This window comes from Lactuca virosa, chromosome 5 (genome assembly GCF_052849685.1).
Source record: "Lactuca virosa cultivar CGN04683 chromosome 5, Lactuca_virosa_CGN04683_v6, whole genome shotgun sequence".
Classification (NCBI taxonomy): Eukaryota; Viridiplantae; Streptophyta; class Magnoliopsida; order Asterales; family Asteraceae; genus Lactuca; species Lactuca virosa.
Window position 1 is genome coordinate 194,584,262 of NC_136430.1, and position 72,089 is coordinate 194,656,350.

The following is a 72,089-nucleotide window of genomic DNA, read 5'->3' on the forward strand; positions in this document are numbered from 1 at the left end:
CCTATTTGCTTATTGCTGCTGAATCAACGATGATTTGGCGCACTGGTCAAGCAAACTTGATTGGTCGATCAAACTCTTATACTTCATTGGACACTGGCTACATTGGAAGTCCAGAAAAAACTAAGATTGTCCCTTGCTATGTACCAAAGGAGTCCATTTGCTTTTACTGCCAAGAGAAGGGGCATTGGAGACGAAGCTGCCGTAGCTACCTAAGAGATCTAAGAGATGGGAGAGTCAAGACGTATGGCTCTACTTCAGGTAAAATCCATTAACTAACTCTATAAGTTCCTATTTTTGATTCTTAATACATGATGTGAGAAGATTAAATTTTGATGTTTTGCAGGATCGAAGAAAAGAAAGGAAACTTAAGGAAGAAGCGTGCTGAATCTGATCACGAAGAAATGGATTTCGATCGCATGGATTCAAAGATCGGATTTTTGAGCTGCTACTTTAGAGGTAGGGTAGATTGCTAAAAAATATGTAATATCATAGTTTTTCAGTTGAATTGCATTGTAAGGACAAATTTTTTCCACAATAAAATAAATTTTGATTTTGTCTTATTTATTTATCCTCGCGATGGCATGTATGAAAAATTGATGTTTGAATGTTTCCATTATTAGCAATGATGGATTTGATTCTTAATTAGGTTATTTGTGGAAGTGTCGAGAGTTTACCAAATAGGGAGAATTTCTCATCGCCCAAGTTTCAATTGGAAAGAAACTTGGAATCATGCAACATGTATTGTATGATGAATGAAAAACTTTCACATTTACGAAATTTAGACTAATTCTTTGACAAAGTGTCAAGTGAAGGACTAGGAGATCGAGTACACTAGGTTGTACGTTGATCAAGTCCACCACAAAGTGATAAAGATATTCGTCATGATTTACTAAAGTTTAGTAAATATGGTTATACTTATAAGATTGAGTATAATTCTGAGTTGATTGAAAGAGTTTCAATCAATAGCAGAACGAATAAGAAGAATCTAGTAGGCAGAAAGATAAAAGTTTCTCTATTCTAAGAAGAAGGGAGAGTAACTTTTATTGTGTTTTATGATAGGTCTTAATGATTAAGAACCATGTCTCAATTGATCCTCTAAGTGAGTCTTAGTGCAATTGCATGTCTAAGAAGAGGAATCGAGAATTATAGAAATGGTTAAATCAAGAAGTCAATCATACTTCGTTCCAATATCAAATCTTAGAGTCAAGATTGTGACATGAGTGACAAGTCTTAAGTAGGTTTGTAACACTTATCAAATGTAGAATAAGAAAGTTTCTTATTCTTGTACATTTGACATTGGTAAGACAAAGACCAACTAGGACCAATTGAGTGAAGTGTTAAACTTGATAAGAAGCTACACTAACTCTTGAATATTTGTTTTGTCAAGAAATGTTTCTTGACAAGAGAACCTTATATGTCAAGGAGTCAGTGGGAGTCTTAAATGTCTTGAAAAGTTTCAAGAACAAATTCAAGAATAAACCTAGTTGATCATCACTAGCACACGACTTGAGGTTTATAACCTATCGTGACTGACATACTCTAGTTTATGTGCCATTCCATTTGAGTTAACTATGTATGTGAGTTCTATGAGTTCTCATTTGAATGCATAAAGGCAAGCACCTTGATCAATGGAAAGTACATTGATATGTAGGGGTGAGTTGCTAAACAACTTGGAAGACATGGTGGGTATTCGTGTTACCATAAGGCAAGAAATCAAGATTGAACAAGTTCAGTCCATATAAGTTTGGATTTGTCGCAAACCTTAGTTTTGACAAATTCGCATGGATAGGAACGCATACACTTTAAAATCTAAGTGTCATAAGGTTTCCCTCCTTCATGAAAATGATTGTAAGGAAATGCTTTCACTAAGAAAGATTTTAAGAAGATTGCAATTGTGAAAATTGTATTCTCAAATTCGATTATGATTACGGCATCCCTCTTCATAGTTTGAATTGTGAGATTTGGCAATTAGTCTGAACATTTGGGACTTAGTAACATAAGCTCTGAATTTGCTTAGACACACATGTAAGCTTTCTAAGGCAAAGGTGTATGAAGTTAAGAAGCTTAGATAAAGGCTTATCAAAGCATCAGGTATTAGAAATATGAACTTAAGGAATTCAATATGCATTGTCTTCTGGAAGTTCCATTATTTTCTGAATACATGTCAAAGCTAGTGGGAGCATAAGTGTTATGCCAATAAGGAAATAATCATCATGTTAGTGGGAGCATGATTATTATTTCAAGTATTTCAAGTTAGCAATATTAATTATAGAAAACAAAGATTCACTTTGCCAAGTTGTAGGGGTTGAAAAGTTGTTTTGCTATAATTAAGGGAGAGAATATTATACTTCATTTCAAATCTAAAGGCTTAGATTGTGGAATTTTAATCAAATTTAGTCAAATATATATGAATGTTGTGTTGGAATGGTTCAACATGAGGAAATTCTATGTATGGAAAGGACAATTGCATTCTCAAAATTTGGTTATGATTACGGCATCCCTTTTCATAATCAAAATTGTGAGAACATGGCAATTAGAAATATTATAGCAGAAGACTGGTAAAGTATCACGTCTTCATGTGAGACATTATCAATCGTGTTATATACGTTTTGGGTATAGGATCGATTGCATATGCCATAATATTCGGCCGTTCTAATTTTCCAACTGCCTGGGGCATTAAGAGGGAAAAGGACTAGAACCAAGTTTGAATAAAATAATTAAACAACTGGCAAAGGACGATCTGAGGTTCGCTAAGGATTTGTTGCTTGTGAGTAGTTGGAAGTATAGTATTGGATGGACCATGTTGACATTATTTTGAATAAATAAGATTCTATTTAGAATGAGTTGTCATATGGCAAATATGGAAATGTTTCCATATTGGGAGTTGGAAATTGAGAATTTATGTCTAGATTAGAAAATTTTATGCAACAGGATGTTCAAAGGAATGTACTTTGAGAGACATCACCTCTATAGAATTGTTTGTAACAATTTCTGATAGAGACCTTGTAATTTCATTGGCCAAGTCTTGGTGACTTTTGTGCTATGACTTTGCGAAAGGATCGTTGCATAAAATGTTAGAATCTAAACGTATTATTGTAGTGGCAAGAACCTTGTGTTCTTACACTAACGATGAGGATTAGGAATTATGAAATGAGCATCATTGGAAAAGTTTTCAATGGATCTATTTCACAAAGCATGAACTATAGGAAACATAGTGTGCATGCTCGGAGCATGGGACAACTATTGTTGTAATTCAAGTAATAAGTTGATTTTCTGAAACAGTAAGCAATGAATAATGAGTAATCAATATGGTGTTTAAATAAAAGTGTTTTATTTACGCTCAAAAGTTTTGGGGCCATATAGGATAAATATTATTATTGCGTTTCACTCTTCATGTTTTGACTTCCAGAATAACTGGGTTATTCGAACATCCACAGTCGGTCATACGTTGGAAGTAGGTATGAAGCAAGACTGTCATGAAGAGTCTGTAGATTGTCTAAAGAATTTAGACATAGCACAAGTTTGCTGTAGAGTTCATGAGTGCTTTAATAAGATTAGTGTATTGGATTAAACCCATGCTCACCTGAATCACTTCATGGATTTTATCACGAGTGATTGTGAGACGATAATATTGTATATTCTTGAAACCGAGACGTGTGAGTTGTTATTTGCTGGTCGGTTGCACATTGATGATAAGTAAACGCATCAGTAACTTGGTGTTATAAAACTTATTGTTATGTGTGATTCGATTAGTAGGTGCAAGCAAGCATTTGAGTCAAATTTTATCCATTCCTTTTACCCAAAGTGGGATAAAAGCGATATATATGGGCCCCTCGATGATTTTGTGATGACACCCTAAGCGCTTGGCCATGCCGGGACTAAGTTGATGTGTTCAATTGTAGTCTGTTGTCAGTCGTCATAAATCGGAAGTCGGGAAACAGTATAGAGATAATGATCGAAATTCATGTCTTGTGTCTATACGATATCTTGAGAATGGAGGAATATATGATCCCTTATCTAAAGGACACGTGTATCTGATAAGATCAGAGTTGACAGCGGCTTTTGAAAGCTATGATTGCTGATCAGGTTCTAAAGTTAGGCAAAATAGTTATTAGACTTATCCAAGTGGAATACTGTTGGATTAGTGTCTAAGTCCATAACTATTTTGGTATGTACTTGACCAGTTTATGAGCATGGTCCTTTTGGGTTGCCTTCACCATAGCAATATGTAGGATGAATTAAGAAGAGAAAGGTTTAATTATGATTTATTAATATATTATGAGAATAATATATTAAAGGAGAAATCATATTGTTTAATTAATATTTGTCAAGAATTAATTAAGAATTAATTTTGTGGCTAAAAGATATTATTAAACTTAAGGGACTTATTGTGTAATTATAAGATAATTACATAGATGGGCTAATGGACTCCATAGAAGTTGGAGTGGACGAATTCTATGGGGAAACCCATTAGAAATCGTCCAAGGCTTCTAAAGAGGGAGTCCATGGGCTGCTTAGGGCTTAAGCAGTCAGATTAGGGTTTCCTAGCTGTAAACCCTAATAGCCAGCATATATAAGGAACCCTTATGGCCCCAAAAATGTGGTGAATATTTCCTTTAGGGTTTCCAGCCGTTTTTGGTGCCTCCTCTCTCCTTCCTCTTCATCCAAGTTGCTTAGTGGTGTTTGTGACTCCATTAGAGGTGCAACACTTGAGGCACTAAGCTTTCTAAAGCCAAGGATTGATTGTTATTGCTATATAACAATCAAAGGTAAGATCTAAACCCTAATTTCAGTTATAGTTTATTAGATCTAGGGTTTATGGCTTTGGATTATCAATTGCATGTTCATTAGACAAACTAGATCCAAAGCTATTAGGGTCTGCATGTACACCATAGGATTGATGTATTTCTCAAAACCCATCACCTTTGTATCACTAGAACACCTAACAAGCAGAAACGAGATAGACCCAATGGTAACAACGAAAACGAAACTAGCAACGATAAGAACACGAAGACTAGAACACCTAACAAGCAGAAACGAGATAGACCCAAATGGTAACAACGAAAACGAAACTAGCAACGATAAGAACACGAACACTAGAACACCTAACAAGCAGAAACGAGATAGATCCAATGGTAACAACGAAAATGAAACCAGCAACGATAAGAACACGAACACTAGAACACCTAACAAGCAGAAACGAGATAGATCCAATGGTAACAACGAAAACGAAACCAACAATGATAAGAACACGAACACTAGAACACCTAACAAGCAGAAACGAGATAGATCCAATGGTAACAACGAAAACGAAACTACCAACGACAAGAACACGAACATTGGAACGGCTAATAAACAGAAATAAGATAGACCCAAATGGTAATAACGGAAACAAAACTAGAAACGATAAAAACATGAACATAGAACACCCTGTCATTCCTAGCAACCAGTGCTCCTCGAATCGACGTAACAACAAGAAGTCCAATGCCATCAATTGGCACGGACATGCTTGATAATCACCTTACAAACCTCGAGCACTACAAATAGACTTTTGTCCTACTCCACCGGGTAACGAAACTTTTTCAGCCGATAACGGCAAATCCCTAGCAACCAGACACCTAAGTCCTGGTGTAAGGATTGCCACACGTTTTTCCCTAGCCCCGATAAAGATTTAAAAATCAAGGAGCAAAAGGCATTAAGGGAATTAGAAGGCTTCCAACCTTCCTCCAAAGGTTCCCAAAACCTCGTGGAAATCTCAACCATGTGGTAAGCAGAGATAGAATCACTCCGACTCCTGGAACCACCCCAATAACCAAACACCCGATACCACATAGCAAGGTCACAAGAACAGATAGTGTCTGATCGCAAGATCGACATAATAGATAAGGGAAACATCAGACCCAGTCCCTAACCACAGGAAGCACATGTCTAACCCATAAGGGAAAAAGATGAAATTACCATAGGCACCACCGACTACGAATAAGCCAAACAAACCCATCCTCAAGGATCGATACTCCCTACCCCCGAATCGGAGACATGTTCGACCAACAACGAGGAATAGCAGAGGCCGACCTACCATTAACTCGGGAAAACTATAAGAAGAAAACCCCCAAGATAATCTAAGACTCATAAGGTTAACTACACCACTCGCAAACGCAACCTGGGTGACCATAGTACCAACTCCTAAGACCCAGAATACTCTACTTCTAGGACACCAGGATTTCGATCCCTAGAAGACCATTCACAAGGTCTCGCCAAGAAAGGGCCCGATCACTCATAGTCTCTGATTAACCAAAGGAACCAGGTTAGGACATTTCTCCTTTCATGGGCTCAGCACTCATAAGTGTAAGACCACCGAAACTCTAGAAATTCCACCTGTCAAGGTCAAGGTAAACACGAACCCACATCCCGAAGAGAAGCATTTGTAGTGGACATTGTCGAAGTTTGGATGCCCACTTGCTTTTAATCGAGTATTCATATGACAACAACTACCACTCGTGCATAGGAGTTGCGCCCCTCGAGGCCCTGTGTGGCCAGAGGTGCAGATCATCCTCTGTTAGGCTGAGATGGGAGATACCCAGCCGGCAGGATGACAAACGCCCAATAGCACACTCACTAGACCCGAGATTAGTCGAGAAACCACAAGAAGGATAGTCAAAACCCAAACACGACCTCAAACTGTTGGGTTTTGAGCATTCTAACACTCCTATGGTGTACATGCAACCCTATAAACCTTGGATCTATGTTTTCTCTATTATACATGCAAATATTAACTATTCCAAGGTTTCATCCTAACTAGCATATTATGAAGCACCTATACTACAAAGTTCTAGTTAGATGACATACCTTTTGATGTAGCTTGATGTCTTCAAGCTTTAAGAGCTTAGCCCCAATAGTGTGGAAGCCTCAAATGGAATCACAAATCACCAAAACACCTTGGAAGAACTTGAGAGAATATGTATGCACACTAAAATCGGCCCACTCTTATTTTCACACACTTGTGCCAATTTTGTGAGCCAAGGACCCCTTTATATATTATGGAGGATTAGGGTTACATCCATGTAAACCCTAATATCCATGACCTTTCATTTACATAGGATCCATGGGTTCAAAGCTCCATGGACCATCCATGAAAGCTTAGCCCAACCTAAATGAACTTGGCCCATTCCATATATATAAGAGTCCATATTTAATTAGTTCTTTTTGATCACTTAATTAATTCTAAATTAATTCTTGATCAATACTAATTAAATAATATGATTCCATATTAATATATTAGAACTTATAATATACTAATATAAATCATAAATATACTATTCTCAAAAGACTTTCCATATAAATTGTGCCGGTGAAGTGCAACCCAAATGGACCATGCCGGGTCGGGTCAAGTACATACCAAATATAGTTATGGACTTAGACATTAATCCAACAGTCTCCCACTTGGATAAGTCTAAAACTATTATTGAGTATGACTTCAAAACCTAACTGGCAATCGTAGCTCTTAAAGCCGCTGTCGAACTCTGACCTTGTCAATGACTTGTCCATTAGATAAGGGATCATATATTCCTCCATTCTAGATATCATATGGACTGAGACATGGATTATAATCACTCTCTCTGTCCATTTGTTGTTTCCCGATTTTCGATTTATGATGACTGACTGATTGAACAAATCAAATCAGTCCTGGCTTGGCCAAGCACTCACATGTGTCATCGCTAAATCATCGAGGGGCCCACAGATATCGCTTTTATCCCGAAGGTAAAAGGAATGGATAAACTTCGACTCTTATGGCTTGTTCTACTACTTTTTGAATCATACACAAAGGCACGTTTTATAACATCGAGTTACCAAATGCGTTTTCGTGCAATCAATGTATAACCAACTCATACTAACAACTCATATCTCTAGGTTTGAAGAATATAAGATATTATCGTCTCATGATCACTCGTGATAAAATCCATGAAGTGATTCAAATGAGCGTGGGTTGAATCCAATACTCAGAACTTATGAGCACTCATGAGTGTTGTAGCACCACTTTGTCCACCAACTTGGACCTCTACAAACCAACCCATGACAGTCTTGATTCATATCTACTTCCAACATATGACCGACTGTGGATGGTTTGAATAACTTAATCATTCAGGAAGAGCGAATTAGTTATTCTGGAAGTCAAAACATGCAAAGTGAAACACAAGAATAAATGAATCAAATATGGTATCAAACCCTATGAATATAAATAAACACTTTTATTTATCACCATACTGATTACTCATTATTCATTGTTTCGGTTTTATCAACTTTATACATGAATTAAAAACACTAGTTGTCCCATGCTCCAAGCATGTACACTATGTTTTTCTTAAACAATAGCTTTGCCATACACCAAGTATGCACTCTATGTTTTTCTATGTTCCTTACTTTGTGAAATAAATCAATTGAACACAATTTCAATGATTCTAATTTCACACTCCCAAATCCTTATCGAAAAATGTGAGAATTTCAAATTCCTATCATTTATCGAAATCTGTTTAGATTTTAAACTTATATGCACTGACCCTCCTGTAATGAATATGTAAAAAGTCACAAAGACTTGTCAACATTCATTATAAGGTATTCCAATGGAGATCAACTCCATGGAAACTAAGTCTCATATTCAAAGTACATTGCTTTGGACATGCTTCTTGCATTAAGTTTTCTAATCTTACACAGATAACTTCCACCTATGGAGAAAACTACATATTCTCATTTTGACTATCACTTCTGAATAAGAGATGCCTCTTTTCAGAATATGTCAATATGGTCCTTCCAAAATTAGCACTATACTTCCAACTGTCCCTGAGCAACCAATCTTTGGTAAACCTCAGATTTTAGTCACATGTAATTGATCCTGTACCCAAAGCAAATGGTACATGATTCATGATGTCTCACATAAAGACATGATTCTAGACCAGTCTTTTGCTAGAATATTTTTATTTGCCATGTTTTCAAAATTTGACTATGAAGAGGGATGCTGTAATCATAATCGAATTTTGAGAACGCAATATATAGAATTTCCTTAAGCTGAACCAATCCAACATGAAATTCATATATATATATTCTTGACTAAAGATGATTAAGGTCTCAATCTAAGCCTTTAGAACTGAAATGAAGTATATCCTCTCCCTTAATTAGATCAAAACAACTTTTTCAATCCCAGCAGCCTCACGAGTTGAAACTTTTGTTTTCTATAATTACATTGCTAACTTGCAACACTAACAATAATTATCATGCTCCCACTTACATGATGATTATTAGCATAACACTTATGCTCCCACTAGCTTTGACATGTACTCAGAAATCAGCTGGACTTCTAGAAATCAATACTTTATTGACTTTCTTACCAAAGTTCAAATTTCTGATACGAGATGCTTTGATAAAACTTTATCAAAATCATACACCTTTCCTTAGATAGCATGCATGTGTGTCTAAACAATTTCAGAACTATGAAAAGGGATGCCATAATCATAGTCTCAATTGTTTAGACCTTTTGCCATCTGCTTCAAATCTACTTGGTGGAAGTGTTTCCTCACCATCATTTTCATGAATCGGAGAGAAACCTTATGACCCTTAGATTTTATGGTGTATGTGTTCTTATCCACGTGAATCGTCAAAACCATAGTCACAAGACAAGGATAATGACAAATCCAAACTCATATGGACTGAACTTATGCAATCTTAACTTCTTGCCACCTGGCAGTACAGGGCCTGCCATTGCTTCCAAGTTGTTATGCAACCAATTGAGAACTTTCAGAACTCCTATGCAAAGCCAACTTTAACTGGAATGGGCACATAATATGTCAACATGATAGGTTATAAACCTCAAGTCGTGTGCTAGTGAAGAACCTCAGGTTTTATTCTTGATTAGTTCTTGAAATTCTTTTTAGGATCTTTAAGACTCCCACTATCCTCTTAACATATAAGACTACCTTGCCAAATATTCAAGAGATAGTGCGGATTCTTTATCAAGACAAACACTTCACACAATTGGCCTTAGTTGGTCTTTGTTTTATCCAAAACATCACAACTTACCAATTTCAAATGTACAAGAGTAGGACACTTTTACTCTTACATTTGACAAGTGTTTTAAACATTTCTTTAAGATATGTCACTCAAGTTACAATCTTGGAGTATGACTCTAAGAATTGTTTTGGAACGAAGTATGACTCATCTTCCTGATCTAACCATTTCAACAATTCATGACCCCTCTTCTTAGTCATAAGAATGCACTAAGAAGACCTTTAGAGGACTAATTATGATATGATTTCTAAATCATTAAGATGATCACAAACATGATACTAAAGTACTCTCCCATCTTTTCAGATTTGAGAAACTTTTATCTTTCTGCCTAATTTTGATTCTTCCCATTCGTTCTGCCATACATTGAGACTTTTCCAATGTTTCAGAATTATACTTAAACTTGTAAGTATAACCATATTTACTAAACTTTAGTAAATCAAATAGTCTTAACGAGCTTTGTGGTAGACATGACCAGTGCACAAGAATGTGTACTCGATCCCTTTAGTCCTTCATTTGACTCACACATCCATGTGAACAAGTAATTAGTCTTGATTTTCCAATGCTTGAAAGTTCTCATTCATCATACTATTCAACTTGCATGATTCCAAGTTTCGGTCCAATTGAAACTTGGGTGATGAGGAACTTTCCTGATTTGGTAAATTTAGACACTACCACAAATGAAAGAATCAAATCCATTTTCCAATATTGCTGTCAGTGGAATCATATAAGCAACAATTTTCCACAAATGCCATTGTAAGGATACTTCAAATAAACAAAATTAAACAATTTTCTTTTATTTTAAAACTTTGCGGAAAAACTTATCCTTACAATCCACATGGAAAATTGTTGTTATCTATTCCTTAGCAATATATCATAACTTCTTAAGCAACTGCTCAAAATTGTGATGCGATCGAAATCCACCTTCGCGATCAAAATCAGCATATACTTCCTTTACGATTTCTCTCTATTCTTTGATTCTTAAAACATCAACATGTGACCCAGTTACATCATGTAATGAGGATCTCAGAATACAACTTAACAGAGTTAGATAATGGGCTCTACCTGATGTAGAGTAAAACTTATTGACTTTAACATCCTTAGGTAAATTTGGGAGCTTTGCAATCAACGCCCCTTCCTTTGGCAAAATAAACATATGGACCCTTTGGTAATGGGACTATCTCAGACTTAGCCTTTCTCTTTACCATTTGGTCAACCGGGTTGACTATGGCCAATCCCTTTCCATTGGGAAGAGAATGCTTTTTCTGGATTTCCAGTGTCACCATTGTCACTGTTCATAAAGTTTTTGGGAAGTTGATCTTCTAATCAAATTTGCTTCACTATCGTTCCAAATCATTGTTGATTCAGCAGCACCAAGCAAATAGATATGATCATTAAGGTTCATGTCATAGTCTGTATCATAGTAGTCCCAAAGGAACTCACTATGTGACTTAGAAAGTGATTGAACATCCAACTTTCTCAAGACTTTGAAACCCAACTCTCCCGGCTTGTCAATATGTGACTTCATCTCTAAGATGTGATCACACATAGACCTTGCTTGCCATTAGGGCTTGAGTGACCTTGAACTTGTGGGTTAGGGAGAATAATTGGAGGAGGTGGAGGAAGTAAAGTTCCAAGAGATTTGGGAAGATCATAGATGTCTGAACTCGACATCTTTTGGGAGATATTCAAGATAGTTGATTTAAAGTCCTTAATATAACACCCAATATGAAATATTAAGGCTAGGATCCAACAACCTATTTTATAACTTGGAAGAGGGATGCCGTAATCCAAGCTATAAAATATTTGAAGGTAGGTGAATGACGATTCACCAATTTCCACCAAGATAAACGAAATGTATTATTTGGTTTTAATTGGTTTTGAAACTCCTAGATTCTTTTGAGATTCATTGAACTTTTCAATGGCATGTTTCAATCTCGAGTGTGCCCTTCAGGTTTTGTGACTGGGATGCCGAGGATCACAAAACAAGGTGTGAAGTAACCATGCAAATATACTTGGTACCCTTAATATTTACCCCTCAATCGATGTGCCAGTTAACCACACACGCTCCAACGATACTATGATAAACATTATGTTACCCTTTGCCTACCTTGTTAAGTCCAGGTTAGTGTGCCGGTTAACCACACACGCTCCACTAACAGCCTAAACAAAGTGCAAAGTGTAATTTCATGGATTAGCACCTTATTCACATTTTCCTAAGTAACTAAGATTGGGAATTTATAAGTGTTTAGTTACTTAGTATTTATCATTAATACTTTTAATGAAGGGAGAATTATAGTCCTTGTCCTACCTGTTACGCTAACGACCCTCCACCGGTCAAGGAAGCGGTGAGTGAGAGTGGACACCCATTAAGCTGCCATTTTATAGGCAACAACCTTATACCCCCTTATAGACCGGCCTCGTGAATGAGGCCTACTAATGGTAAGACGACTTGCTCTTATACATATAATATTAGACATTTAAAATACTTGATGGTTTAATCTATTAATTAAACTAGACTTTTAATTTAATTAAACTCAAACCATATATTTATGAATTTAATAATACTCTTTTAATTAAACGCTTTAATTAACTATTAATAAAGTCCATAAGAGTTAATTTGAACTATTCAACAAAACATCATAATTCCAATTATTAAACTCAAAATTAAAACCATTTAATTAATTGTTTAAGTTATGAACCTAAGAGTTTTAGAATTCAATTCTTTTTTTCCATAAAAAACTTTTCTCAAATTCCAAAACTTGAGGGCAAGTTTTGTAATTCTTGAAAACCTTTGGATTCCATAACTTATGGAATTAATGGTGTTTTATGATGAAACTTTCCATGTTCCATAACTTAAGAACAAGTTATGGAATTCTTTAAAACATTAACACCAAATTTTGTAACTCGATAAAAACTTTGAATCAAAATTTTTTTTTTAAAAAAACTTTCATATCCATAACTTATGGAAGTTTCAAAAACCCTTAAGATCACAACTTTAAAAAAAACTTTTGAGCTCCAAAATTTTATGACAAAATTTGTAACTCCTTAAAACATTTAGATCAAACTTTTAAAACTAATAAAATAATCATATCATTTTATCTTTTACTAAATTTGACCTAATTCAACTCATATAACAAATGATTCAAATTTTACAAATAATTCGTTTTTCACAAAACAAGTAATTATCTTAAAATTTGACAAACGTCATGTTTTTTTTCCTTTTTTTTTCAACATGAAAATAAAATATTTGCATCAATATAACAGAAAACAACCCATGACTCTGATACCACTGTTGGGTTTTGAGCATTCTAACACTCCTATGGTGTACATGCAACCCTATAAACCTTGGATCTATGTTTTCTCTATTATACATGCAAATATTAACTGTTCCAAGGTTTCATCCTAACTAGCATATTATAAAGCACCTATACTACAAAGTTCTAGTTAGATGACATACCTTTTGATGTAGCTTGATGTCTTCAAGCTTTAAGAGCTTAGCCCCAATAGTGTGGAAGCCTCAAATGGAATCACAAATCACCAAAACACCTTGGAAGAACTTGAGAGAATATGTATGCACACTAAAATCGGCCAACTCTTATTTTCACACACTTGTGCCAATTTTGTGAGCCAATGACCCCTTTATATATTATGGAGGATTAGGGTTACATCCATGTAAAACCTAATACCCATGACCTTTCATTTACATAGGATCCATGGGTTCAAAGCTCCATGGACCATCCATGAAAGCTTAGCCCAACCTAAATGAACTTGGCCCATTCCATATATATAAGAGTCCATATTTAATTAGTTCTTTTTGATCACTTAATTAATTGTAAATTAATTCTTTATCAATACTAATTAAATAATATGATTCCATATTAATATATTAGAACTTATAATATATTAATATAAATCATAAATATACTATTCTCAAAATACTATCCATATAAATTGTGCCGGTGAAGTGCAACCCAAATGGACCATGTCGGGTCGGGTCAAGTACATACCAAATATAGTTATGGACTTAGACATTAATCCAACACAAACATCGTAACACCGACAAAGGAACTATGTAGATAACATCTTAAAATCTTGAAATCCCAAGTAGGGATCAGAGTATTATTTAAGAACTCCCCTCGAGGAAGAGTAACTCGAATCAAAAGGAAAAGTGAACTAAACTCTCGATGCACCAGACCCTTAGAGATCCTCGCACGGATCGGCCGGTAGCCTACCAACTCCAATTACCCTCCGAGTTTAGTAACGCACACCCTACATTCCATGTATCGAACCTAGAAAGGGTCTATCAGACAACCCTCCTAATCCCACTAGACAAGACTAAGGCGAACTAGAACCTCCTAATCATTGATCCGCCTATCAAGACAATGAACGGGAAAGTTAAGTACACAAAACAAAACCGCATCCCGATTGTGAAGGTTCGAGAGAACGCTAGGCGTGAGCCGAAATTCACTTGGGAGCGCGAAAACCAAATGAATCAAAAGTACCTTCATCTATTCCGATATTCATGACTCTACCTTTCGAAAGAATTCCGGGACGAAATTCCCTCTAACGGGGGGATGATGTCACAACTAGCACTTTTGGCTAGGAAATTCCGTCCTCAGGTAAGTAAGGACTATTGTGAGATTGTACTAACACTCCTAAGTGTTCAATATGAGTTCCTAAGGAGCCAGAAAGTGTTAGAATGCAAATCTCTCTAAGTATAGTGAATCTCTCCCAAATCTCTCCAAGTATAGTGAATCTCTCCCAAATCTCTCCAAGAATCGTGAATCTCTCCCAAATCTCCCTAAGTATGTGAAATCTCTCCAAGAATAGTGAATCTCTCCCAAATCTCTCTAAGTATGCGAAATCTCTCCAAGAATAGTGAATCTCTCCCAAATATCTCTAAGTATGCGAAATCTCTCCAAGTGAATCTCTCCCAAATCTCTCCAAGCATGTGAAATCTCTCCCAAATCTCTCCAAGTATGTGAAATCTCTCCCAAATCTCTCCAAGTATGTGAAATCTCTCCCAAATCTCTCCATGTATCTCAAATCTCTCTCAAATCTCCCTAAGTACCTTCCTTAGTCGAAAACAGCTCAAAACCGGAAGAGGAAACCCCCAAAAGGACCCTTTTGGTCTGGAACCTCTCGGTCCGGAACCATCTTGGTCCGGACTCCTCTTGGCCGGAACCCTCTTGGTCCGGACTCCTCTTGGTCCTGAACCTCTTGGCCGGAACCCTCTTGGTTCGGAACCCTTCTGGACCGAAACCTCTTAGTCCGGAATGTCTCCTAAGAAAGCCAAGAGGAAGCTCATCTCGAAAGCCTCTTATCCGAAAGCCTCTTAGCCAGAGTCTCCTGGAGGGAGAGCGGAAATTTGTGTATAGATCTATACGGGGTTGACACCCCGCACCTTCGCTGTTTGCTACAGCTAGACATGCCAGTCTAGGGTGACAAATGTCTTTATCCAAACCGAGGGCGCCTGAGAAATGCCAAAACAGGCACTTCGTCAGATTAGTATGGTTATGACGACTCACTAGAATATGTTATACTAACTAGAAATTTATGTAAGGAAAACCTCATAAATAAATTTTGGCACGTTGTGTTGACTGTCCTACACGTGATAGGTGATGGTCCGCATTTGTTGTGTTGACTGTCCTTCTTCATCGCGTAGAATGTCCACAATAGCCATATTGATTCTTTCTCATACAAGTATAGAGTCGTAATACTGCTATTTTTACAAATTAAAAAGCGTAGGACTCTTTGGAAAACGTTTGTAAACGATTTGATAACGATAAACTAACCCACACATATACATAGTTGGAAACTAGAACTTACGATTATTTTATAGCAGAAAATATAGGATTTTCTGGGGAAAACGATTTTTCTACGATTTCGATAACGATAAACTAGAACGCACAAACTCAATTTTACTCGATAAGAGGAACAAGATTTTCAACCATATTTCCTTTTTGAAAATAAGGGAATTTTCTTGAAACGGTTGATTGTTACCATTCAAAAGAACTATTCTCAGACACAACACGCTTTTACAAATCACACTACTTTTCAAAATCACTCCTTATAAGGATGAACAAAAGTGATGTCATACACACAAATATCCATGATTTTCAAGGCAAGACTTCAAACGATTTCAAAGAAAATATCGGATTTTCTGAATGTACGATAAGAACGATTCTAAACAAGTGTAAACGATTTTATACAAAAATGCTTATGAACTCACCAACTTTTTAGTTGACGCTTTTCAAAACGACTTGTATTCTCAGGGATCTAGTAAGCAGGTAACAAGGGACGCAGATGCAAGACTTTTAGCTGTAGCTTGGATTATTTTCTGGTTATGTCTCTTTTATGTAACTCGAAGAACAAATACAATATGTAAACAATGTAAGTTTGTTATCTCAATGTATGATGTTTGGATTGCTCTGTTTCATTTATATTCAATTGTTATGATACTGACAATGAAGTCACCCGCCTCCGGACGTTTCCGCTGTCTGGTCCGGGGGTGTGACAATGAAACCCTAATTGACCAAAGGAAACCCTAGTTGACCTAATGAAACATTAATTAACCTAAAAATCTAACTATTGGATTAATTGGGTTGTGATTGGGTTGGAAACCCTAATTAGGGTTTAGAAAACCCTAATTGTGGATTTGTTGGTTTGGAATTATAGGGACCCGCGTTTCGGGCCATTGGAATTAAATTATGATTTACACTCGATCACACCATATGATTTACCTAGTAGAATGATGAACTTAATGGATTAAGTCCTTAATGGGTTAAGTAAGAACACTTAACCTAATTGTCATTTTATGAGAAAACCCTAATTTTGCTTGGGCCTTGAGTTGGGCCTCTCTATTGGGTTTTGGTGATTGGGCTATTGATGGGCTATCCAAGAACAAATATATGGACTAAAATATTTGAATGAGCTTTAGGGTAAGGCCCATGTGAGGGTTTGGGCCCAATTTGGAAAATTGGGCCATAGAGGGGCCATAACTGGGCCTTGATGGTTATGAGATGTTGGAACAATTGGAATACCAAATATTTGGACTAGAATAAATGGTTGGGCCTTAGGGTAAGACCATGTAAAGGTTTGGGCCCAAATTGGAAAATTGGGCCATATGTTGGGCTTTGGTTCATAGTTTGACTTTTGTACCTTTGGATTGGGCCTTGAGCTTGAATCAAGCTAAGATGGGGGTAAAATAGTCTTTTACCCCTAGCATGGAATTATGGTTATGTGTTGGAACCAAATTATTAATTGGGTGTTGTTTTGATGTTGACAGTTCGGTAATCTGCCATCCAGCAGCTAGAGTTTTGTCTGCGGGACTTCAGCAGTGTGAGGTGAGTTACCAATGCTGGCCCACTAGTAAGAGTTATAGTAGAGATGATTATGATGGGTTTTAGGTACAACAAATAAACTAGAAATAATTCCTAAGTTCACATGCAACCTACTTTGGATCTATGTTTTAACTATTGAACATACAACTTTGAATTGCAATACAAGAACCCTAGAGGAGAGAGGCTATTATCGAAAATAGTAAACTAGGGTTTAGGGTTTACATACCTTTCAATTGTTATAGCAAACAATTGATATTCCCTTGATCTTGATCTTGATCTTCTTGGAAGCTTTAGCACCACAAGTGTAATGCCTCTAATGGAATCACACCCAATGACTAGCAAGAAGGAAAGTAGAAGAGAGAGGGGAGCGGGAGTATGCAAAATCTCGGCCTTAGGGTTTCTTCAAAAGAAAGAGTGACCAAAAACATGAACCAGGAGGCTCCTTATATAGCTGAGGGATCTAGGGTTTAAGGGAAACCCTAGTTATCCTTTGCTTAGGGCCTAAGCAAACCCAAGGGCCTTATCCAAGCCCCTATGGACGAAATTATTAGGGTTTCCCCTAAAGATTTCGTCCACCCTCTTCGAAGGGGGTTCTAGAGCCTTCCACTCAACTATTAGATAATTGCAAACTAGTCCCTGCACCTTATAATTAATTCTTTTAACCCCAAAATCAATTCTGATTAATTTCTGGCTAACAATTAATTAAACATAATGATTTCTAATTAATATATTAATCCATTAACATATTAATAAATCATTTATATATATATATATATATATATATATATATATATATATTAATTTATTAATCTTATAAATTAATATCTCTCCTTTCATAATTTCCTTGTCCAGTTGCTAGGTTGAGGGCAACCCAAAAGGACTGTGCTGCTATCAATTCAAGTACATACCAATTATAGTTATGGGCTTAGACACCTAATCCAACAGTCTCCCACTTGGATAAGTCTGTAACTATAATTGCTAGTATGCCTTGTAAATTTGACCAGCAAATTGTAGCTTCCAAAAGCTGCTGCCGAACTCTGACCCAGTCAGTTACGTGTCCTAAGATAAGTGATCATATAATCCTTCGTTCTGCTAAATATCCCTAGACATAAGACATGGAATGTAATCAATCTCTTTGTCCAGAATCTATGTTTCCCGATTCCTGATTTGTGATGATGTAGGACTTCTAATTGAACACATCAATTTAGTCCTGGCTGGGCCCAGCACATAAGTCAACACCAAATCATCGAGGGGCCCACAGATATCGCTTTTCCTGTTAGGGCAAAAGGAACGAATAAACGTTGACTCATATGCTTGTATCTTTTACTCATTAAATTATGCATGACAATACGTTTTATAACACCAAGTTACTGATGCGTTTTCGTATCACCAATGCACAACCGACTTGTAAATTACAACTCATATATCTTCGTTTCAAGATTATAAGATATTATCGTCTCAGTATTACTCGTGATGATTTCCATGAAGTAATACTCTGAGCGAGGGTTTATCCAATACTCAAATCTCAATTTCTGAGTACTCATGAACGTTGCAGCAATTCTATTGCCATGTCTATCTTTAGACAATCTGCAATCCAATTCATGACAGTCTTAATTCACTACTTACTTCCAAGAGTACGAGCGACTGTGGAGTTTGAATAATCTCATTATTCAGGAAGTAAAACATGCAAAATATGAAACACAATAATAAACAATTGACAAAAGGTAGTAGCCAAACTTATAAATAATACTTTATTATTTAATCACCAAAAGTCAATTACATTTACTTTGTTACAAGTTTCAAAAACTAATCTAACTACTAAAACTAATATCATCTTTCAGTCCTATGCTTCGAGCATGCTGAATATGCTTAGCCCTACTCAGACCCTTTGTGAGAGGATCTGCTGGGTTATCTTCAGATGACACCCTCTTTACTATAAGATGGCCTTCTTCTACTCTATGTCTGATGAAATGGTACTTTCTGTCGATATGTCTGGTCTTACCATGATCTCTCGGTTCCTTTGTCAAGGCAACCGCTCCTTCATTATCGCAGAACAGTTCCATAGGCTCCTGGATGGTTGGAACAACTCCGAGATCCCCGATGAAGTTCCTCAACCAAGCTGCTTCTTTCGACGCTTCACTTGCTGCAATGTACTCTGATTCACAAGTAGAATCAGCCACCGTATTTTGCTTGGAACTCTTCCAAGTAACTGCTCCTCCATTCAGTAAAAATACCCAGCCCGACTGAGAACGGAAGTTATCTCTATCCGTCTGAAAGCTGGCATCACTGTAACCATCTACTCTCAAAGTATCACTGCCACCAAGCACAAGAACCCAGTCCTTTGTCCTTCGCAAATACTTGAGTATATTCTTAACTGCTATCCAATGAGCTCTACCTGGGTTTCCCTGATAGCGACTGACCATGCTCAAAGCAAATGCCACATCAGGGCGAGTACATGTCATAGCGTACATGATCGATCCGACAGCGGAAGCATAAGGTACACGACTCATGTCATCTATTTCAACATCTGTACTCGGGCATTGAGTCTTACTCAATTTGGTATTGCTCTGGATAGGTAGCTCTCCCTTCTTGGAGTTTTCCATACCAAACCTCTTTAGTACCTTATCCAAGTATGTGCTCTGACTAAGTACAATTAGTCTCTTCTTTCTATCTCTCAATATTCTAATCCCAAGAATATAGGCAGCTTCTCCAAGGTCTTTCATGGCAAAACACTTTCCAAGCCAAGACTTAACTTCATTCAAGGTTGGAACATCGTTACCAATGAGTAATATGTCATCGACATATAACACCAGAAAAGTTACTATACTCCCACTAGCCTTGATATACACACAAAACTCATCTTCACTTCTAGAGAAACCAAACTCTTTGACTTTCTCATGGAAGCAAAGATTCCAACTGCGAGATGCTTGTTTCAATCCATAAATGGATTTCTCAAGCTTGCACACTCTATTGGGGAACTTTGCATCAACAAAACCCTCTGGCTGACTCATGTAAACATCTTCAGCCAACTTCCCATTAAGGAAAGCAGTTTTGACATCCATCTGCCAGATTTCATAATCATGGAAGGCAGCTATGGCGAGCAATATCCTAATAGATTTAATCTTAGCTACTGGTGAGAAGGTCTCATCATAGTCAACCCCTGGGGTTTGAGTGAAACCTTTTGCAACCAGTCGAGCTTTGAATGTGTGCACATTCCCATCCATGTCTGTCTTCTTCTTGAAGATCCATTTGCACCCAACTGTCTTGCGACCTGGTGCACTATCAACCAAATTCCAAACTTGGTTGTCATACATGGACTTAATCTCGCTGTCCATTGCCTCTTTCCACTTGGAAGCCTCTGGGCCTGCCATTGCTTCCTTATAAGTGAATGGTTCATCTAAGTTTACCAGTGTTCTGTCACTTATGAATGTGTCACCATCTGAAGTAATATGAAAACCATACAACTCAGGTGGCACACTCACCCTAGTGGATCTTCTAAGAGGTAATGTGTTATCAATTGGTTCAACAGGAACTGTTTCCTCTGGTTGAATGCTAGTGTCATCTAAGGTTCCTTCATTGGCTGACTCTTGAATTTCTTCAAGGTCAATAGTGCTCCCACTGTCCTCTTTGAATATGAGCTCTCTTTCAAGAAAGACTCCTCTTCGTGCTACAAAGACCACGTTCTCACTAGGCCTGTAGAACAAATATCCAAAAGACTGCTTTGGGTAACCAATGAAAACACATTTCTCACTTCTAGCTGCTAGCTTGTCGTGAGTCTCTCGTCTTACGAAAGCTTCACAACCCCAGACTTTAATATGTGCTAACGAGGGAACTTTCCCTGTCCACATTTCGTGAGGTGTTTTGGCAACCTTCTTTGTAGGGACAAGATTGAGGATGTGGGCGGCTGTCTCTAAGGCATACCCCCAGAAGTGAATAGGAAGCGAAGCCCGACTCATCATAGAACGAACCATGTCTAACAAGGTTCGATTGCGCCTCTCAGCTACACCATTTAACTGTGGTGTCCTAGGAGGAGTCAATTGTGAGACTATCCCACATTCTTTCAGATAGTCGTTAAACTCGATACTAAGATACTCCCCGCCTCTATCGGATCTAAGTATCTTTATCTTTCTGCCCAATTGATTTTCGACTTCATGTTTAAACTCTTTGAACTTTTCAAAAGTTTCTGACTTATGCTTGATCAAGTAGATATATCCATATCTGCTATAATCGTCAGTGAAAGTCACATAGAATCGATTAGCATCTCTTGTAGTTGATCTGAAGGGCCCACACACATCTGTGTGTATGAGATCCAACAGACCTTCACCTCTTTCACAAGACCCTGTGAATGGTGATTTTGTCATCTTTCCCAAAAGACAAGATTCACACATATCATCTGACTTTAGGTTAAATGATTCCAACACTCCATCCTTTTGGAGTTGGGCTATGCGTTTCTTGTTAATGTGTCCAAGACGACAATGCCACAAGCATGCCTTGTCTACACTATTAGACAAGTCAATATTAAGTACACTATTTCCTAAGCTATCAACACAAGTCACTGTTTCATACACACCATTACAAGGCAAAGCTTCAAACATAAAAACACCATTCTTATAAACAGAAATTGAACCATTCAAATCATTAAAAGAATATGTAAAACCTTGTCTGAACAATGCATGAAATGAAATAATGTTTCTCGTCATCTCAGACGAATAGCAACAATTTATTAAATCTAATCTAACATCATTACTAAGCAGAAGCTGATAAACTCCGATCTTGGTTACTGGTGAAGACTTTCTGTTTCCCATGATCAGGTTTATCCTTCCTCGCTCTATCTCCTCACTTTCCTTTAGACCCTGCAAATCAGAACAGATATGAAAACCACATCCTGTATCAAGGACCCATGAACGAGAAGATAATGAGTTATTAGTAGAAATAGTGTAAATACCTGCCGAAGATGGCTTCACTTTGCCATCCTTGATATCTTGCAGATATTGTGGGCAAGATCTCTTCCAATGCCCCTTTTGGTTGCAGTAAAAGCAAACTGCCTCTTTTGGATCAGAAACATGGGGAGTGGAACCATTGGGCTTAGCCTTTGGGCCATTACTAGATGACCCAGCTTGAGCCTTGCTCTTCCAGTTTTGCTTGGGAGGACCTTTCCTCTTTTTCCCCTTTCCCTGTCCAATAGCCAAAACAGGGGCACTAGCAGGTGTGGAGGGTATACTTTTACCCTTCATCCCTGCCTCAGCTGTCTGCAACAAGTTGTGCAATTGGGCCAAGGTCTGCTCAGTATTGTTCAAATGGTAAGTTAGAATAAACTGACCATAACATTCAGGAAGTGAGTTCAAGACCATGTCAATGGCCAATTCCTCATCAAAGTGAATATTGAGCTTGACCAAACGCTCTATGTAGCGTTGCATTCTTTGCACATGTGACACTACCGACTCCCCATCCTTCATCTTGCAAGCCATGAGTGACTTGACTACTTCGAACTTTTCTTGACGAGCTCGCTTATGGTACTTTTCCATAAGGTCCTTGTTCATCTCGAAAGGCCAGTAGTCCTCATAGTACCTCTGCAGTTCTGGGGACATAGTTGCCACCATGATGCATGCCACTTTGGTAGCATCATCGTAATGTTTCTTGTAGGCAGCAAGATCTTCAGGAGTAGCTTCATTCTCATCAAGCTCTTTGAGCTCCTTTTCAAGAACATATTCTTTGTTCTCGAAACGAAGAGCCATCTTGATGTTGCGCATCCAATCGTTATAGTTTGAGCCATCCATAACGACTTTGGAGCATATATTGAGCAAAGAGAAATTTTGGTTGGAGGAGGACGAAGCAGAAGTGTTTCCAGGAGTAGACATCTGAAAAGAAAGAAAGTTTTAGTTAGATTTCAAGATACCTTAATAGAATAACCCAAAGATATAATATCAAGGTTAGGATCCAACTATGAAGATTCACAACTTAGAAATGGGATGCCGAGATCCAAGTGCAAATTTCATAAAGGTAGGTGAATGACGATTCACCAATTCCACCATTAGACGAAACAAACGAAGTGAAATTCCTAATTCTTTTGAGATACATTGAAACTATTCAATGGCATGTTTTAATCTCAGATTATGCTCTTCTATTTGTGACTGGGATGCCGAGGATCACAAACAAGATGTGAATAACCATGCAAATGTGCTTGGTAACCTCATTGTCTTTATCATTAACTATTGATGTGCTGGTAAACCACACACGCTCCATCAAAATGACAATTATGAGATACCCATTACTACTCTTTATTAGTGCCTTTTAGTGTGCTGGTTAACCACACACGCTCCACTAACGACCAATAAAGCATAATGTGCAATTTCATGGATTAGCATACTTTTCACATTTTTCCTAAAGTAACTAGAGTTGGGATTTTGAAAATAATGTTCTAGTACTTTCTTTAATATCATTATACTTTTAATGAGAAGTAGTTGTCCTATCAAATCCGTTCTGCTAACGACCCTCCACTAATCAAGGAAGCGGTGGGTGAGAGTGGACACCCATTCAACTACCATTTTATAGGCAGTTTCCTTATACCCCCCTTATAGATTAGCTTCGTGAATGAGGCATACTAGCGATTTGACTGACCATATTCTTATACATATATAATATTAAACTTTTAATTATAATATATATATAAGGTGTGTTTTAAAACATTTTAAAACTTCAAGGGTTTATAAATTTCGAAATTTAAGCTATTAAATTTAAATTTAAATAAACCAATTAACTAGATTTAATATTTATCTTTTAATTAACTATTAATCAAATTATTAAATCTTGTAAGGATTATCTAATTAAATTAATCCATTAATTTAATCCTAATCCTTATCCCTCTAAATTTCGAAAAATAGGGTAAGGATAATTATCCAATTAATCTAATTAAGTAACAATTATCCAAAAACAAGAAACCCTAGTTATCCTCTAGCATATTTCGAAATTTACAAGGGAGGAGGCTAGGGTTTTCAAAACCCTAACCCTAATTTCGATTAGGGTTCTTTGGAGGCTAGGGTTTTCGAAAAAAACTTTTGATCCAAAACCCTAGAAATCGAAAATTTTTGCCTTTAGGGTTTAATAGCTATAAACCCTAATTTGCAATTCAACAATTGTAGCAATTCAATTTAAAACAACAATGGCTCTGATACCACTGATGGGTTTTAGGTACAACAAATAAACTAGAAACAATTCCTAAGTTCACATGCAACCTACTTTGGATCTATGTTTTAACTATTGAACATACAACTTTGAATTGCAATACAAGAACCCTAGAGGAGAGAGGCTATTATCGAAAATAGTAAACTAGGGTTTAGGGTTTACATACCTTTCAATTGTTATAGCAAACAATTGATATTCCCTTGATCTTGATCTTGATCTTCTTGGAAGCTTTAGCACCACAAGTGTAATGCCTCTAATGGAATCACACCCAATGACTAGCAAGAAGGAAAGTAGAAGAGAGAGGGGAGAGGGAGTATGCAAAATCTCGGCCTTAGGGTTTCTTCAAAAGAAAGAGTGACCAAAAACATGAACCAGGAGGCTCCTTATATAGCTGAGGGATCTAGGGTTTAAGGGAAACCCTAGTTATCCTTTGCTTAGGGCCTAAGCAAACCCAAGGGCCTTATCCAAGCCCCTATGGACGAAATTATTAGGGTTTCCCCTAAAGATTTCGTCCACCCTCTTCCAAGGGGGTTCTAGAGCCTTCCACTCAACTATTAGATAATTGCAAACTAGTCCCTGCACCTTATAATTAATTCTTTTAACCCCAAAATCAATTCTGATTAATTTCTGGCTAACAATTAATTAAACATAATGATTTCTAATTAATATATTAATCCATTAACATATTAATAAATCATTTATATATATATATATATATATTAATTTATTAATCTTATAAATTAATATCTCTCCTTTCATAATTTCCTTGTCCAGTTGCTAGGTTGAGGGCAACCCAAAAGGACTGTGCTGCTGTCAATTCAAGTACATACCAATTATAGTTATGGGCTTAGACACCTAATCCAACAGATTATCTTTGTGATAATCATCTGGTATGTCATTATCTGTTAGGCTTTATGTGCCAGTATGCTATGATATTATGTGATAGTGGTAGGAGGGGTAGGATAGGCTCCAATACCGGTCGAAAAGACCGAAGGGGTAGGCCAGCACCCTGGTATGGTAGGCAGTATGTGACTTATTGTAAGTCCCCAATCTGCTTGTGTATCAATCAGATCCGTTTGATGGTGCAGAATCCCGATCAAACGGATGATGCCATATCAAAATAGAAGAGAAGGAGAAGAAGAACAAGTGAATCTATGATGTATTCAATGAATAGAATGATGCTCCATACACATAGTACACACACAAACTAGTTCTTCTCTCTCTAAAACACCTTGGATTTCACACACTTAAGCTCCTCTCTTCTCTCATCCGTACACTCCTACTGTTCATTAACCACTCCTCACTCCTTACACCTATATATATAGGAAACATGGGCCGTACACGGATTCACGGTCGTAAACGATTTTACGGCCGTAAACCCGTTTACGGCCGTACACACCAACCTGGCCGTGAACACAGCCGCAAACACATATTACACTGTAGAAAAATATAGTTGTCTGGAAAAGCAAAGTATAAATCATAATTTTAGACCCAACAATCTCCCCCTTGGTTTATAGCTTTCTTTTCTAACTGACCCAACAAACTCCCCCTAAAAAGTAGCTGGCTTTTCTTGTTAATCTTTATTGCGAGCTTTGGCTTCAGCTTTAATATTCGATATCTTCATGACTTCAAGATGAACATGATGAATCTTCAATGAATGACTTCATCTTGAGCGGTTGGGCTTTTCTTCAAAATTTGACTCTGAACGCACATTGGGTGAGGAGGCTTCTTGATAAGATTCTTGAAAGATAGTGCTTTCAGCTTGAGAATCTTCTGAGAGAACAACAGAGAGATCTAATCTTCTGGATCACTTCAGCAGGTACATGATAGCAGCAAATTGATTGAGGAGCCTTCAATGCAACTTGTCACATAATCTTCAAGTACAACTTCACCTTGCTTCTAGGGTTGAAGGATTGAATGATAAAAGAATAATCTTCATTTATTGCTCCTTCGAATGAGAATTCTTCGATGATCACGGATGAAGCCTTGGCTCAGAAATTTTCGATTCAGTCTCCATGAGTCTCATCTACATCTGAATTCACTTATTAAACTAGAACAAAACTTAGCACACAATATTTTTGGATTTTTTTTTATATTTTTCAAAAAAATAAAACAGAAACAAAAATATTTTTTTGGATTTTTGATTTTTCTGAACAAGAAATAAAACGGAAGCAACACTATTTTTGGATTTTTAATTTTCTGATTTTTGTTTGAATTTTTTTAATTTTTTTATAAATCTCCCCCTAAATTTGTACATAGAGGAAAACTATGAACAAATTTAACAAAAAAAATATTTGGGATCAAAGTTGTCAAGCAATCCAATATCGTTTATCAGCACACGCTTGCATGTCTAGATCTGGTCAATCACCGGTATTGTGGTCCACTTACACACAAAGGATGTTGACAATTTGAACAGATTATAAGTGACAATTCATTGTGATATATATTCCTAAATGGACATTTAGCTGACGATGACCAAGGATATTGTTGTCCACTTAAATTAAGCAGCAAGATCTACAGACAACCTATTAAATGGTTCAATTTTAGATGTGCTAGAACATGTTTCCCACTTCCCGATATACCCCGGTTATCAAGAACTTCCAAAGAACTCCTTACTTTAGGCGAGTATTCAATCATTAAGAAAGAAGTCAGATATAGAAGTGCATATGTTGTATCCCAGGTCGGATGTCTTCCAATCACACAAAGGGGACAACATATGACTAACATAGATAGGGGTTTAGAGAGATAGTAGAGTGCATATGCTATGTCCCAGGTCGGATCTTCCGATCACGCAGAGGGAACATCATATGGCTAATAGATAGAAATAATTTCATAGATAAGGAGGTGCGTAGAAATAGAGTTGCGTATATTGCATTCCAGGTGGATGTCTTCCAATCACGCAGAGGAAGCAACATATGACTGACAGATAGAAAGCAAAAAAATAATTTCCTACAGACCTACTTTATCAGAACCCCCCAGTCGCCCTATCAGAACCAGAATTAAGGACATAAGTCCGTACATCAAGGAATAGTTAAGCCACAGTTCTAGATGCGTGTTAATTTAGTGTATCTCGCAGGTTCCCATGTTTATCTCACTGCTCAATCTACCCGAGCGTCGTATGGTCAGTCCAAATGAAACTATCTAAGTTCATATTAGTCAAGTCCTTTCAATTTTCAAACTGAGTCTAGTCCTTTTGAATCCTTTGTGCCTACCAGCACATTGAATACAGAGTCTAGGCAATTCGGCTTTACTGCATTACACGCATCATAAATTGCCCTTTAGAACTATACTTCATCACTTCCCAAACAATACCTACTAACGAAAAATTATAAGAAAATAAAAGATTGTCTTCAAAACGAATCAGTTTAAGATAAACTCAGGAGTATCGAGAAGAAAAATCAAACCGTAAGTCACCGATTGAATTTGCATCCAGAAGGTCTGAGAACAGCACGCATAATCTCATAACAGATCCGAAAATTCTTCATGTCATTAAGCACTATCCCCATGAGGGATCCCCTCATTTCTTTCTTTCCCGCAAAGGACACATACTCTCAAACAAAGTTCTGAGTGTTGTGCAGCCACTACCAACAAACCGAAGTCTGATGATATGCCTCCATAGTTGCTCCAGCACATAGCGGGATTAGTTGGTCTTTGGAACCCAGTCCATTGTGAAGCTGGGTTGACCTTTGTCGTCTACGCACGGTACTCTCTCCCAAGACATATCCTGCTTATTACAAACAAAAGATGAAGAAATATTAGAATCATTAGAAGATTTGGGAGATTGAACCTTTGGTACCCATCTGTAGTTGGGTTTAACCCATTTCTCTTTCGATCCGATGGGTGCCTTGTCTCTTGCTTTTGAACTTGAAGTTGGCCGTTGAGATGACTTTGATTTTGGCTTCACGGGAGCATCTCTTGGATTTGGCTTCTTGGCCGGAATTCCCTTCTTGACTTTGGATTTTGATTATTGGCCTTAGGAGTTGAACTCTTTCCCTTCGTGGCATTCCAGTTGCCATTGTCTGAACGTGACCTTCAGGGGTTTCTTTCGGAAAATCTCCCTTTTGGCTCGTTCTGCCACCCTTGTGCGTAGTAGGGAACATATGCGCGAGTTGGACAGTTTCGGGCAATGTGTCCAGGTGTTCCACAGTGAAAACATGTCTTTTTCTTCACTGGGAAGTTGTTTCTTCCTGCCCCTAGTGGTGTGTCTTTGCCTTGTCTCTGATTGTTCCCATAAGCACACATGCAGCAGGTCGTCTGTTTCACTTACTTTGGTGGCCTGTATTTCTCAACAGCGGTTTTATCAGAAGTAACTGAGTTAGAAGCAACAGATTCAGAGTTCAAGTAGACATTGGTTTGTTCAAAAGTGTTCTCCTTGTTCTCTTCTTCCACTACTTTACCTGCACAAGAAGTAGAAACATTAGTATCCAAAACCCTAGCACTAGGTCCTGTTGCCTGTTCGGCAGCTGGTTTACCATAAACCATATAAGGTTCTCTGTCGATCTCTTCTTTTGTTAAAGGATTAACATAATACGAATGATTAAATGGAGGAGGAACACTCTCATATCCTAGACCGTTGGTTTGATTATCTTTAAAACTCAATTGTTTTTCAACTAAGGACTCGACTGTCTTACTCGACGCAGTATAATTTTTGAAACTAACATCTGTTTTTCCACACTTAATTTTCAATGCGTCAAGTTCTTCAGTTACACCAGCAAGTTTATTTTTGATGTGATCATAATTCTCACACTTGTTGCTGTAATCTTCTTGCAGTTTCCTAAAATCATTTGTTTTGGCTTCTAATTTTTCTTTTAATAGTTTTTGTCCTTTTTCTGAGTTGATATCCTTCGTATTTTAGATCCTCATTTTCTCTCTTAATCAACTCGATTTGGTCACGCAAAAAATTGACAGTTTTAATGCAAGATTGAGAACAAGAAACTTCATTGACCGGGATGTTTGAGGAACTTATTTTTTTTAAAATATGCCCTTTGACTAAAAACACAAAAGTCAACCTTAAAAGTCAAATTTAAAAAGTCAAACTTAAAAGTCAAACCGAAAAATTAAATTTGAAAATTTGAAAGTTAAACCAAAAAGTCAAAGTGTAAAAATTTTAAGTAAAAAGTCAAAATTAAAAAATAAAATTTTTGAGTTGAAAATGGAATTTAAAATTAAAAGAAATTGATTTTTGCGTTAAAAGTGTCAAAATGCGAAATTAGGAACCGAGAAAAGAATGCCTTATGAATTAAATTCGGAAGGAGGATATCATCTCGCAGCCTAGATGAGTTGGAAGGGGCGCTGGTTGAGTTGGGAGGAGACCCGGGTTCGATCCCCGGCACCCTCAATTTCGATTCCTATTTTTTTGTATGAACGCAGTGCAAACTTCGGACCCTATGCGAGGCTGACCATGAATCTGAGGCGAGGACCGCAAACCCCGACCGTACATGTGCGATGCTGCTAAGCTGTAAACCCGAGGCCGTAAACTCCGAGGCGAGGCGAGGCTGGCCGTGAACCTCGGACCGTAAACTCGGAGGCCGTAAACTCCGAGGGTCGTGAACTGTTTACGGCCGTAAACACTTCAGAAACCCTAGCTGCTGGCCGTACACGCCGCCACCCCCTCGCTGGTGACGACCAAAAACAACGTTTTTTCGACTTTGTAGCTCCAAAACTCGATCAAAAACTCATTTTTATCAAAAACACGAAGAACAAACCCACCTTATTTTGCCAAGATCTATCCAAAAATGCAGAAATCCTTCAAAAATAAGATCAAATAAGCTCCAGATCTGACAAAAATGATTGATACAATCCAAGCTCTGATACCAATTGTAAGTCCCCAATCTGCTTGTGTATCAATCGGATCCGTTTGATGGTGCGGAATCCCGATCAAACGGATGATGCCAAATCAAAATAGAAGACAAGGAGAAGAACACGTGAATCTATGATGTATTCAATGAATAAAATGATGCTCCATACACATAGTACACACACACTAGTTCTTCTATCTCTAAAACACCTTGGATTTCACACACTTAAGCTCCTCTCTTCTCTTAGCCGTACACTCCTACTGTTCATTAACCACTCCTCACTCCTTACACCTATATATATAGGAAACATGGGCCGTACAGACCAACCTGGCCGTGAACACAGCCGCAAACACATATTACACTACAGAAAAATACAGTTGTCTAGAAAAGCAAAGTATAAACCATAATTTTACACCCAACACTTATGCGTATATGTACTAGGTTGTTATAAGGTAGAAGTAGGGGGTGAAATAGTCCCCGGTACGGGTCGAAAGGTCCGAAGGGGTAGGCTAGCACCCTGAAATGCTAGGCAAGGTACCGGTCGAAAGGACCGTAGGGGTAGGCCAGCACCCTGATATGCTAGGCAAGTTACCCGTTGAAAGAGACCGAAGGGGTGGGCCAGCACCCTGACATGCTAGGCACTTACCAGTTGAAAGTGACCGAAGGGGTAGTCCAGTACCCAGATATGTTAGACAGTACGTTTATTGTATGGTATGTGGTATGATGGGGGAACTCACTAAGCTTCGTGCTTACGGTTTTCATTTTTGGTTTCAGGTACTTCTTCTTCAAAAGGGAAGGAGCCGACATGATCGCAACGCATCACACTATGTTTTCCGCGCATGAGATCTTTGGGATTATACTCTAATATTATTTCATTATGACATGTTTTGATTATTGACATACTGGTTTTCATATGGGATGACACTATGGATGTTTTTATACTTTTGGTATTATAAATACTTAATTAAAAATGAAATTTTTGGTCTTGAATTTTGGGATGTTACAAGTTGGTATCAGAGCCTTGGTTTGAGGGATTCGGACACACCATCGGGGTGCCTGGACTCAAATCGAGGGTTTGAAAGATTTTTACAAGAAAATAATTTTTCTGAAATTTAATATAAATAGTTTTTGATAAAGAACAAGGAGTGTGATGCGTGCAATCAGCCGAACACAAGTAATTTTTCCCTAAGATACCCATACATGTTATGATATGAATTGAGAATATGTGAACTGCATGCTAGATTAGGGATAAGGAACTAGGAAGGATGCCTTACGTTCCTATTGTATGTGCTTGTAGACCTGCATGCTAGCACTGATCAGTCAGTGATAGGATGGTATGTTTACGTTATGCCTGATTGTATGAGCCTTTGAACTGCATGATAGTACCGATTCCTAATTAGAGGATAGAATGGCTTGATGAAGTAGGTTGGTTAGATTTTCCATTGTCTGAATGCTGCTTGCTTTGTGCTTTGTGGGAGTCTTAGTAATGTGGGCTAGCTACTAAGTGAATACGCTAAGTCACATGTGGCACGAGCTGGATAATCTCAGAGTGATGGACTTGGCCCTATTGCACAACTCTCGTTTGAGTCTAACCATTCTAGGATTGGGTCTTTTACTCGAAGGATTATCCGATCTCTGTTGCATGTGGCTATATTCATGAGGTAGCTAGTTGACATTAATGGGAATCCTTCAGCAGCTAAGGACTGGGTGGGTTTGGGAACCTAGGAAAGCCTAGGAAATGCTTTAGTGGATTTGGTTGCACTGTTAGCGAACATTCAGGGTATCAGTTTGAGAGGGTGACTTGGAGGATCCAGGATGATTCTTGAGGAAAGTATGGATAGGTGTGGAAGGTAGTATTGGGCCTGTACTACTGAAAGCACAAGATCCATAATCAAATCGGGGAGAGTCTTGGAGAATCCAGGAAGCCTATGGGATAAGGATTGTTGGGTATATTCAGATCTCTTGAATGTCAGTTCGGTATGGTGTTGAGCACTCAGGAACATGATTCGAATTCTGGTTCCGGCTCAAGAGCAGGGCCTGAGCCAATCGATGCGCGATTGTGGAAGTTCATCTCATCGGAGATTACTCGCAGAGTTTGAAATGGACCTCGGTGGTTTTTCGTTCAGCCAAGGAAGAGATTTTGGGAGCTCTCGATAGTCGTCGTGGGGCCTTTCGGGGAAGATATGTCGTGGGCAGTTAGAGGCTCACCCAGAGCCCAAAGCCTGTGGATACTTAGAATCCTTCGGGAAAGAGGATCCTATTGTTAGTTCCTGTCACCGGGATAGGAAATGAGTTTTGCACCATGTTCTCAGGATGGTCGAAGTATCTATGAAGAAGGTGATCAAGATTCCTTAAGATGTTGCGGGTATGTCATCTTCTACTGCTACAAGGTGGATTTCGGGAAATTGTATCATTTTGGAATTTCCGATTGACTTTGAACAAGTTAGGTCTCGGTTCGGTTCTCTATTATTGTATGGGTTATCAAGGATTGTTATATGCCATTCTACATGCCGAGAAGTCCTTTGATGAACCTACAGATGGACATATCCTGCGGGGTGGGTTCCGCATATACCGTTATTGTTCCATGTCTTTGTCGGGATCTGTTCAAGAGTATTGCTTAGGGGATCCTTGGTCAAGAATCAATGGGATAGTTCTGCAGTGAAGTTAGAGTTCAGTGGTTCTATCATTTGTTCGGGTATGGTCGACATTTGCCTATGGAAGAACTTTGGAGGTCAAGGCACTATCGTTGCTAGGAAAGGACTGGTAGCATGAAGATGGTGGTGTTAGTTGCGGGAGTTGTTTATTCATTGGATGTTCAAGACAATTGTATTTTCGCATGGGTTGTGCTTGGTTACAGTCCAGCGATACTGCGAGGATGGAAGTGGGAACGAGGATTCGTCAATCAGGGTGAAGATTAAGGCCTCCAATTGTCAACATGGGAGGTGAATTGAGGTTTCAGACTGGACCAGATTTCAAGAGTACTCTTCAAGATTCCAGAGGATGGGCGATCTTAGGGTTTGATGGGTAATTGATCGTTAGCGTTGGTAAGCACAGATTGTCAATAGTGGACTATTAGAAAGTAAGAAGGATTGGGAATCCTTCAATTCATATGGGCCGAGCGGCAGTCGAGTGGCCTTCCAGGTTGAGGATTGGGTGATTTGGGAGTTCGGAACACGTCCCAACATTTGGTACACGTCTTCCTTGGCATTAGATAGCAGGTTTTGTGAACCAGGTTAGAGCTCCAGTTAGTACTCGAGTTCAGTTGAGTGTTAGGTCGAGCGCGTGTTCGACCCGGTATGGAAAGTGTTGTAAGACTGTGGGGTAGCCGTAGCATTCACCAGCGGTCAACATCACACCAAAAACCGGAACGACGGAAACGTTCTGGGGCGGAAAACGTCATGCATAGTATCACAACAATTGTATCATAGTAAGCATAGTAAACACAACCAGACATTGAATACATACATGAAAAAGGTTTACATTGTTTAATACATAGTTTTGTTCATATCAAAAGTAAAGACGTGGCTCTAACGCTCCGTCTTCTCCGAACTCCTGGAAGTACCTGTCTACTAATTCCCTGAGAATACAAGCAGTTTTGAAATATATCAGCATAAAGTTGGTGAGTTCATAAGCGTTTAGTTCTGGTGGAAGAATTGTTTCTTTAATCCTTTGAAAAGTGTTTCCCAAGAAAATCCTATATTTTCTTATGAAAGATGTTTGATTATCCATTCGTTATTTGTTTAACAGCCTGTTTAAGTAAGGTTGAGTTATCCCAGGAAAATCCTATATTTTCCTTAAAAGTTGATAGTTGATTAACTGTTCTGGAATGAGGTGTACAAGTATCTACCATACTTGTATAGTTAGATGTATTTTCCTTGAAAAACCTTGTTTGCTCTCTGTGAGGTGTATTAGCCTTATTACATAAATAAAACTAATAAAATAGGTAGTGAACTAGATCCTAAGGGTATTACTAATGCCCTCTAGTAATCAAATCGGTTATCAGTTTGAGGTTAGTTCACTTGTTTCATTATTACAAAAGTAAATTCTCGCTATCTAGGTTGTGAGTGTCATAACCGTACTTAGATTGGATATGGCAGGTAACGGGGCCAGTATCTTTTTATGACTTTGTCACCCCTGAACCTAACGGTCCCGCTGTAGCTGGCAGCGAAGGTGCGGGATAGTCAGTCCCATATAGATCTATACATAATAGTCACACTCTCCCTCCAAGAGATTCTGGTTACAAGGGTAGTCCTACACTCGCGAATCCGGTGGAGTGTTACCAAGGACGTATCTCAAAACTTAGCCAAACAAATTTACAAGTAATAATACTGAAAATCCTGTTTATGTTTTGAATGAATCCTTTTTGCAAAATATCGCATTTTATGACAAGATTCACAAGTTTCCTTGCTTTAGTTCTGAAAACTGTTTCTACGAGTTGATTTCTTAATCGTTTGGAAAGGGTTGTAAGAATTCGGGTTGTCACAGTCAGGTAGTATGGAAAGTGTTGTAAGAATGCGGGAGTAGCCGTAGCATTCACTAGCGGTCAGGTAGTGTGAGAAGTGTTGTAAGTCTGCGGGTGTAGCCGTAGCATTCACGAGATTGGCAGATAGTGCTGGAGTGTTGTGAGACTGCGGGTGTAGCCGTAACATTCACTAGGTTGGTAGATAGCATGAGCGTGTTGTTGGAACGCGGAAGGAACAATAGTACCCACCAGTTCCTGTGCAGCAGTGAGGGCGTGGCAAATCCACAGATTGGTTTGCGGATTTCCCCAGATTAATTGGACCTAGGTGAGCCAGTGATAAGACCGTTGGAACACCACTACATTTATGATATCAAGGAAGCAATGGACTGCTTAAGGTCGTTTGTGTTATAAGGCTACCATTGGTCAGGTAGCCATCACTTTTAGCCTTGGATTCAGTGACGTCAGGATTCAATGCATGGACCTGAAGGGTTTTGAGCATTCTAACACTCCTATGGGGTACATGCAACCCTAGATACGTTGGATCTATGTTTTCTCTATTATACATGCAAACTTTCAATTTTCCAAGGCATCATCCTAACTAGCATACTATAGAGTATATACACTACAAAAATCTAGTTAGATAACTTACCTTTGTTGTAGCTTTGAAACCTTGAGCCTTTAAGAGCCTAGCACCCAAGTGTGATGCCTCAAATGCTTCACACAACACCACCAACAATGGAGGACCTGAGAAGAGATATTCTTGCACACACAAAATCGGCTAGCCCTCTTGTATTTCACTTAAGTGCTGATTTTTGTAGCCATGAGGTTTCTTATATAGTGTGACACAACTATGGTTACACAATGTAAATCCTAATGTGTCACACCTCAAAACCGGAACGGCAGAATCGTTCGGGGGTGGAGGACGTCATGTACAGTATCACAACAAAGCATAGTAGTAAACAAGCAACAACATCATCTATTGCATTAATAATATTATTTCATACAAGTGTGTTCTGTGAAGTTTATAAGACACCAAAATGTAAATAAAAAATAAGAGATGAGTCTTGAACGAGCTCCATCTTCTCAAAACCTGACATCGGTACCTGTCTACTGATGACCTGAGAATACAAGTCATTTTGAAAGAGTTGATCAGCTTTAAAGCTGGTGGGTCCATAAGCATTTTAGTGTCATTGTCTGTATGAAGATGTTTGTAAGTACTTGATGTAAGTTTGTAAATGTTTGTAAATGTTTGTAAATGTTTGTATCTCCTAGAAAATCCTATATTTTCTACTAAACGTAGCCTTCTACCAAGGTATCAAATGAAATGTGTGTTTGTTTCTTGTAAGTATGTATATTTTCCCAAGTGTGACTATCATTAACCAAAAATATAGTTTTACATTACCTTTTTATGTGAAAAGATCACAATGTGAATGCTTCACGTTTTTTAGACCCTTAGAGTGTTCTTGGATGAAGTTTTTAGAGAGAGAAAGTAGTGAGAGAAAGTAGGATGCAGCCAAAATGGAAAGAGAGTGAATGAAGGGGTCTCCTCCTATATATGGAGGTGGGTGTGCGGCTGGAGGGTGGGTGTGTGGCCGCACACTCAGGTGTACGGCCGTACACTCCTCCCGAGAGGGTGTATGGCCCGGTTTTGTCTCTATACGAGTTGTTGACTCATTTCTAATCTCATTCTCGGCTATACTCAAGCTTAGAACACATAAACTAACTCTTAAACGGCGTTAAAAGGTAAGGGAAAATCAAGTTAAATGTTGATAAAGTTGACCAAGTGTACAAAATAAAAGTTTCGGGTTGTCACATTATCCCCCCGTTAGAGGGAATTTCGTCCCGAAATTCAAACATAGAATACAAATCATGGATTAGAAAAGAGATGCGGATATTTCCGATTCATCTGATCTTCACGCTCCCAAGTGAATTCAGGTCCCCGCTTGGCATTCTAGCGAACCTTCACTATCGGGATGCGACTTTGTTTTGTTCGTTTGATCTCTCTATCCATGATTTAGACTAGTTCTTCCACAAAGTTCAGGTTCTCGTTGATCTCAATCTCGTCAAGAGGAATCGTAAGGGTTTCGTCAGATACGCCTTTCTTAAGATTCGAAACGTGAAAGATAGGATGAATGTCGCTAAGTTCTTGCGGTAAACGAAGTTTGTAGGCTACGGGGCCGATCTAGCGAGGATCTCGAAGGGTCCTATGTATCTTGGATTTAGCTTTCCACGCTTTCCAAAGCATATCATGCCTTTCCAGGGTGAGACTTTTAGCAGGACACGGTCTCCAATCTGGAACTCCGAGGGTTCTTGCTTCTTATCAGCGTAGCCTTTTCGTATGATCTCTTTCAGTCGTCTCTCGGATGGTTTCATGACTCGTGAGAGTACTGTCGGGGAATTGACTCTTGAATAGTTGCGTGTCGCCCACTTGAGCCCAGCACAGAGGGGATCTATACTTACGACCACAGAGGACTTCGAACGGCGCAGCCTCGATGCTGGATAGGTCGCCGTTTCTTACGAGTAGGTTCAACTAAGAGTAGTTAAGTGTCCCACGACGTATTTTTAATTGTTCGGATAACCCTCTTACTTTGTCCATGTCCTTGTGGGTGGTACTCTTCGTATGAATACTTTCGGGTTTTTCGAAGAGTGATGAATTTTTGAAGTTCGAATCTAATTTGTCGTTACGAGTGACGAGAGTATTGCGATAACACGATTTAAGACAATAGGGTTTGGTATAACATAGACTCAGTCGGACTAACCAGGATGTCGTCGTAGAATCGCACGTTAAGTTGGTTTGGAAGGATCGCTTTGATAGAACATTGATGCCCCTGGGTGAATGTCTATGGTGTTTTCTGTGTTTGACTCGAACTTAACAGGTACTACTAACACGAGGGTTCTGATGTCTTGAAACTAGGAACTTCCATGAAATGGTTCTTACTAGATCTTTCTATGATCGTTTGGTGTACACAAGCCGTGTATAATTACAACTGACCCAGTGTATTCACTAAGCTATCATAATTTGCTCATTAGGGCTTTAAATCTTATAAAGATTTTGTGATTTAACCTGGACGAGAAAGTAATCACAATTATGAACAATTATCAGGGTTTTCGAAAATGTACCAAAATGTAGCAGGGTCCTTCGATGCTTCCTCACTCTCGGAGGTTAGGCTCCTCCTGTTTCCTCATTGTTCTTCTTTGTTGGGCAATCTCCTTTGAGATGTCCCATTTCGCCACATACGCAGCACACTTAGACTATGCTAGCATCAGTAGTGGAAGTGATGTGTTGGGTTGGGGTCTGTACGGAACATGTTTCCTAGCCATCCTTAATCCTTGGACAATTTCTTTTGTAATGTCCGGGTTCACCACAATTGTAGCAAACCTGGCCCACCTGTATGCCAGGAATCGAGGTATTTGGCTGTGCAGGTGCCCTGCAGTAACGGGTGGTGTGTCCTTGTCTATTGCAGTTCTTACAATGAAGTGTTCGGCACTTTCCTACGTGGTGGAAGTTACATTTCTCACAGCTTGGGAGTTTTCCAGCGTATTGCCGCATTGGCGTTGTCACTGGTGTGGTGGATGTGGTGGTTGTAGGAGTTATCACAGGTTGTCGTCTCTTGGCTAGTTTTTGAGGCGATTTGCGATTCACCCCTATCCAGAATTTACGTTTGGCGCTCTTGGGTTTGGGAGTTGGAATGTCCTCCTGGATAAGTCCTTATTGGTTTTCTGGTGTGCTGCTACAATTTGAGGTGTGGAAGTCGTTCCCACTTAGGTTGTTAGCATTAAGAACAGCTAGAGCGGCTGCTACGGCCGCTGTAACAGTAGCTTGGAACGTAGCTGAGTCCATCTGGAGGATTGGTGCCTTACTGGTGGATTGGTTCCGCTTCTTCGGAGGCATGATATGCTATATGTCAAGAAAAGAGTTTGTGAGCAACAATGGTTGCCTCTGGATTTATCCTAAATGTTTGTCTATGCATTGATATTTCCCGTTTTGCTAACTGACTCTCTTTGGTTCGACCCACATCCCCATGATGTGGTCTTAGCAAGGATAGAAAATATTTGAGCACACAAAGTTCACATAAAATAATTTTAAGAACTCTTGTTTGCTCAGCCCATCGGGCTGGCTAAGTAATTCTCCCATTTCTTCGGTTCCAGATGAGATGAAGGGCTAGCTATAAGGGTAGCTTCTGGTATCAAGTCGATACGAGATTCAACTTGACGCTCGGGAGAAATCCCTGGAATGTCTTTGGGAAGACATCGGGAAAGTTGCGGACTTCGGAAATGCTCTTGAGGTCTTTAACTTTTTGCGTCTCATCGACGACACGAGCCAGGAATGCATAATATTCCTTTCGTAGAAGCTCCTAGGCTTTGACGCAGGAAATGATACGAAGGTTCGAACAATCTTATCACTGAAACCAGTGAGGACTCCGTCAGAGGGACGATTGAGATGAATCGCTTTCTCGAAGTAAAGGACATTGGCACAATGTAAGGCTCATTCGTCCTATGCCGATTAGGACTTTGAAGCTTTTCATAGATATTGATATGAAATTGATAGGGAAAAGGAATGATCGTCTAAGGTAAGAGCACATCCTATGATACATGCTTTAACTGAAATACGATTGTTGTCATCATAACTGAAACTGAGATTTCATATTTCGGAACTCAGGACCTAACAATAGGTCTAAGTCCTGATATCAAAAAGAAAATTTCGGCAATATGGAAGACCGAGAGGCTTACTGTGACACCCAAATTTTGCAAAAATTTTAAACTTTTAAAACCCATCTTAAATTAAATTAAAACAACTGAAATCGTCATAACATAATACATCAACTTAATAATCATATAAAATAAGTGCGGAAGTAATAATAATAATAAGGTCCCAACAAAAATAACTAGTAGCGATGTCCCGGTGCTCCATGTCAAGCCTTAGCCTCTTTAATCTTAACACCTGAAAAGTTATAATGGAAACCGTAAGCACAAAGCTTAGTGAATTCAAACACAGACATTGTACTAACATTCATATTTACTAACCCTAATCCATTTTCCAATTATAATTATATGATAAGGGCAAAGAACTAATCAATGCCTCTAATAGAAGAAGGACTTTTAGGTTTGAACCGCACCGGGAAGATCCCGTATCATTTGGCCCTAATCACCGCACCTCACGATGAGTATTACGTTGGTGATATTACCTACCCACCGCACCGGTAAATCCGCATCCTTTGGTGGTGTCCCCATATCCATAATTAGTTACATACAGTGCACATGTACGAATTAAAACAATGGTTATATAGCATGCCTTTATAATAAATTCAAATAATCACACACGAGCTAACTAGCAAACGCAAACATCAATACAACGGTGTGAGAGAACTCACCTTGACTGAGTAGTAAGGATAGATAACAATCAAATAATGAAACCAAGCTTGAGCAAACTTCAAAACCTCACCTAAGCAGGACTAAAGGTTGGAAAGGAGAAGTAATGAAGCTATGAGTTGAGAAAAGAGTAATCACAGCAAGGTCTCTAAAACAGACCTGCTGTTCAAAACAGATTTATTCCAAAATCTAAAACAGAAGCATAGCTTTAACTAAATTTTATTGGAAACTATGATTGTTCAGGATTCCAGAACTATAAATAACCCCTTCTAACTCCAAACGATGAATTAAATATGAATTTTAAAAAAGGTGTATCACTGCTGTGTCCAACAGGACAGTCAAGTGATGTTGGCCAATTCTACCCAACCTGTGAGTAGAATTCGTCCAAACCAAAATTCAGAGAAGTAAAGGACATACAAATGAAAGTTTCAGAGTTGGAATTGAATGAAGAGAGTTTCACAAGCTCCGGATATAAAATTCACATTGTGGACAATCGCAGCACTAGTAAAAGCTGGTGACTGCCCACTGATCTGGAGTGTGGATTCATTCTAACCAATTTATAATTGGAAATAACACCCCATCTGCTCCAGATCTTAAATTCATAATATAAGGTACATATAGAAACTTGGAATCACTCTGGATCCTTTTCCAAGCCTTAGAAATGATGAAAACAAAATGACATATCAGAACAGACCCGGATCAGACCTAACAGAAAAGATGGCATTCTTGCCCATAGATAAATTCCTTATCAGTGAGGTTGGTCTCCTTAAGAAAGTTAGCCAACTCAATTTGTGAGCTTTGGGCAATGGTTTAGGGTCCGTTTAAGTTCTAGATCTCCAAATATGATTTTTATAAAATGACTATAGATCTGATGATAAACAAAATTGTAGCCACCTGTGATTCCTTTTTGGCTTATCCATCCTTCTCCCTTTGAAACACATTTTAAGATGTGTTCATCATCCCCATTCAGTCCCCATGATCATGGTGGTACTAAAAAGGGTTAGGGATCATTAGGATTTCATTTAGCCACAGGAATGTAATAATAATCAACATGAAAATAAACATAAAACACATAAAATCACCATTCTCCCTTTTAGGGTTTCCATGATCTTTTGCAACATGTAATCACCTAGATCCATCATCCACCATATATGGGGTGAAGATAGGATCTTGAGATGATGTATAACATACAATTCTTTGCAAATAACAAAAGAGATACAAATCAAATAAGAAGGAATAGAAGTGAAGATGAAATCATAAAACTAGAACAAGGTTATGAATCAAGTTGTAAGAAAGGATAAGGAGGTTCATACCAAATGATCCCGAACAAGGCTTCATATGGAGGCTTTGAGCAACACATAATCTGCCACCTGGAACTCAAGATCGAAGCCTCTTTTGTCGGCATAACTTTTCTGACGACTCCTCGCTGTGACCAAATGATCCCGAATCACTTGGATTTTCTCCATAGTCCGTAGCACGATTTCAGTACTCCCAAGTACCCTCTGCCCAACCTCGCCCCAACAAACGAGCGTCCTGCACTTTCTCCCGTATAAGGCTTCATATGGAGGCATCTTAATGCTCGAGTGATAGCTGTTGTTATAAGAAAACTCAGCTATATGTAGATGGTCATCCCAACTACCCCCAAAATCAAACGCACATGCCCTAAGCATGTCCTCCAATGTCTGAATCGTCCACTCACTCTGCCCGTCTGTCTGCGGGTGGAAGGCTGTGCTAAAATGTAATCGTGTGCCCAACTCTTCTTGAAACTTCTCCCAAAACCGAGAAGTAAATCGGGTGTCCCAATTGGAGACGATAGAAACGGGCACCCCATGTAATGAGACAATCTCCCGAACAAAGATCTCGGCTAATTTCTCCGCCGATGAGCTCTCCTTTATAGCCAGAAAGTGAGCACTCTTAGTCAAACGATCAACAATCACCCATATCGTATCGGCTCCTCGGGCAGTTCTAGGAAGTTTTGTAATGAAGTCCATGGTTAGATGCTCCCATTTCCATTCAGGAATCTCCAATGGTTGCAACTTCCCATGCGGTTTCTGGTGTTACGCCTTGACCTTCCGACAGGTCATACATTCTTCCACAAATCGAGCCACATCATTCTTCATTCCATGCCACCAGTAACCCTCCTAAAGGTCCCGGTACATTTTAGTAGCACCAGGATGGATAGAAAAATTTGACTTATGAGACTCATCCATTAGGGTTTTCCGATTTCCCCCGGTATATGGAACCCAAACCCTACCGTAGCGAGTCAGCAAAACCCGCCCGTCTCGTTCCATCTTAGGCAACTCTTTCCCAATCTTCTTATGCTTGATGTTTTCCTCCAGTATTACCGTCTTTTGGGCGTCACGGATCAGATCTAACAAAGACGACACCATCGTCATCCGGAGACACTTAGCTCGAATCGGTTCGGCAGATTGTTTATGACTGAGAGCATCAGCTACCACATTAGCTTTACCGGGGTGGTAGTGAATTTCACAATCATAATCTTTTACCACATCCAACCATCTGATCTGCCTCATATTCAAATCCCGCTGCTCGAACAAGTATTTCAGACTCTTATGGTCAGTGTATATGATACACTTCACTCCATAGAGATAGTGTCTCCAAATCTTAAGAGCGAAAACAACAGCCCCAAGCTCCAAATCATGAGTGGGGTAGTTCCGTTCGTGGGGTTTCAGCTGTCGGCAGGCATAGGCTATCACCCTGTCTCGTTGCATTAACACGGAACCAAGACCCTGAAGCGATGCATCACAGTAAACCACCATATCCTCAACCCCATCAGGTAAGGCCAAAATCGGAGCATCACACAATCGCTTTCTCAGCTCATCAAACGCAAATTGTTGCTCCGGGCCCCAAACAAATTTCACTGATTTCTTGGTCAGTCGGGTGAGTGGCAAGGCGATTTTAGAGAAATTTTCAATGAACCTTTGGTAATAACCGGCTAAACCCAAGAAAATGCGAATTTCAAAAGGTGTTTTTGGAATCTCCCATTGTTTAACCGCATCAACCTTGGCTTGATCGACCGTAATACCGTGTTTGTTTACCACATGCCCCAAGAACTAAACTTCTTCCAACCAAAATTCACATTTTGAGAATTTAGCATAAAGCCTTTCACTTGCCAGAGTTTCCAAAATCTCCCGAAGGTGTTGCTCATGCTCCTCTTTGGTCTTAGAATAGACCAAGATATCATCAATGAACACTATGACCGAACGGTCAAGCATCGGGCTACACACAAGGTTCATGAGATCCATAAACGTTGTGGGTGCATTGGTGAACCTAAAAGGCATCACCACAAACTCAAAATGCCCATAACGAGTACGAAATGTTGTTTTCTCAATGTCTTCTTCACGAACCCGCATCTGATGGTAACCGGAACGTAAATCAATCTTGGAGAACCAAGACGCTCCCTGAAACTGATCGAAAAGATCGTCAATACGTGGGAACGGGTACCTATTATTTACCGTGCGCTTGTTTAGCTCCCTATAATCAATACACATTCGCTGGGATCCATCTTTCTTCTTCACAAAGAGAATAGGAGCACCCCATGGCGAGCAGCTTGGCCGTATAAACCCTTTATCACTTAGTTCTTGAAGTTGATCTTGGAGCTCTTTCATTTCAGGTGGTGCCAAGCGGTAAGGAGATTTAGCTACCGGAGTCGCACCCGACACCAAATCAATGCGAAACTCCACTTGCCGAATAGGTGGCAAACGAGGGAGTTCCTCCGGAAAGACATCGCTAAATTCGGAAACAATAAGAACGTCGTCTAGTGCTATAGCAGAAGAGCAAGAAGCCATGGTCAGTCGGGGAATGTATCCTTGAATAATAAGTTCTCCACCTTAGGCACATATTGTGCCTCGAACCTCTCCACAAATTGGGCCCAAGACATGGCCCTCACTTCTTCTTCGTTCAATAGAGCGGTGATGGTGTTCCACCATGTCTTTCCCCTTTTTCGCAGTTGATTCATGGCGATCACTACTTTGTACTGGTCTGGACACCCAACAGTCATGAAGGCGCCCTCAACATCTAACACCCAATGCTTAGCAGCAACTGGGTCGGATTCACCGTTCCAAAGAGGAGGGCTACACTTGCTGAACTTCTCGAAGTAGTATGCCGAATCCCGAACAGGCGGAGCCGGTAATGCTCCCACGGGAATAGCCGCGAGGAGCTCATCCAGAAGAGCACCGACTTGGTTGATTATGTCGTTGGTCACACCCGGGATTAGTTCGTTGATAGCGTTATTGAATTCCTCAGCGACAATATCCCTAACTTGCTCCATTTGGAGTTGATTAAGTCGAGCAGGCTGAGCCATCTGTATCCGCAGAAGAAGAAAAATCATAGAAACAATTAAGCCTAGATATTTCTAGGAAGACGAACACTCAGCATGCCGAAAATTTTTCAACTGTGCCCTGACCTGAAACCGGCACCGATGTTTCAAATAGTAGGGGCCCCTCTACTACCTTCCACACAAGTTCCAATTTTGCATTCGCGTCTAGTTTCAAAATTTCCAGTTCGCTCTAGCCATTTAATTTTTTTACAACTCTCTCACATGTTAACACTAACTAAATGTGTAATCTAACATTTTAAGGCTAGTAGAATCCAATTCATAGTCAACAATTTAACATAAACATTTAACATAAGAAATAAGGCTTACTTGGCTGGCTGACTGGCACACCGCGACATCTTCCACTACTAGTCTTCAGAAGATTTGGAAAAATATTTTAAAAAGAAAATAAACTCTTATAGAGCCTCAAATTTGAGTCTAGAACATCTACATGAATGCCTAGTTCCCTCAAACTGTGGCTCTGATACCAACTTGTGACACCCAAATTTTGCAAAAATTTTAAACTTTTAAAACCCATCTTAAATTAAATTAAAACAACTGAAATAGTCATAACATAATACATCAACTTAATAATCACATAAAATAAGTGCGGAAGTAATAATAATAATAAGGTCCCAATAAAAATAACTAGTAGCGATGTCCCGGTGCTCCATGTCAAGCCTTAGCCTCTTTAATCTTAACACCTGAAAAGTTATAATGGAAACCGTAAGCACAAAGCTTAGTGAATTCAAACACAGACATTGTACTAACATTCATATTTACTAACCCTAATCCATTTTCCAATTATAATTATATGATAAGGGCAAAGAACTAATCAATGCCTCTAATACAAGAAGGACTTGTAGGTTTGAACCGCACCGGGAAGATCCCGTATCATTTGGCCCTAATCACCGCACCTCACGATGAGTATTACGTTGGTGATATTACCTACCCACCGCACCGGTAAATCCGTATCCTTTGGTGGTGTCCCCATATCCATAATTAGTTACATACACTGCACATGTACGAATTAAAACAATGGTTATATAGCATGCCTTTATAATAAATTCAAATAATCACACACGAGCTAACTAGCAAACGCAAACATCAATACAACGGTGTGAGAGAACGCACCTTGAGTGAGTAGTAAGGATAGCTAACAATCAAATAATGCTACCAAGCTTGAGAAAACTTCAAAACCTCACCTAAGCAGGACTAAAGGTTAGAAAGGAGAAGTAATGAAGCTATAAGTTGAGAAAAGAGTAATCACAGCAAGGTCTCTAAAACAAACCTGCTGTTCAAAACGGATTTACTCCAAAATCTAAAACAGAAGCATAGCCTTAACTAAATTTTATTGGAAACTATGATTGTTCAGGATTCCAGAACTATAAATAACTCCTTCTAACTCCAGAATATGAATTAAATATGAATTTTACAAAAAGGTGTATCACTGCTGTCTCCAATAGGACAGTCAAGTGATGCTGGCCAATTCTACCCAACCTGTGAGTAGAATTCGTCCAAACCAAAATTTAGAGAAGTAAAGGACAAACAAATGAAACTTTTAGAGTTGGAATTGAATGAAGAGAGTTTCACAAGCTCCAGATATAAAATTCACATTGTGGACAATCGCAGCACTAGTAAAAGATGTTGACTGCCCATTGATCTGGAGTGTGGATTCATTCTAACCAATTTATAATTGGAAATAACACCCCATCTGCTCCAGATCTTAAACTAATAATATAAGGAACATATAGAAACTTGGAATCACTCTGGATCCTTTTCCAAGCCTTAGAAATGATGAAAACAAAATGACATATCAGAACAGACCCGGATCAGACCTAACAGAAAAGATGGCATTCTTTCCCATAGATAAATTCCTTATCAGTGAGGTTGGTCTCCTTAAGAAAGTTAGCCAACTCAATTGGTGACCTTTGGGCACTGGTTTGGGGTCCGTTTGAGTTCTAGAGCTCCAGATATGATTTTTACAAAATGACTACAGATCTGATGATAAACAAAATTATAGCCACTCGTGATTCGTTTTTGGCTTATCCATCCTTCTCCCTTTGAAACACATTTTAAGATGTGTTCATCATCCCCATTCAGTCCCCATGATCATGGTGGTACTAAAAAGGGTTAGGGATCATTAGTATTTCATTTAGCCACAAGAATGTAATAATAATCAACATGAAAATAAACATAAAGCAAATAAAATCACCATTCTCCCTTTTAGGGTTTCCATGATCTTTTGCAACATGTAATCACCTAGATCCATCATCCACCATATATGGGGTGAAGATAGGATCTTGAGATGATGTATAACATACAATTCTTTGCAAATAACAAAAGAGATACAAATCAAATAAGAAGGAGTAGAAGTGAAGATGAAATCATAAAACTAGAACAAGGTTATGAATCAAGTTGTAAGAAATGATAAGGAGGTTCATACCAATACGAATCAAGGCTGGAAATAAACAAGAATTAAGCTCCAAACAACAGCCCCTTGGCTGCTCTTGATCCCAAAGAGAGAGAGAGAGAAGGACGACGTGAGGGAGAGAGAGAGAGAGAGAGAGTAGGGTTTACAGTGTTTTTCTTGTGTGTGTTCCAAACGACTCAATTAACACATTAAGTACTATTAACTACATGTATTTTGCAAATAGGCCCATGGCCCATGGACTTCAATAAAAGGAGTTTACAAGATGATCAAAAGAGTCCAATAACATAAGAAAATCAGACCTTGGTTAAATAAATTAACCCAAGGTTACAAGAATAATTAAATTAAAATAACTAAACGTACCGAGAAAAACCGGGGCGTTACAACTCTCCCCCACTAAGAACGGACTTCGTCCTCGAAGTCAACACCTAGAAACAGATCTAGATAATGAGCCCTCATCTCGCCTTCCGGTTCCCAAGTCCATTCCGAACCCTTCCTATGTTGCCACTGCACCTTAACCACGTTTATAGTCTTCTTGCGGAGAGCTTTCGTCTTTCGTTGTAAAATAGCGATTGGTTTCTCAACATAATTGAGACACTCGTCAATCTGTATGTCCTCCAGTGGTATCACATCGGTCTCATCAACAACGCATTTTCGTAACTGAGACACGTGAAACGTATTATGAATTAGACTAAGCTCGTCAGGCAGCTCTAAACGGCAAGCCACCTTTCCAACACGGGCTATGACCTTGTGGGGTCCAATGAATCGGGTTCCGAGCTTTCCCCGCTTTCGAAATCGAATCACACCTTTCCAGGGGGAGACTTTGAGCAACACATAATCTCCCACCTGGAACTCAAGATCGAAGCGTCTTTTGTCGGCATGACTTTTCTGACGACTCCTCGCTGTGACCATATGATCCCGAATCACTTGGATTTTCTTCATAGTCCGTAGCACGATATCAGTACTCCCAAGTACCCTCTGCCCAACCTCACCCCAACAAACAAGCGTCCTGCACTTTCTCCCGTACAAGGCTTCATACGGAGGCATCTTAATGCTCGAGTGATAGTTGTTGTTATAAGAAAACTCAGCTATATGTAGATGGTCATCCCAACTACCCCCAAAATCAAACGCACATGCCCTAAGCATGTCCTCCAATGTCTGAATCGTCCACTCACTCTGCCCGTCTGTCTGCGGGTGGAAGGCTGTGCTAAAATGTAATCGTGTGCCCAACTCTTCTTGAAACTTCTCCCAAAACTGAGAAGTAAATCGGGTGTCCCGATTGGAGACGATAGAAACGGGCACCCCATGTAATGAGACAATCTCCGGAACAAAGATCTCGGCTAATTTCTCCGTCGATGAGCTCTCCTTTATAGCCAGAAAGTGAGCACTCTTAGTCAAACGATCAACAATCACCCATATCGTATCGGCTCCTCGGGCAGTTCTAGGAAGTTTTGTAATGAAGTCCATGGTTAGATGCTCCGATTTCCATTCAGGAATCTCCAATGGTTGCAACTTCCCATGCGGTTTCTGGTGTTACGCCTTCACCTTCCGACATGTCATATATTCTTCCACAAATCGAGCCACATCATTCTTCATTCCATGCCACCAGTAACCCTCCTAATGGTCCCGGTACATTTTAGTAGCACCAGGATGGATAGAAAAATTTGACTTATGAGACTCATCCATTAGGGTTTTCCGATTTCCCCCGGTATATGGAACCCAAACCCTACCGTAGCGAGTCAGCAAAACCCGCCCGTCTCGTTCCATCTTAGGCAACTCTTTCCCAATCTTCTTATGCTTGATGTTTTCCTCCAGTATTGCCGTCTTTTGGGCGTCACGGATCAGATCTAACAAAGACGACACCATCGTCATCCGGAGACACTTAGCTCGAATCGGTTCGTCAGATTGTTTACGACTGAGAGCATCAGCTACCACATTAGCTTTACCGGGGTGGTAGTGAATTTCACAATTATAATCTTTTACCACATCCAACCATCTGATCTGCCTCATATTCAAATCCCGCTGCTCGAACAAGTATTTCAGACTCTTATGGTCAGTGTATATGATACACTTCACTCCATAGAGATAGTGTCTCCAAATCTTAAGAGCGAAAACAACAGCCCCAAGCTCCAAATCATGAGTGGGGTAGTTCCGTTCGTGGGGTTTCAGCTATCGGGAGGCATAGGCTATCACCCTGTCTCGTTGCATTAACACGGAACCAAGACCCTGAAGCGATGCATCACAGTAAACCACCATATCCTCAACCCCATCAGGTAAGGCCAAAATCGGAGCATCACACAATCGCTTTCTCAGCTCATCAAATGCAAATTGTTGCTCCGGGCCCCAAACAAATTTCACTGATTTCTTGGTCAGTCGGGTGAGTGGCAAGGCGATTTTAGAGAAATTTTCAATGAACCTTTGGTAATAACCGGCTAAACCCAAGAAACTGCGAATTTCAAAAGGTGTTTTTGGAATCTCCCATTGTTTAACCGCATCAACCTTGGCTTGATCGACCTTAATACCGTGTTTGTTTACCACATGCCCCAACAACTAAACTTCTTCCAACCAAAATTCACATTTTGAGAATTTAGCATAAAGCCTTTCACTTGCCAGAGTTTCCAGAATCTCCCGAAGGTGTTACTCAAGCTCCTCTTTGGTCTTAGAATAGACCAAGATATCATCAATGAATACTATGATCGAACGGTCAAGCATCGGGCTACACACCCGGTTCATGAGATCCATAAACGTTGTGGGTGCATTGGTGAACCCAAAAGGCATCACCACGAACTCAAAATGCCCATAACGAGTACGAAATGCTGTTTTCTCAATGGCTTCTTCACGAACCCGCATCTGATGGTAACCGGAACATAAATCAATCTTGGAGAACCAAGACGCTCCCTGAAACTGATCGAAAAGATCGTCAATACGTGGGAACGGGTACCTATTATATACCGTACGCTTGTTTAGCTCCCTATAATCAATACACATTCGCTGGGATCCATCTTTCTTCTTCACAAAGAGAATAGGAGCACCCCATGGCGAGCAGCTTGGCCGTATAAACCCTTTATCACTAAGTTCCTGAAGTTGATCTTGGAGCTCTTTCATTTCAGGTGGTGCCAAGCGCTGAGAAGATTTAGCTACCGGAGTCGCACCCGGCACCAAATCAATGTGAAACTCCACTTGCCGAATAGGTGGCAAACCAGGGAGTTCCTCCGGAAAGACATCGCTAAATTCGAAAACAATAAGAACGTCGTCTAGTGCTATAGCAGAAGAGCAAGAAGCCATGGCCAGTCGGGGAATGTCTCCCTGAATAATAAGTGCTCCACCTTAGGCACATATTGTGCCTCGAACCTCTCCACAAATTGGGCCCAAGACATGGCCCTCACTTCTTCTTTGTTTAATAGAGCGGTGATGGTGTTCCACCATGTCTTTCCCCTTTTTCGCAGTTGATTCATGGCGATCACTACTTCGTACTGGTCTGGACACCCAACAGTCATGAAGGCGCCCTCAACATCTAACACCCAGTGCTTAGCAGCAACTGGGTTGGATTCACCGTTCCAAAGAGGAGGGCTACACTTGCTGAACTTCTCGAAGTAGTATGCCGAATCCCGAACAGGCGGAGCCGGTAATGCTCCCCCGGGAATAGCCTCGAGGAGCTCATCCAGAAGAGCACCGACTTGGTTGATTATGTCGTTGGTCACACCCGGGATTAGTTCGTTGATAGAGTTATTGAATTCCTCAGCGACAATATCCCTAACTTGCTCCATTTGGAGTTGATTAAGTCGAGCAGGCGGAGCCATCTGTATCCGCAGAAGAAGAAAAATCATAGAAACAATTCAGCCTAGATATTTCTAGGAAGACGAAACACTCAGCTTGCCGAAAATTTTTCAACCGTGCCCCGACCTGAAACCGGCACCGATGTTTCAAATAGTAGGGGCCCCTCTACTACCTTCCACACAAGTTCTAATTTCGCATTCGCGTCTAGTTTCAAAATTTCCAGTTCGCTCTAGCCATTTAATTTTTTTACAACTCTCTCACATGTTAACACTAACTAAGTGTGTAATCTAACATTTTAAGGCTAGTAGAATCCAATTCATAGTCAACAATTTAACATAAACATTTAACATAAGAAATAAGGCTTACTTGGCTGGCTGACTGGCACACCGCGACATCTTCCACTACTAGTCTTCAGAAGATTTGGAAAAATATTTTAAAAAGAAAATAAACTCTTATAGAGCCTCAAATTTGAGTCTAGAACATCCACATGAATGCCTGGTTCCCTCAAACTGTGGCTCTGGTACCAACTTGTGACACCCAAATTTTGCAAAAATTTTAAACTTTTAAAACCTATCTTAAATTAAATTAAAACAACTGAAATAGTCATAACATAATACATCAACTTAATAATCACATAAAATAAGTGCGGAAGTAATAATAATAATAAGGTCCCAACAAAAATAACTAGTAGCGATGTCCCAGTACTCCATGTCAAGCCAAGGTTACAAGAATAATTAAATTAAAATAACTAAACGTACCGAGAAAAACCGGGGCGTTACAACGAGTAGAGTGTTCCTCTATTGGCGACGGGCACTCCTCAAGTGAAACCCTAATTCAGCCAGCTGTCGCTCTACGTCAAGCAGGTGTCCTTCATACTCTGACTGACGGGCTCGGAGCTCTATGACCTTGGCTCGGGTTGTAGCTAACTCTCGCTGTAGAGCTTCTTTGTCCCTCATAGTTCTCCCATGAGCAACTTCAAGATTACGAATGTGGTTTGTGTTGGCATCCGATTCTGCCTCAAGTTCCATAGTTCGCTGAAGGGTTGCCACACCTAGCTCCATATTGTAAGTCACTCGGCGTATAAGGATTGGAAGGGTCTTATCTGCAGGACCTCCTCCATCCAGATTGTAGAAGTTGCGGTTACCGTTGTATGGGAGGGGTTGGCCTTGCTCATGGCTCCACCTATTCAAGCCCCCGACCTACCTGGGCGTTGGACCTTGGAATCCAACTTGAGGGTTAGGATTTGGTATTGGGGTCACTTGGGGTAGGTTCTCGACTTCGGGTTCCGAGGCAGTCTCTTTAGGAAATGGTTCGGCAAAGCCATCGTCCAAACGAATTTCATGGTTTCCATCTGGCTCTGGCTCGATCCATTCGCCATCTCCTTGGTTGGGAAAGTACGGGTCGCCGGGAAGATGGAATCCAGCCATGCTATCTACGCGAGGTGATGGTAATGGATAGTTAATAGGCATCGAATCTAATAATACTTCCTATGTATTATAGCTACATGATTGATTCTTGAAGGATGGATCCTTGGGTAAGTTTTCGTCTTAGTCGTTATAGCATCCTAAATACTCCTATAGTATTTTAATCCTTATGTTTTGCTCTAGAACTCCTCTAGTATCTAGGTAAGTTTTAGACTTGCTGTAACACCATAGTCACTCCCAAGCACATGTTGGTCATGTCTCGAATGAATATAGTTGATCAGGCTATATTGATCCTGGACATGATTACATAACTGCCCAGGTTTAACCGCGATGCCAAACATCCAAATACTTTTATTTTGTTCTACTTATGACGCGGATTCTGGTACTCGGGTAAACTTGTATACTTTGCTATAAAAATACTTATATTTTTGAAAGTATACTTTTAGTTTAGAGCACTTAGGCCCCTTAATGTTTATAGTTGTATACCATGTAAGGTTCAGTATACTTAGTTCACTATAAACAATAGCTCTGATACCAATCTATCACACCCCAAAACCAGAACGGCGGAAACGTTCTGGGGCGGAGGACGTCATGCGTAGTATCACAACAAGTGTATCATAGTAAGCATAGTAAACACAACCAGACATTGAATACATAGATGAAAAAGGTTTACATTGTTTAATACATAGTTTTGTTCATATCGTAAGTAAAGACGTGGCTTTAACGCTCCGTCTTCTCCGAACTCCTGGAAGTACCTATCTACTAATTCCCTGAGAATACAAGCAGTTTTGAAATATATCAGCATAAAGCTGGTGAGTTCATAAGCGTTTAGTTCTGGTGACAGAATTGTTTCTTTAATCCTTTGAAAAGTGTTTCCCAAGAAAATCCTATATTTTCTTATCAAAGATGTTTGATTATCCATTCGTTATTTATTTAACAGCCTGTTTATGTAAGGTTGAGTTATCCAAGGAAAATCCTATATTTTCCTTAAAAGTTGATAGTTGATTAACTGTTCTAGAATGAGGTGTACAAGTATCTACCATACTTGTATCGTTAGATGTAGTTTCCTTGAAAAACCATGTTTGCTCTCTGTGAGGTCTATTAGCCTTATTACATAAATAAAACTAATAAAATAGGTAGTGAACTGGATCATAAGGGTATTACTAATGCTCTCTAGTAATCAAATCAGTTATTACTTTGAGGTTAGTTCACTTGTTTCATTATTACAAAAGTAAATTCTCGCTATCTAGGTTGTGAGTGTCATAACCGTACTTAGACTGGATATGGCACGTAACGGGGCCAATATCTTTTTATGAAATTGTCACCCCTGAACCTAACGGTCCCGCTGTAGCTGGCAGCGAAGGTGCGGGATGGTCAGTCCCATATAGATCTATACACAATAGTCACGCTCTCCCTCCAAGAGATTTTGGTTACAAGGGTAGTCATACACTCGCGAATCCGGTGGAGTATTACCAAGGACGTGTCTCAAAACTTAGCCTAACAAATTTACAAGTAATAATACTGAAAATCCTGTTTATGTTTTGAATGAATCCTTTTTACAAAATATCGCATTTTATGACAAGATTCACAAGTTTCCTTGCTTTAGTTCTGAAAACTGTTTCTACGAGTTGATTTCTTAATCGTTTGGTAAAACTGTTTTCTGTGTTAAAAGCATATTGAACATATAATTATTTTGAACAAAATAATATACTTGAGCACAAGTTTCCTTGTACTTTTGCTTGTATTCCCCCCCTTAAAAGATGAAAAACTCAGAAAAAGACGTAGGGGTATGAACTCACTGTTTGACGTAGGATCTGGGTGTATGATCGGTTACAAATGCTGGGTGTTAGCTGGTGTTTCGTACGCAAGTGGATCCTATTAACATGTGATAACACATATGTGTGTTAGAATTTGGGTCTTTCATAACTAAACATGACGGGAAACCACCCTAAAGACTTGGAAATGTTTGTCGGGACCCTATATGATCAAACGAGGGAGGTGTACGGCCAAAAGAGTGTGTGTGCGCCCAGGGTGTGCGGTCAGCATGTGTGTGCGGTTGCACACATGAGTGTGCGGCCGTACATAGGGCATGTGCGGTCATACAAGGGAGTGTGCGGCCGTACATAGGGGTGTGCGGCCGTACACTCTTCATTCATGCACAAAATGTCGATTTCCGGGTGTTTCAAGGCCAATACCAAGTCCAACTAGCAAATGAAGGCCAAACTCTTCACCTTGGAGAGTCTTTGAGGTGTGTACGGCCACCTTATGAAGGTGTGCGGCCGTACACCTTCAAGTGACGAAGAACACGAAGAACATGATGAGTTTTAAGCTTAGATCAAGGTGTCTTACCAGAATAACAAGCTGAAAGACGGAGTACTTCACGTTTTTGAGACCCTTAGAGTGTTCTTGGATGAAGTTTTTAGAGAGAGAAAGTAGTGAAAGAAAGTAGGTTGCAGCCAAAATGGAAAAAGAGTGAATGAAGGGGTATCCTCCTATATATGGAGGTAGGTGTGCGGCTGGAGGGTGGGTGTGCGGCCGCACACTCATGTGTACGGCCGTACACTCCTCCCGAGAGAGTGTATGGCCCGGTTTTGTCTCTATACGACTTGTTGACTCATTTCTAATCTCATTCCTGGATATACTAAAGCTTAGAACACATAAACTAACTCTTAAATGGCGTTAAAAGGTAACGGAAATCAAGTTAAATGTTGATAAATTTGACCAAGTGTACAGAATAAAAGTTTCGGGTTGTCACAGTCAGATAGTATGGAAAGTGTTGTAAGAATGCGGGAGTAGCCGTAACATTCACTAGCGGTCAGGTAGTGTGAGAAGTGTTGTAAGTCTGCGGGTGTAGCCGTAGCATTCACGAGATTGGCAGATAGTGTTGGAGTGTTGTGAGACTGTGGGTGTAGCCGTAGCATTCACTAGGTTGGTAGATATCATGAGCGTGTTGTTGGAACGCGAAAGGAACAATAGTACCCACCAGTTCGTGTGTTGCAGTGAGGGCGTGGCAAATCCATAGATTGGTTTGCGGATTTCCCCAGATTAATTGGACCTAGGTGAGCCAGCGATAAGACCATAGGAACACCACTACATTTATGATATCAAGGAAGCAATGGACTGCTTAAGGTCGTTTGTGTTATAAGGCTACCATTGGTCATGTAGCAATCACTTTTAGCCTTGGATTTGGTGACGTCAGGATTCAATGCATGGACCTGAAGGGTTTTGAGCATTCTAACACTCCTATGGGGTACATGCAACCCTAGATACCTTCGATCTATGTTTTCTCTATTATACATGCAAACTTTCAATTTTCCAAGGCATCATCCTAACTAGCATACTATGGAGTATATACACTACAAAAATCTAGTTAGATAACTTACCTTTGTTGTAGCTTTGAAACCTTGAGCCTTTAAGAGCCTAGCACCCAAATGTGATGCCTCAAATGCTTCACACAACACCACCAACAATGGAGGACTTGAGAAGAGATATTCTTGCACACATAAAATCGGCTAGCCCTCTTGTATTTCACTTAAGTGCTGATTTTTGTAGCCATGAGGTTTCTTATATAGTGTGACACAACTACGGTTACACCATGGAAACCCTAATGTGTCACACCCCAAAACCGGAACGGCGGAATCGTTCGGGGGTGGAGGACGTCATGTACAGTATCACAACAAAGCATAGTAGTAAACAAGCAACAACATCATCCATTGCATTAATAATATAATTTCATACAATTGTGTTATGTGAAGTTTATAAGACACCAAAATGTAAATAAAAAATAAGAGATGAGTCTTGAACGAGCTCCATCTTCTCAAAACCTGGCATCGGTACCTGTCTACTGATGATCTGAGAATACAAGTCATTTTGAAAGAGTTGATCAGCTTTAAAGCTGATGAGTCCATAAGCATTTTAGTGTCATTGTCTGTATGAAGATGTTTGTAAGTACTTGATGTAAGTTTGTAAATGTTTGTAAATGTTTGTAAATGTTTGTAAATGTTTGTAAATGTTTGTATCTCCTAGAAAATCCTATATTTTCTACTAAACGTAGCCTTCTACCAAGGCATCAAATGAAATGTGTGTTTGTTTCTTGTAAGTATGTATATTTTCCCAAGTGTGACTATCATTAACCAAAAATATAGTTTTACATTACTTTTTTATGTGAAAAGATCACAATGTGAATGCAGTGGGGATATAATAAAGTACTCTAGTGTTGTATTATAGTAACTACTGTTGTACTTTCTACCTTAAACCAATTGATATTTAAGGTATGATGTGACATGGTTGTACCATACTATCGACTAATAACACGACGATGAAAGACGTCGGAAGAAATGAAATTTGGCACCCGTAGACTTGCAAGTCCCACTGTAGCGAAGAGCAAGGTGTAGGATAGTCAATCCAGTATAGATCTATACGCAAATTCACGCTCTCCTTCTAGGAGATTCTGGCTACAAATCGGGCCATGACAGGTGATGCCATGCCCCGAACGATGGTCCATATTTATGTTATTGTATATTTATATATGTAATGTATGTACTAGCTGTATTGTATGTTCTCTCTGTCTAGTATGTATGTTCTATCTGTATGTTATCATAGTATTCTCTCTCTGTATGTTATTGACTCCAGTATGAACTGACTCTTTGTATGTTTCATTGTTCTTGTAATAATATTAGTAACTTCCTAAACTATACCTATTATAGTTTACTAGCAATGTTGTTTGTATAAATGAACATGATTGTATACCCTTGCTACCCAAAGGTATTTGAACTGATTCTTTGTATGTTTCATTGTTCTTGTAATAATATTAGTAACTTCCTAAACTATACCTATTATAGTTTACTAGTAATGTTGTTTGTATAAATGAACATGATTGTATACCCTTGCTACCCAAAGGTATTTGAACTGAATGAAGGAACTTTTATATCTATATACATATACATAATATATAACTAAGATTCAAAAGACCTTCGGACAAACAACCGATCCACTAAGACCACAACCAAACGAGGAACAGGAAGTAAGGTGAGCTATCAGTCCTAAGTCCGTTCAATCTTACTTATATAACTATATCTATATAGATATACATTTGACAAAATATAAGTTTAAAAGAGTTTAGTAAAAGTATTTAACATGTAAAAGAGTTTGTAAAACGATTTGAAGTAGTTTGCTTGATAAAACAGTTTGAAAAGTAAGAAAATCCATTTGTTTGGTAGTCATTAATCACATGTGATTGATATAATAACTATAATAATTCAACTTGTATTCCCCCCATAAAAGCATTTAAAATCATTTAAAAGGTTGATTAAGGGGTATGAACTCACCTATAGTGAGTGGTTTGGATGAACAGATGGTATAGGATGCTAAGTGTCACGTGAAGACTTGAACACACACACGGATCCTATTTAACCTATAATGACACATATATGCATCCAATTAGTCAATTAACAACTAATTAATCAAGTAAAGACACCCTAGGACATGGAAAACACTTTGATTCAAGTGCTATAAGTACCAAAGGGTTGCATCTAAAGGTTGTATGGCCTCACATTGGAGTTTACTGCCCAAATGTTAACACCACGTGAGTTTACGGCCCATGGTCATTTCCCCGATGAGTTTACGGCCGTAAACTCATGGTAATTAGTGCGATTTTGTGTTTTAAGGTCTTACAAGTCAAGGTTAAGTATCCTATGATCAAGTCCAGGCCTTAGGAAGTAATAGTGGCACAATTTCACCACCTTTCAGAGTTTACGGCCTATGGTCATTTCCCATGAGTTTACGGCCGTAAACTCATGTGTGCTTTATTCTTTTGCTTGTTTAAGGTCCTATACTCCTCATGGATGTGATCTAGACTTGTATCCAAGGCTTAGGAAGGGACTAGGGCTCATAATGGCCCCTTAATTAGGGTTTACGACCCAAGGAGATTGCCTTGGTCGTAAACACCTTATGATCTTATGTTCTTGATGTTTTCTAGGTGTAAACTAACTGATTCAAGCATATAACAAGCTAAGGCAAGTGTACTTACAATATAGAAGCTTGAATGGGTGTTTAAGGCTCAAGAACACTAGTGTGTGTTCTTGGTGTTCTTGGTGAAATGAAGAACACTTGAAGATCTATCAAAATGAAGAGATTTCATGGATGAAATCATGTACAATCACTAGATGTTGTAGTATATCAACTAATCAAGGAAGGAAAAACTTACAAAGTTGAAGATCAAGAAGAAAAATTGGATGATACTTGAGAGAGAATGACTTCTAGGCTTGAAAATGGTAAAAATGACTAAAATGGCTAAGTGCCATATTTATACCCTTAGAGTTTACGGCCGTAAACTCCATGTTATGGCCGTAAACTCCAAACTCTAGGAGTTTTGAGGCTTAAATGTTGCATAAACAACTCTAGAGTATCCCTCCTATAATTACCTCTTGAAGTACTAGGCTTTAGAACACTCAAACGGCTCTAAACAGTGTTAAAAGTTAACAGAAATGAGTCTGACTTCTATTGAAGTGAATGGTTGTACAAGATAGAAATTTCGAGTTGTCACATCTTCCCCCCGTTAGAGGGAATTTCGTCCCGAAATTAGAGTTTAAGCAAATAAATAGCTACAAATAACTAAGTAAAAAGATGAGGATATTTCAGTTTTATTTGATCCTCGCGCTCCCAAGTGAATTCAGGTCCTCGCTTGGCGTTCCAGCGAACCTTCACTATCAGGATACGGATTTGTTTCGTTTGCTTGACCTCTCGGTCCATGATCTCTACAGGTTCTTCCACGAAGTTGAGGCTCTCGTTGATCTCGATCTCGTCGAGTGGGATTACAAGAGTCTCGTCGAACAAACACTTTTTCAAGTTCGAGACGTGGAAAGTAGAATGTACGTTACTGAGTTCGCGAGGTAAGTTGAGTTTGTAAGCTACAGGGTCGATTATAGATAGAATCTCAAAAGGCCCTATGTATCTTGGATTTAGCTTTCCACGCTTTCCGAAGCGTATCAAGCCTTTCCAGGGTGAGACCTTCAATAGAACACGGTCGCCTACCTGGAATTCCAATGGTTTCCTTCGTTAATCTACATAGCTTTTCTGTCGGTCTCTAGAGGCTTTCAATCGTTCACGAATCTGAACGATCTTCTCTGTCGTTTCCCGAATGATTTTTGGACCAGTGAGAGTGCTGTCAGGAACTCGTCCTTTAGTTAACTGAGTGTCACCCACCTCAGCCCAGCATAGAGGGGATCTGCACTTACGACCGTAGAGGGCTTCAAATGGAGCAGCCTTTATGCTCGTGTGATAACTGTTGTTGTAGGAAAACTCGACAAGGGGTAAATGAGTATCCCATGCCTTCCCAAAGTCGATCACACAGGCTCGCAACATATCCTCCAAGGTTTGGATAGTCCTCTCACTTTGTCCGTCGGTCTGTGGATGGTAGGCTGTACTCATGTCCAGCCTAGTTCCTAGAGAACTTTGTAGCGACTTCCAGAACCTCGAAGTGAATCTACTATCTCTATTAGAGATAATGGATATGGGAACACCATGCAGTGGTACAATCTCCCGAATGTAAGTTCTTGTTAGCTTCTCCATCTTGTCTGTTTCTTTGATCGGCAGGAAGTGTGCGGACTTGTTTAACCTGTCTACGATTACCCAAATGGTATCGAGACTACCCGTAGTCTTGGGTAACTTGGTTATGAAGTCCATCATGATCCGCTCCCACTTCCATTCAGGTATCTCCGGCTGCTGGAATAATCCTGACGGTTTTTGGTATTCGACCTTAACCTTGGCGCAAGTAAGGCATTTACTTACGAAGGTAGCAATCTCTACTTTCATGTTAGGCCACCAGTATAGCTTTTTAAGATCCAGATACATCTTATATGAACCTGGGTGGACGGAATATCGAGTGTTGTGCACCTCGGTCATGACCAAGTCTCTGAAACCACCGTGTTTCGGTGTCCAGATCCGATCCATGAGATATAAGGCTCCGCCAACCTTGACTTCCAAATTCTTATCCATCCCTCTCAGGGATTCACCCGCCATATTTTCAGGTTTCAAAGCGTCGAGCTGAGCTTCCTTAATTTGTGTGGACAAATGTCAATGGATAGTCATAGTCAATGATTTGACTCTACGACCATAGTATTCTTTCGGACTTAGGGCGTCAGCTACTACGTTGGCCTTGCCGGGATGATAACGAATTTCGCATTCGTAATCACTGAGTAGCTCGACCCACCGTCATTGTCTCATGTTGAGCTCCTTCTGGTCGAATATATGTTGTAGGCTTTTGTAGTCTGTAAAGATTGTGCTTTTTGTACCATACAGGTAGTGTCTCCAGATCTTCAGAGCAAACACTACTGCTCCTAACTCAAGATCGTGAGTGGTGTAGTTGACCTCGTGTGTCTTCAACTGTCTCGAGGCATAGGCGATGACCTTTCCTCACTGCATCAACATACATCCGAGCCCTTGATTTGACGCATCGCAATAGACCACAAAGTCTTTTATTCCTTCAGGGAGGGATAGTATCGGTGCGGTGCATAAGGCTCATTTTAGCGTTTGAAACGCTTTCTCCTGCTTCTCTTCCCAGTCAAAGGTCACGCCTTTCTGGGTCAAAGTCGTAAGAGGTTTCGCAATTCGTGAGAAGTTCTGAATGAACATGCGATAGTAGCCAACGAGGCCTAGAAATTGACGAATTTATATAGGAGACTTCGGTGCTGACCAACTCTCAATGGCTTTGATTTTGGAAGGGTCCACGTGTATTCCTTCTTCGCTAATCACGTGTCCTAAGAATTCGACTCTTCGGATCCAAAATTCGCATTTCGAGAACTTCGCATAGAGCTTCTCCGATCGTAATGTTTCCAAGACCTGTTGAAGATGTTAACTATGCTCCTCCTTACTACGAGAGTATATAAGTATGTCATTGATGAAGACGATGACGAACTGATCCAAGTAAGGACGACACACCCTATTAATTAAATCCATGAATACAGCGGGCGCGTTGATTAATCCGAACGGCATCACTACGAATTCGTAGTGTCCATAACGAGTTCGAAAGGCTGTCTTCGGAACATCCTCCCCTAACACTCGTAACTGGTGATACCCGGATCTTAGGTCGATTTTTGAAAAGAAGTTTGCCCCTTGAAGTTGGTCGAACAAATCGTCTATACGAGGCAAAGGGTAACGATTTTTGACGGTCAGTTTATTGAGCTCCCTGTAGTCGATGCACATACGAAACGATCCGTCTTTCTTCTTGACGAACAAGACTGGAGCTCCCCAGGGTGAGAAGCTTGGTCTTATAAAGCCCTTGCTGAGCAGTTCGTTAAGTTGACCGGACAGTTCTTGCATCTCTGCAGGTGCTAGACGATAGGGCGACTTGGCTACTGGGGTAGCCCCTGGAACTAAGTCGATTCTGAACTCGACTTGACGTTGTGGAGGTAAGCCTAGGAGTTCTTCTGGAAAGATGTCGGGAAAATTGCGTACTACAGGAATGTCCTTAATGTGTTTCGTTTCTTGGCCCACATCGACAACATGAGCAAGGAATGCGCGACATTCCTTTCACAATAATTTATGGGCTTGAATGCTCGAGATGAGGCGAAGGTTGGTGTCGGGTTTGCCGTTGTATATTACTAGAGTTTCGCTAGATGGAAGATTAAGGCGAACAGCCTTTTCATAACACATGATGTCGGCACGATGAAGACTCAACCAATCCATGCCGATAATAACGTCGAAACTTTTAATTGAGACCAGCATGAGGTCGATTGAAAATGATTGGTTATCTAGAGTTAGAGTACACCCTATGTATATGCAGTTAGTACTCTCTATCTTTCCGTTAGCCATTTATACAGTGAACGGTTCTTTAAGTGCTTGTGATTGTTGCTTAAGTAAATGAGCAAATTTTAGGTTCACGAAACTCCTCTCCGCTCCACTATCAAATAGAATGCATGCATAAGAGTTATCAAGGAGGAACTCTTCCTCGTGGCCTATAGCCAGAACTCTTGCCACTCCGCCAGCGTTCCCTGACTTCGGGCAGTTCCTCTTGTAGTGGCCCACCTCGCCACAACCGTAGCAAGCTTGGCCCGCGCCAGCGCCGGGGACCTGGGTGATTGGCTTTGTCGGAGCCTTGCAGAAACGGGCAGTGTGCCCCTTCCTCTTGCAGTTTGAGCACTGCATTTCCCGGCAGGCTCCTGTGTGGTGGAAGTTGCATTTGTTGCACTTTGGCAAACTTCCAACGTACTGCTTTACCGGAGCAGCAGCGGCAGGTGCTATCGCAGCATGAATCGCCACAACCTACTGCTTTTTGGCAGCCTTCTTCTTCTTTTTGTCATCCCAGAATTTTTGCTTGTTGTCAGCGGCTTTGTAGGGTTTTGAGATGGCTAGGGTTGTTGTTGCTGCTGGGGTACGGACCCCATGGTCAATGAGCCTCTGTGCCAACCTCTTGGCACTATTGAATGTAGTGGGGTTTGAGGCTAAAACATTCCCCTGAAATGGAGGCAGCAACCCCCAGATGTACCTCTCTATTTTCTTTCCCTCTGTGTGAACCATGTGGGACAGAGGGCCACCAGCTCGCTGAACCTGGCGGTATAGGTAACTATGTCGGAGCCCTTCATGGTTAGGCTCCATAGTTCCTGCTCCAATTTCTGGATTTCGCCCCTCGGGCAGTATTCTTCAATCATTAGCTCTCGGAGAGCTTCCCAGCCTATAGCATTTGCCACTACTAGAGATAGTGACTTGACATGGCTATTCCACCATGTGAGGGCTTTTTCCTCGAATGTGCAAGCAGCGAACTTGACCTTGCTCCCTTCTAAACAGGAGCAGATTTCAAAGACCGATTCGGTCTTCTCGAACCATTGCGAGAGGGCAATGACTCCGCCAGTCCCTTTAAAGGACTTTGGCTTGCAGTTGGTGAAGTCCTTGTAGGAGCACTATCTCGAGCGCATGGGGACCTCACCTTGAATAGATTGAACAGGTGTTCCACCTCCAGTGGTACTGGAGGAATGATATTGAGTCATGGTTGTTGCCACAGCCGCAGCTACTGCAGCATTTAGAGTTGTCGTATCAATTTGAGGAGTAGGTGGTGTTGCAGTTACCGGAGGATTGCATCTCGTTGATTGGCGCGGAGGCATCTTTTAACTAAAAGTTTACAAAGATGACGATACTGGTAAGAATAGAGAAATTGATGAGAGTGACTCATGGACTAACTCTCCATAGTACAACAACACAATTGAATAGTATGATTGAATGTAGATCTAGTACTAAAAGATGATAGCATTTAGATATTAAATTCCATGAGACTAGATATCTGTCAATTATACTGGTATTACAGATGTAACAAGTTCGGGAAAATGACCTAGAAGTAGGTCTTACATCAAACCAAGATGGAAAATTTTTGACACACTAAGACCAAATCATGATTTAACAGATCAATGATCTCCACAAAGATAGGAAATTAAACTAGAGTTTTTACATAAACTAAGTTATATCCAAAAGAGAAAGTTGAGTAGGCTCTATCTACGATGAGAGCCACTAGAATGAGTCCTTGACTCTGACAGACGGCACTCCATGTCTCTCATGCGCCTTTCAGACATTTCCTGATGAGCTCGAAGTTCCTTAACTTCAGCTTGGGTTTCAGTAAGTTCTCTCTGCAGGGCTGCATTCTGGTTCTGAGTTCTTTCATGAGCAGACTCCAGCTGACGTATGCGGACTGTGTTAACGCCAGCGTTGGCGTCAATTTCCACGACTCGGTCGATGGCTGCTCGACCTTGCTCGGTGTTCCGAGCAATCCTACGGACCATGATGGGTAGGACTCGGTCAGCTGAACCTCCCTCGCTTAGATTGTAGAAGCTTCAGTCCCTATTGTAGGGTATGGGTTGACCCTGCTCCTGACTCCATCTGTTCAAGTTTGTTGCCCACAGAGGTGTGAGTCCTTGAAATGTTGGACGAGGGTTCGGGTTCGGAGCTACTGGGGGTAGGTTGTTGACTTCAAGTTCAGAGTCAGAACCATCAGAAAAGCCTTCAGCGAGTTGATCATCCAAAGGGATGGGATAATCATCTTCTGGCTCTTCTTCGAGCCATCCTGCATTGCCTTCGTTTGGGAAGTATGGATCTTCGGGAATATGGAATCCAGCCATGATATCTACACGAGAAAAGGGGTATAAGAAATAACTAAATAGACGTACTAATTAGATAATTGTAAGATGATCTTTTTAGTTTTCAGATAAGTAATTATAGTTACACAAAATATGATGGGTTTTGAGCATAACATCAATCATATGGTGTTCATGCAACCCTAATTGCTTGGATCTAGTTTCTCTACTTTGAACATGCAATAAACTTCCAAGACTTATAACCCCTAGATCTAGCACACAATTAATCAAATTAACATATAAACTAGGGTTTAGATCTTACCTTGATTGTTATGTAGCAATAACAATCAATTCCTTGGCTTCAGAAAGCTTAGTGCCTCAAGTGTTGCACCTCTAATGGAGTCACAAACACCACTAAGCAATTGGATGAAGAAGGAGGAGAGAGGAGGCACCAAAAACGGTTGGAAACCCTAAAAGAAGACTTAGCCACGTTTTTGGGTCTCAAGGGTTCTTTAAATAGGTAGGCAATTAGGGTTATCTAACAAAGAAACCCTAATTTGACTGCTTAAGCCCTAAGCAGCCCATGGACCCCTTCTGGAACATGCCTTGGACGATTTCTAACTGGCTTCCCCATAGAATTCGTCCAACCTATTATTCCAAGGTGATCCATAGCCCAATTGCAATTATCCTATAATTACAATTCCAGTCCCCTAAGTTTAATTAATCTCTTTTAGCCACAAAATTAATTCTTAATTAATTCTTGACTAATGTTAATTAAACAATATGATTTTTCCTTTAATATATTATTCTCATAATATATTAATAAATCACAATTAAACCTTTCTCTCCTTAATTCATCCTACATATTGCTATGGTGAAGGCAACCCAAAAGGATCATGCTGATAATCGGGTCAAGTACATACCAAAATAGTTAAGGACTTAGACACTAATCCAACAGTCTCCCACTTGGATAAGTCTAATAACTATTCTGTATAACTTCAGAACCTGATCAACAATCGTAGCTTTCAAAAGCCGTTGTCAACTCTGATCTTATCAGATACGCGTGTCCTTTAGATAAGGGGTTATATATTTCTCCATTCTCAAGATATCGTATAGACACAAGACATGAATTTCGATCATTCTCTCTATACTGTTTCCCGACTTCTGATTTATGACGACTGACTACAGACTACAATTGAACACATCAACTTAGTCCCGGCTTGGCCAAGCGCTTAGGGTGTCATCACTAAATCATCGAGGGGCCCACAGATATCGCTTTTATCCCACTTTGGGTAAAAAGAATGGATAAACTTCAACTCAAATGCTCGCTTGCATTTACTGATCGAATCACACAAAACAATAAGTTTAATAACACGAAGTTACTGGTGCGTTTTCTTATTATCAATGCACAACCGACCAACAAATAACAACTCACACGTCTCAGTTTTAAGAATATACAATGTTATCGTCTCACAATTACTCATGATAAAAACCATGAAGTAATTCAAGTGAGCGTGGGTTTGATCTAATACTCTAATATTATTAAAGTACTCATGAACTCTGCAGTAAACTTGTGCTATGTCTAAACACTTAGACAATCTACAGACAGATTCATGACAGTCTTCCTTCATACCTACTTCCAACGTATGACCGACTGTGGAGGTTCGAATAACCCAGTTATTCTGGAAGTCAAAACATGCAAAGTGAAACGCAATAATAATATTAATCCTATATGGCCCCAAAGCTTTTGAGCGTAAATAAAAACACTTTTATTTAAACACCATATTGATTACTCATTATTCATTGTTTACTGTTTCAGAAAATCAACTTATTACTCGAATTATAACCACAATTGTCCCATGCTCCAAGCATGCACACTTTGGTTTCCTATGGTCCATACTATGTGAAATAGATCAATTGAAAAACCTTTCCAATGAAACTCATTTCACAATCCCCAATCCTTATTATTAGTATAAGAATACCAAATTCTTACCACTTTTAGAATATGTCAGATTCTAACATTTTATGCAATGATTCTTTCATAATGTCATAGCACAAAAGTTACCAAGACCCGGCTAATGAAATTACAAGGTATTCTATCAGAAATTGTTACACGACAATTCCATAGACGTGAAGTCTCACATTCAAAGTACATTCCTTTGAACATCCTTCTCGCATAAAAGTTTCTAATCTAGACATATTTCTTAATATCCAACTCCCATTAATGGAAACATTTCCATATTTGCCATATGACAACTCATTCTTAATATAATCTTATCTATTCATAATAATGTCAATATAGTCCATCCAGTACTATACTTCCAACTACTCACAAGCGAAAAATCCTCAGTGAACCTCAGATCGTCCTTTGATAGTTGTTAATTATTTTAGTCAAAACCGATTCTAGTTCCTTTTTCCCTCTTAATGCCCTAGGCATTTGGAAAATTTTAGAACGGTCAAATATTATAGCATATGCAATCGATCCTATACCTGAAGCGTATTGGACACAATGCATAATGTCTCACATAAAGACGTGATACTTTATCATCCTTCTGCCATAATATTTTATGTGCCATGTTCCCACAATTCGAACTATGAAGAGGGATGCCGTAATCATAATCAAATTTTGAGAATGCACTATGTATCCTTGACTAAATTTATTAACATTTCTCGATCTAAGCTTTAGAATTTTGAAACGAACTATAATATTCTCTCCCTTAATTATAGCAAAACAACTTTTCAACCTTTGCAACTTTGCAAAGTGAATCCTTGTTTTCTATAATTAATATTGCTAACTTGCAATACTTACCATAATAATCATGCTCCCACTAACATGATGATTATTTTCTTACCAGCATAACACTTATGCTCCCACTAGCTTTGACATGTATTCAGAAAACAATTGAACTTCCAGAAAACAATGCTTATTGAATTCCTTAAGTTCATATTTCTAATACCTATTGCTTTGATAAGCCTTTATCTAAGCTTTTTAAGCTCATACACCTTTGACTTAGATAGCTCACATGTGTGTCTAAACAATTCAGAATTTATGTTACTAAGTCCCAAATGTTCAGACCAATTGCCAAATCTCACAATTCGAGCTATGAAAAGGGATGCCGTAATCATAATCGAATTTGAGAATACAATTTTTCACAATTGCTATCTTCTTAAAATCTCTCTTAGTGAAAGCATTTCCTCACAATCATTTTCATGAAGGAGGGAAACCTTATGACACTTAGATTTTATGATGTATGTGTTCCTATCCATGTGAATTTTCCAAAACGAAGGTTTGCGACAAATCCAAAAACATATGGACTGAACTTTCTCAATCTTGACTTCTTGCCTCATGGTAACACGAGTGCCCACCATGTCTTCCAAGTAGTTTAGCAACTCACCCTTACATATCAATGTACTTTCCATTGATCAAGGTGCTTGCCTTTATGCATACAAATGAGAACTCATAGAAATCAGATGCATAATTAACTTAACTGGAATGGCGCAGAAAACAAAATTATGTCATCCACGATAGGTTACAAACCTCAAGTCGCGCGCTAGTGATGATCAATTAGGTTTATTCTTGATTTATTCTTGAAACTTTTCAAGACATTTAAGACTCCCACTGACTCCTTGACATATAAGGTTCTCTTGTCAAGAAACATTTCTTGAAAAACAAATATTCAAGAGTTAGTGTAGCTTCTTATCAAGCTTAACACTTCACACAATTGGTCTTAGTTGGTCTTTGACTTATCCAAGACATCACAACTTACCAATTTCAAATGTGCAAGAATATGAAAACTTTTCCAAATTCCACATTTGACGAGTGTCATAAACCTTCTTAAGACTTATCACTTAAGTCACAATCTTAGAGTATGACTCTAAGACTTGATTTTGGAACGAAGTATGATTGACTTCTTGATTTAACCATTTTTCACAATTCTCGATTCCTCTTCTTAGACATGCAAATGTACTAAGACTCACTTAGAGGATCAATTGAGATATGGTTCTTAATCATTAAGACTTATCATAAAACACAATAAAAGGTACTCTCCCTTCTTCTTAGAATAGAGAAACTTTTATCTTTCTGTCTACTTGATTCTTCTTATTCATTCTGCTATTCATTGAAACTCTTTCAATCAACTCAGAATTACACTTAATCTTATAAGTGTAATCATATTTACTAAACTTTAGTAAACCATGACGAATATTTTTATCACTCTTGTGGTGGACTTGATCAACGCATAACCTAGTGTACTCGATCTCCTATACCTTCACTTGACACTTTGTCAAAGAATTAGTATAAATTTCCCAAATGTGAAAGTTTTTCATTCATCATACAATACATGTTGCATGATTCCAAGTTTCTTTCCAATTGAAACTTTGGCGATGAGAAACTCTCCCTATTTGGTAAACTCTCGACACTTCCACAAATAACCTAATTAAGAATCAAATCCATCATTGCTAATAATGGAAACATTCAAACATCAATTTTTCATACATGCCATCGCAAGGATAAATAAATAAGACAAAATCAAAATTTATTTTATTGCGGAAAAAATTTGTCCTTATAATGCAATTCAACTGAAAAACTATGCTATTACATATTTCTTAGCAATCTACCCTAACTCTAAAGTAGCAGCTCAAAAATCCGATCTTTGAATCCATGCGATCGAAATCCATTTCTTCGTGATCAAATTCAAATCACTTCTTCCCGTAAGCTTCCTCTCTTTTCTTCGATCCTTCAAAACATCAAAATGTAATCTTGTCACATCATGTATTAAGAATCTAGAATAGGAACTTAAAAGAGTTAGATGGTGGATTTCACCTGAAGTAGAGCCATACGTCTTGACTCTCCCATCTCTTAGATCTCTCAGGTAAATAGGGAAGCTTAGTCTCCAATGCCCCTTCTCGTGGCAATAAAAGCAAATGGGCTCCTTTAGAATGGCACAAGGAACTATCTCAGAATTTACCTTTTCTGGATCTCCAATGTCACCATTTTCAATGTCCATTGAAGTTTGGGAGTTTGATTCACCAGACACATTTGCTTGACCAGCTCGCCAAATCATTGCTGATTCGGCAGCTATAAGCAAATAGGTCAAATTAATGAGGGGCACGTCATGATCCATCATATAGTACTCTCTAACGAACTCACTATATGATTCAGGAAGCGACTGAAGAACCCAGTCAACAGCCAACTCACCTGAAATCTCGACACCCAACATCCTTAACCTATCAATGTGTGACTTCATCTCTAAGACGTGTGCACACACAGGTTTCCCATCTTCGTGTTTACTTGCCAATAGGGCTTGAGTGAGCTTGAACTTTTCAAGCCTTTGAACTTGTGGGTCAGGGAGAACAATTGGAAGAGGTGGAGGAAGTGAAGCATGACCTCGAGTTCCTCGATCGTATGGTGGAATGTCATCTTCATTTGGAAAACTTGTTCCAAGGGACTTGGGAAGACCATTGTTAGATTCAGACATCTACAAAACGGGAGAAATTCAAGTCAAGTTGATTAGAATCCTTGATGTAACACCCAAATGAAACATCAAGTCTAGGATCCAACACAATACTCTACAACCTAGAAGAGGGATGTCGTAATCTAGTTGCAGAATATTTGAAGGTTGGTAAATGACGATTTACCAATTCCCACCATGAAAAACAAAAAATGAAGTTTAAGTTTTAAATGAATTGAAACTCCTAGATCTTTTGAGATTCATTGAACTTTTCAATGGCATGTTTAATCTCGATTATGTCCTTCTATTTGTGACTGGGATGCCGAGGATCACAAATAAGGTGTGAATAACCATACGAATCTACGTGATGCACTCAATGATACTATCACCTAATCAATGTGCCGGTTAACCACACACGTTCCATTGATCTACGATAAACATCGAGCCGCCCTTCACTATCAATGTCAACCCCAAATTAGTGTGCCGGTTAACCACACACGCTTCACTAACGTTTGACAAGGTTACGAAGTGTAATTCCATGGATTACCATACAATTTCACATTTTGCCTAAAGTAACTAGAATTTTGGGAATTTGTAAAAGCATGTAGTTACTTTGTACTTCATTATACTTATAATGGAAGGTTTCGTCCTATCCTACTCGTTCGGCTAACGACCCTCCACTAGTCAAGAGTGCGGTGGGTAAGAGTGGATACCCATTCAATCGTCATTTTATAGGCAATTTCCTTAAACACCCCTTATAGACCAGCTTCATGAATGAGGCCTACTAACGGTAAGACTAACTGTTTACTCATACATATATAATATTAGACTTTTAATGTCATATATACATAGTATAGGGTGTATTTTAAACTTTTAAAAATACTAGGTGGTCTAATTTAATTAATTATACTTTTAATTTAATTAAATGTAAACCAAAAATTTTATGGATTTATTAACTCTCTTTTAATTATACACTTTAATTAATTAACAAAACCATAAGGGTGTAATTTGAGGGCAAGTTTTGAACTTTTCAAAACATTAGGGTTTAGAATTTAAATCTTTCAAAATTAACTTTTTATCCAAAAATTTAAATTCCAAAACTTGAGGACAAGTTTTGAAACTTTTCAAAACATTAGGGTTTAACTATTTAAATTTCAAAAACAAAAGTATTAAGTTCAAATTTAAACTATAAAACCTAAAGGGTGTAAATTGAAACTTTTCAAACTTACTAGGTCAAATATTTATATTATAATAATCCTATATTATCCATATTTAACCAAATCCATCAATTTTGATAAGGATAATCATTCCAAACATAAAAAATTGATTTTAGGCAATAAAAACGAGTTTTGGTAATTATCCACATCAAAATCTGACCAAAAATTCGAAAAACCCGGCAACTGAACAGCCAACTCGTCAAGTCCTCTTTGGAACTCGTCGAGCTCAAGCTACTCGTCGAGTTCTAAGAGCAACTCGGCGAGTTCATCAGGCAGACAGCAAGAAATTTCGATTTTTGGGTCTTCGGCAGTTCAATTATGCATCTATTCAATAGAAAAACGACCTACGCTCTGATACCACTGATGGGTTTTGAGCATAACATCAATCCTATGGTGTTCATGCAACCCTAATTGCTTGGATCTAGTTTCTCTACTTTGAACATGCAATAAACTTCCAAGACTTATAAACCCTAGATCTAGTACACAGTTAATCAAATTAACATATAAACTAGGGTTTAGATCTTACCTTGATTGTTATGTAGCAATAATAATCAATTCCTTGGCTTCAGAAAGCTTAGTGCCTCAAGTGTTGCACCTCTAATGGAGTCACAAACACCACTAAGCAATTAGATGAAGAAGGATGAGAGAGGAGGCACCAAAAACGGTTGGAAACCCTAAAAGAAGACTTAGCCACGTTTTTGGGTCTCAATGGTTCTTTAAATAGGTAGGCAATTAGGGTTATCTAACAAGGAAACCCTAATTTGACTGCTTAAGCCCTAAGCAGCCCATGGACCCCTTCTGGAACATGCCTTGGACGATTTCTAATAGGCTTCCCCATAGAATTCGTCCAACCTATTATTCCAAGGTGATCCATAGCCCAATTGCATTTATCCTATAATTACAATTCCAGTCCCCTAAGTTTAATTAATCTCTTTTAGCCGCAAAATTAATTCTTGACTAATATTAATTAAACAATATGATTTCTCCTTTAATATATTATTCTTATAATATATTAATAAATCATAATTAAACCTTTCTCTCCTTAATTCATCCTACATATTGCTATGGTGAAGGCAACCCAAAAGGACCATGCTCATAATCGGGTCAAGTACATACCAAAATAGTTATGGACTTAGACACTAATCCAACAAAATACTCCTATAGTATTTTAAGTTTATGTTTTGTTC